This window comes from Amblyomma mixtum, chromosome 3 (assembly GCF_055824585.1).
Source record: "Amblyomma mixtum isolate Tamu chromosome 3, ASM5582458v1, whole genome shotgun sequence".
Taxonomy (NCBI): domain Eukaryota; kingdom Metazoa; phylum Arthropoda; class Arachnida; order Ixodida; family Ixodidae; genus Amblyomma; species Amblyomma mixtum.
Genome location: NC_143014.1, coordinates 392,685,820 through 392,757,908, shown reverse-complemented (window position 1 = coordinate 392,757,908; position 72,089 = coordinate 392,685,820). Strand labels below are relative to the sequence as shown.

Here is a 72,089-nt window from a genome sequence, read left to right as displayed (position 1 = left end):
ATACTCGTGACCACCCACACTCACAGCCACTCACTCGCATTCACACTCAACACCCATACTCACATCCACTCACTCGCACTCATGACCACCCACATTCACATCCACTCACTCACACTCATGACCACCCACACTAAAATCCACTCACTCGCATTCACACTGATGACCACCCACATTCACATCCACTCACTCACACTCATGACCACCCACACTCACATCCACTCACTCGCATTCACACTCACGTCTGCTCTCACACACGCCCACTCACTCACACTCACGGAAGCGAGTTTGAGTGAGTGGGAGTGTGTGTGAGCGCACGTTAGTGTGAGTGAGGCGATATGAGTGCACTCATCAGTGAGTGTGCCGGCCTATGCCTCACGCTCACCCTCACTTCGCAAAATTTGCTGGCCCTCCCTCGCCCTCAATAATAGTTGTTTTAAAACTCGAATTATTTTTTCGAGTCGCCAACTTCCGGCGATATTATTGGTAATATACATACAGAGTTCTTCACCTATTTTTTCCAGAATTAAAAAAATGGCTTTTCATTTAGTACAGCGCTATTCCTGCGTAGCATTGTCATCGGTGCAGTACATCAGAATGCAGCTAATACGTGCTAACTAGCAGGCTGGTTAACTAATGTTGAATAGCTAACTTCTTAACTATTACCGTTAGGCCCTTAACTATTGAAAGACATGTAGCCCACCGTAAGTAATATCCATATCAGTTTTTGTAATTTTGAAGAAGCGGTTACCCTCGGCACCACAGCCCAACAAATTTTAAATATTTCGCTGAGTTACTTGCACTGGAGAGGCTGCTTTGCCTGCGAGCTTCTCGAAGGCGCATTGATTTTGGCGCTGCGTAGGCAAAATTAGTTGGGCGACAGTGCCGGGGGTAATTGTGCTTTGAAAATTCTAAAAAATGATATGTATATAACTTACGAAGAACTCTAGTTTTGGCTACTTGGTTCATGATTCAGGAGGAAAACGGCGCAAAAAGACGTGCTGTCGTGTTTGTCTCTTTTGTCCGCGTTTTTTTGCGCCGTTTTCCTCCTGATATAACTTACTGTGGGCTACACGCCTATAAATAATTAAGGGGCTTAACAGTGATAGTTAAAAGGCTAACTATTTAATATTAGTTAACCAGATATCTAGTGAGCACGTCTTAGCTGCATTCTGATGTATACTTCACCCCTGACAATGCTAGGCCGAATAAAGCGCTCTTCTAACCCAAAAAGCATCTTTTAAAAAATTGTGTAAAATCTTACGTTAAACACCCTGCATAAGGCGACCCTCAAGGCACTGTTGCACGAGAGGCTGGATGCTTATATCGTGTGTGTGTGTTGTTAGAGCTAACACGTGAGACAAAACCGAGATAGTTATGAATTGAGCCCCAAAATGTCACTCTGCCTTTACTTCTGGCACGCACTCCATGCATATACGTTCCCTGTAGTTACGTCGGAATTTTATCTGCATGCACTGCTAAAATAAGTCAGCGCGTTGTTTTGTCCCTGTACAGAAACTAATACACGCCGAGAATATTCAGAAGTAAGACATGATGTTGGGCTAGTCGGTTCATGGAGAGCGAAACAAAACTGCGCGAAGACGACGGGACAGAAGAAAGGCACGAATACACACACACAGAAAACATTGTAGTAGTATTTACATCGACAATTTTTATAAGTGCTGAGCACAGAATAGGCTCAACGAAGGAAAGTTTGTAAGTCGCTTATTTACCACTCTCCGATCACATTGCGATAGCACTGGGTATTCAAACAGAATTTCATTGCTTCTGATCTCCAGCCATTTCGTGCGGCTTAATTACAGCATGCTCGTCTGATGTCGCTTCCACGCGCACGGATTGAAGATGACGACCACCGCGTTTTCAAGCGATAGCGCAAGAGATCGGTAACATGCGTGAACGCGGGTAGGCGACGAAGACGGCGGCATTGAAAGCACAGTTCGAGAGCCTGGCAGCTCGAAAAGGCAGGATGTCAAAATTTCTGCCAAATGATTCTTCATCTGAGGGAAGTGTGTGAACCGACCGACTTTAAACCGGCGGGGCACTCCCTCTTGGTGATGTTCCAAGCTGCTCTGTTGCTCTGCCTTTTTGAGATGGCTTTCGTGGCGCTTCCTAAAAGCTTTGCAAATAGTCGATGTAAATGGAATATATTTTTAGTGTAATAAATATGTTTCTTTGCAAAGAGCTGCTGCGATGACGTAGTGGTCTGAAGCAGCTGCCACCGGAACTGATCTGTTCGCGCCGCCGCGGGTTCGAATCCCGCTACCCCGGCTTTGAAGTGTTTTATTTTTTCAGTGTCTTCCCCTGGTGCGATGCCGGCTTTCTGCTGCAGTGAAGCTCTTATGATGTTGCTTAAGAAAAAACGTTATGCAGACTGCCTGAAAATCAAACGGGTCGCCTAAAATGCAGCATTTCGGCTGAATTATGGTAATCACTAACTTCGCTGAGTCTCGAGTGAACGATTCCAGTGGTTGGCAGTTTAGTGCCCTGGCGCTGCCACTCCGCGGAAAAGCGGTTGTCTGTCTCCTGAAGCCTACTTTTGGGACGTGGGCTATCTAGGAGGTCACGTGACGTTGTGACGTCCTCACAACGTGCCCACCAGATTTTGAGGCAACTGCACACCGTTGCAGTTCAATTAATGATTAATCGCGATAAATTCCTCAGGAACAACAACCTGGGTCTCAAAAGCCCCATCGATGGTAGCACCTGTCATCGCAGGGCCATCGCTAAACAGCTGTACTATGGCACTGAGAGTCGAACCAGGACTGCCAGGGATCTATGAATGTAGAGAATCATCAATCATACCGCAGAGCAAGTCTATAAATATGCAGTATAACTCAAACTTGCATAATATGACATATCAACGAAGGTAAGCCAGTTTAGGTCAAGCAAAAGCATAGAAAGTCAAAATACACATTGCAAAAATAGGGCAAATGGTGGTAGGGGACGATGATTCGTGGTTACCCTCAGCTAAGCCTATTTTGCTGGCACGTCTACGCATTACCCAAAGGCTGGATATCAAGCGATTACTCAGAACAAGCTGATTAATCCGCTGCTTTATTCCCTTGGTAAGACTACAGTGGTTGGCTCTGCCCGCCAGACTTTGCGTCACCTCTTTGCTGTACCGCAATTCCAGCGAAAATAGAAAGAAGATAGAGAAAAACACCCGGCGGTGCAAGTTGGTGCATAGCTTCTAGAATTCAAGAGCAACAAAGAAAGCACACAGAATAGAAGAACGACGGGACATGCGATAGGTTGCAACCAAGCTCATGTCCCGTCGTTCTCCTATTGTGTGTGCTGTCTTTAATGCGTTTCAATGCTAGAAGAAAAGAAAAAAATACCACTGTACTGAACAACTCGCAGTGTGAATGAAAACTATGCCCACCAACGCCGCTAACAGACTGTTCCCCACTTTTATGTGGCAGCGGCATTTCCTAATGCATTTTTTTTTCGGCTCCAGCCAGTTCTTTGAAACATCATTGAGCTCAAATCGGACCTGTTTCGTGAAACGAGGCTTCGAAGATGGGAATTCAACGCCCTTACCAGGCAAAATTTTACATGGTTTATTCTAGACTCTCATCTGACAGACTCGATAATGAAAATGTTGAATGCGATACTACGGTTCCCGTTGGACCGGCGGCCGCCCGCACGGCGAGTGCCTCCTTTTCAGAGCACTTACTATGGCGCATGGAGGAAGGAAAAAATCAGGGGAGGCCCTTTCCACACAACACCCTGGGAGAAAAGTGTGGAGGAAATCACGTGGTTTTTTCTCGATCGAGAGGCCATCTTGTCCGGGCGGCTTAGCAACGGCGTCGCAGTTGCTGCTTGCAAACCGGGCGGTAGCAGATGGGCGCGACCACCGTGGGCGCGGCATAGCATTTGCGGTGCGGCGTAGGCGTACTTTCCTCAACTGCTCGAGTTTGTTTTTGATCGTGCTCACAGGCTGACGTTGGCGCCGTTCAGTCATATCTCAGGTGGAATTCGATGCAAAACTGTCGTTGTTGCGTCACTGCTTGGAGCCGTCGTGAGACGGCTGCTGCTCACTGAGCAGCATTCGCGCTGTTCGTTCACCAGTGATTCAACACGGCGTGCACTAGAGAGCGGTCGTCGGCGTATTGTGCGGACGTTTCGCGTCCTGTGCGTGCAGTGTTCGTGTGTCATTCGCGCTCCCGTTTCCATCGGCAGTCAAACCTCGTTGCTACTTATGCGTGTTCTTGCAACACTCCAGCGATTGTCACTGGTGTTAGTGTAACTGTCATTTTTGTTTTTCGCGATTGCGCTCGAGTGAGCGGCGGGGGCCATGACATGGGTGGAGAGCGATATTTTAAAGGAAGCAGCTGCGCTCGCTTTGCTCTTAGTATACTGCAGGAAGTTTGTTACACGCCCGTTTCTAGTGTGTTACGTTTGAAGCGTCTAGCGAGCTCTAGCTTCTGGGACGTGCCGGGCTCAAGTGTATTCGTTCATATCGTGGCCAAGTCTGTGTTTCTGGTCGCGCGCTATGTTTAGACCGGTTTCCTGCTGCAGGTTTGTAATTGCGTTTCTATCTGATGTCATGGTCAAGAAGTGCGAAAAAGGCGAAGCTCTAATTGAATTATGAGGCCTTTTCTCACGTGTTTATTGTGCCCATGTCCTCTAATAGTTTTATTTGGGGTAAAAAGTACTTAGTGAAATGAAGAAATACCCTCTAACGAGGGTCTTTAAGGTAATAAAGTGAAGTGAAGAGGATCTACATGTGCGCGAATTTCATTGATGCCTGCGGTTATGTTGAAGAAAAATAATTTGATGCATTTATTACGTACAATATCGGCTTTCATTTTATGTATTGTCGATCGCAAGTAAACTGGGCTATTATGCAGTCACATTACAAGCTATTATTTCACCAAGTAGCGAAAAGCAGTGCGTACAGCTGCAGCTCTGCACATTAAACATGAAACACAGCGTTGAAATGATGCACGACACCGTGAGACTTATACTGCAGCCACTGGGTACTGCTAAACTTCTAGAAGTGTGAAAAGCTATGGTAATATATGTTATGCACAATACTTGATCTTTGGATATGTGAAACATGCTATGTTGCCGTGCTCCAAAGGGTGGATTTATAGAAGGGGGCAGTCACATTTTAAACATGCATTTCTTGGACTTTTTTCATTGAGAAAAAGTCGTTCAGAGGGGTTATCCTATGTGAAATTTCAGTCTTTTGGAGCGGGTTTACACCGCCACCCGCATAAATCTTCCCCTGGCGTCTACTATACGCACTTTGGCCCTCTCCGTTTCTGCTGCCTCTATGAGTGGCTCTTGGAATTGTGAATCAAAAGTAATTGTGGGCGCGGCCACCATTACAACCCGTCATGATACTACATTTTGCGTTCAGGGTCAAGAACTCAAACTTGTTAGTATATTTGCCCACCCTCACTGCTGTATGAGAAAGCATTCCTTGCGTGGCCAGCCGCACGAAATAATGCAATGAAGATAAGTATATATTTAATACCAACAACAAAATACTGCAGAATTTTTCTTATCCTCACTGCTGCAGGAAAAGGCACTGTTGCCACAGCCAGCTTCCCAAACATACGCAATGGAAGCCATTTGCAACATCCATCAACAAGAGCTGCATTAAAAGGCAGGTTGAACACTAAGGTGGGGTCTGACCATGCATGGCAGCATTGTTCACGACTCAGCCGAAAGCAGAAACGTAAAGCAGCATAAAACTGAGAGGTTTGTGCTATCCACCAGGGAGCGCGATTAAAGTGTGGCCAGTATGTGGAACACTTTTATGCGAGCATAGCATGCAAACAACCCAATGTCAATAACCTTGATCAGGGATCTCATGCATGAACCTCTAAACTCATTCTAGCAAGGAAGGATTTTTTTTTTACAACCTCATGAGCACATTTGACAGCTGTCCACTCAAAAATCATTATGCTGCCAAACAGAAAGTGTTCCAGAGTGCCATTCAGATATAAGCGTCGTGCCAGCAAGCTGGACATATAAGGCTTCGAGGGTAGCCATACACTAAAACATTTCGGGAAGCTTAAGTTTGAAGGCAGTTATTTACACTGCATTAATGTGGGATAGTTTTTTCGGAAGCTTCATGAAATAAACTCTGCAATCGAAGACACACAGCATAAAAAAAAGAAATTTAAAATGATGCACGGCATAAAGTAAGAAGTTCTATTTCAGTGGCACAATGTGTCACAGTTTATATAAAGAAAAAAATAACACAAACAAGCATGCTCTTGAAAGTGTACATCAGATTTGGTTTTCCCTTCTGCTATATTTTGGCAGCAGCTGTTTACTGGTACATAGTGCCACTCAACTAAAATTTTGTGCCCTTCAACTCATCTGGTGAAATGAACCTTCCAGCCATGCGATTAACACCAGACTACGATGAACCGGGTGTAAGTATGCCAGTATATTTTGCCAAGTGCAGCCTGCAAGGAACCCAGGGGCACATATCTCCGCCGTGGCAATACAACGCAGGAAAAAGCGGCGAAAGACACTGGGTACCAAGGTGGGCCACTGCAATAAGTGAAATTTCCTTCCCGGGCTTACCGCTGTTGCGATAAGCGCGTTCGCCGAATGTTACTTGATTATGATCATGCAAGGCTGGACTGTCTCGTTCAAACAAGAGAGCAGGAATGACGCGGAGACGACGCGGCAAAGAGGAATGCCTGGAAGCAGCCGACATAGCTTTATTCAGCGTTTGGTGTGTTTCTTGAAGGAGCGTCTTCCTGCTGTGGCCCGGCAGCAGTACCGGAGAGAACAGGAACAAATCCCGAAGAAACAGGACCAGCTCCACGGACACCAGGTCGACGAAAAGTTCCAGTGCGTATCCAAGAGAGATCTGCCATCCTCCTCAGGGGCAGCAGGGCCCAGTCCTGGACCGCCGAGGTTCCCTAGGCAGCAAGCACTTAGTGCAAGCGAGACTTCAGCAGCCCTCAACCTGCGGACTCATGGACCGCAGCTAAGCCGTGATAGGGTTTGGTGCTACCACGAACATGGAACATAGAATCTTCACCACTTGGGTAAACGGTAAGGGTAGCTCCCAATACAGTATTCAGCAGGACCCTTCTTTTAGGGTCCGTATGAGCCACAACCGTTGAGGCACCCGACACGAACCCAGAGTGTCAAGGCTGACATCTCAACCAGTGGTCCCACTCAGCGAGACAGAGACTGTTAACCGCTGAGCCTGACACATGGGTCCAGGCCATGTGGGAATCCAGGCCATTCCACGACACATGGATCTCCCAGACTCAAAAGGAGTCCGCAGCACTGGTCCCGCCCCTCCAGAAGGAGCCCCTGGAGATGCTTGGGCTGGCAGCCGCTCGACTGCCTGGTAAACAGATCCTGTTTCCACAATGCGCCAAGCCTTACCACTGCGGATGACACGCTTGGCACGCCATCCGCAGGGAACTTGCCCTCACTGATGGTAGTGGCCTGGGCAAGTGTAGGGTCTTACCACCCAGGTCCACTCTTCCTTCCCTTTAGCCTCTAGCACCTTTAGGCACTAGAGTTACCGCCGCGGACGTGAGCGTAAGCTCGGACGCGGGAAGGGCAACCGGGCTTTAGTGATATGCACCCGGGAGCGGAGTTGTGTTCCGCAGGAATATCTCCGATGTCTCCAGTACATGAACAGCGGCCAGAAACCAAGCGCCACTCGCACTGGAGTCTTTTGGGGCCAGCTCCTTCGCCGGGTTTGAAACGCGCGCGGAGAAATTTTTGTAAACAAGAGCGCGCCCGGACAACATGGCGCCGAGCTCGTTTCCGGCTTCAAAAAATGTCACGTGACGGCCTCTCCTCTAAATCTTCCTTCCTCCATGTCACCCACTAAAGTCACTTTAATCATGGATGGATGGATAGTAGAGCCCCTTTGAAACGGGGTGGTGGCAATTTACACCATGCTCAGCTTTTTTTTCCTTTATTTTTTTTCAACTGTGTTGTATATTCTCATTAAAATTCGCCCTTTTCTTTCACTACGGTTTGCTACACTTCTAGCTCTATGTCACCTCTCTGCTTCTCAGCCACCAATCTTTCAATCGCTTTTTGCTAACTTCCACCGCAGATTTGTTTACATGACCATTGTTATCCTTAAACCATAGGGCCTCAGGAAGAGTGACTGCGTCTGCATCGGCATCCGGATGTATACCATCACATTTGATTATGAGGTGTTCAATTGTTTCCACAGATCTACCACAAACTGCACATGTGTCATCATCTCCGTTGAAGTTTTTTTTGTAGCTGCGCGTTTAAAACACCCTCACCTAGCTTCAAAAAGTAGGGCGCTGCCTCTTGAGTTATCATAGCAAAATTATTTCCTGATCTGCCTTTTCCAGTATCGATAAAGTTCTACGCTATGCTTTTTTTCCATTGAATTAATCTAATTTTTAACTTCCGCGTTTTAACCTGTCTTTTAATGCTCTTTCTTTCTCCGTCCTCGTGTCCGGCATACTTACTGGTTAGTTTCGTAGTTCTTTTCCGCCACTGTGAGTCAAGGTTATTTCTGTATAAGTATTTAAATACTTTAGCTGTCCATCTGTTATCGTCCAATTTCCTCAGGCGTTCTTCATATAGTAGTTTACTTTGAGCTTCCCGTGCTTCGAACGATGCCCAGCCCATATACCTTGTACTGCCTCTTTGTGGTTTTGCCGTGGGCACCTAGTGCTAACCTTTCAACAGCTGTCTGATTTACGTCTAATCTCGACTAACTTCTGCCCTTAAGCGCAGAAACGAATTCCCGAAAGTAATCCCCGGCACCATTATTCCTCTCCAAATGCCTCTCCCTACTTCATATTCACCCCCATAATGCCCTATGTTTCCTTATACCGGCGTCTCTTCGCCCTTATGCCCTAAGAGACTGTTCATGCTTTTGCGTGTATATATGCCCTTCGTTTAGCCATATCCCGAGGTATTTGTATTTGGCCACTCTGGGTATTTCGTGGCCTTGTATTGTAAGCACCTGATCATTTGTATCGTTGAAAATCATCACACCTCACTTAGTTGCGCTAAAACTGAAACCTAGAGCGTCTCTGTCTCCACAACAATTAACCAGAGTTTGCAAATCTTCGTGGCCATCCGCTAACAGTATAATATCTTCCGCATGCATTAAACGTGGGAGCAGCTGCTCAACTACATTTCCGCCTAATCTATGCGACAGATTATGACCTAGATTTCTTTTCTGCAGCCTTCTTTCCATATTTATCACATAAAACATGAACAGCAGCGGTGATAGAGGACAGCCTTGCCTTAAAGGGGCGCAGAGATGTTTTCCTCGGTACCGATTGATATCATTAAATCGATTGATCGCAACGTTTAGTATATTGCCACGTATCATTGTAATGTCCGTTCGTTCGCGCAAGGCCGCACGAAAGGGGTGTTATCATTTTTGTTCGTGACGCGAGAAGCGACCAGTCTAATCTCGATTGATCGCAGCCATGAAAGGCTGCATCTAGGTTTTTCCAGATTACTGTAGATGATCTTGTCCTGCTATCTGGAAGTTTCTTTGCCGGCTTTAAATTGAGCGATGCCGCGAGCGGCGGGCATTCGTAGTTCGACGATTGACGAGCACGCTTGTTACTTACGCCGCTACCGAGTGATTCAGTTGTTTTGCGGGCGCAAGTCAGCCCAAATAAAGAGCTTCGTTTGCAAGTCTTTCTGGTGTCTTCCTGACCGCTGGACTGCCGTTACTACAACGTGACATCTGGTGGAGGTGCTGGGTAGCCTTCCAGGTACCGGACAACCCCTGCAAGTCGTGGCGCCAGCCCTTTGAGTTATTCACCGGAAGACCTGACTCCAGTCTACCACGCAGCCTCTGGAGCCTCCAGCCATGACTTACGCCGCAGCAGTGCGCCGTCCTGTACCTCGCCGACGGGACCCAAGCCCCTATCGCCCTTAGCCAGCTGCGCTGGAGCGCCGCCCTCTCGCCCCAACTCGCCCGTCCTACGAGCGTCGTACACGGCCGAGGAAATGCGTCGAGTGGAGAACACCCGACCAGCGCCGCCCACAATGCTTCCACTGCGGAGAAGCCGGTCACATTCTCCGGTACTGCCCATACAGGAGAATGGGCATCCGAGGGTTCCCTTACGACGCCCCACGACCCCGACCTGGCCAGCGACCAGCCGAAAACGAGGATTTTTTGCGTCGGGAAGGATACTCATCGCCGAGCCGCCTATCGCGTTCTCCGTCGCCATCGTCACCGCGCTAAGTATCTCCTAGCCGAGGCTACGCAGTGCGTGGACGCTTCCCCAGCCCCCGAAGGTTGAACGGAATAACGCAGCCTCTGGAGGTGAGGTTGCTTCTGAGCGCAAGAACTAAGATCCTCCATCGACGAAAACAGAAGACCATGCCCCCTACGACGACGACGAACCCTACGACAACGACGACCCCTACGAAGACGACGACCCCTACGAAGACGACGACCCCTACGAAGACGACGACCCCTACGAAGACGACGACCCCTACGAAGACGACGACCCCTACGAAGACGACGACCGTTACGAAGACGACGACCGTTACGAAGACGACGACCCTTACGAAGACGACGACCGTTACGAAGACGACGACCCCTACGAAGACGACGACCCCTACGAAGACGACGACCCCTATGAAGACGACGACCCCTACGAAGACGACGACCCCTACGAAGACGACGACCCCTATGAAGACGACGACCCCTACGAAGACGACGACCCCTACGACGACGACGACCCCTACGACGACGACGACCCCTACGACGACGAAGACCCATACGACGACAACAAATACGACGACAAAAACTACGACAAAAACTACGACGACACCGACGACGACGACACGGCCTGACTTGAAGCTTTTACCGCTGCCCTTACACCTTATTAGGAACGCTAAAGGACTCTAAGTTCTCGAAGCATTCTCCGTGTTTAATTTCATTTTAAAGCATCGAGACGATGCTTCTTTGGGAGGGGGGTAATGCCACGTATCATTGTAACGTCCGTTCGTTCGCGCAAGGCCGCACGAAAGGGGTGTTATCATTTTTGTTCGTGACGCGAGAAGCGACCAGTCTAATCTCGATTGATCGCAGCCATGAAAGGCTGCATCTAGGTTTTTCCAGATTACTGTAGATGATCTTGTCCTGCTATCTGGAAGTTTCTTTGCCGGCTTTAAATTGAGCGATGCCGCGAGCGGCGGGCATTCGTAGTTCGACGATTGACGAGCACGCTTGTTACTTACGCCGCTACCGAGTGATTCAGTTGTTTTGCGGGCGCAAGTCAGCCCAAATAAAGAGCTTCGTTTGCAAGTCTTTCTGGTGTCTTCCTGACCGCTGGACTGCCGTTACTACAACGTGACAATATCTATAAACGTTGATTGATCGTGCATTCTTTAGACCAGTACAAAAATAAATATTGAAATGGGAGCATGCAAACGAAAGTTATTGCACTTTAAAAATTCGAAATAAAAAGATCAGACGAAAACGCGGTTCACTCACCCGGTACTGCGGCTGCGTTGCAAGTGGCGTGTAGCAACAGCGGAAAGATACGAGCGATGTGCACGCTGGCTTGTCATCTCTGCCGTGTTATAATTTAAGGTGAGTTATAACTCGCTATACGCGTAGCTGGCTATAACACAGCGCGATCCGCGATCCTCTTGCTCGGGCATGTGATAGCATTTCTGGGTGATTCCCATTGTCGCCACCTTTTGATAGAGTTTAAATTCCTGGGGATAGGCTTGGATATGACACAAAGGCAATGCACTTCAAGTTTTAGTGTACTGCTCCTGGAAAGCAAGGAAACGTTTTGGGCTTAACGTGCAACAATAGCAAGTCCAACTTACACACCCAAAAAAGTTGTCTCCACTCATAGTGTTACGCCGCGCTCCGGCGCTGCCGCACTGCAGTGCAGTGGAAAGAAGATGAACACGGTGTGCGCGAGACTGTGTCGGAGCCCGCCAGACGCTGACCGTCCAGTGACGTCCCCGATCCCCACTTGGAAAAAACTCGCAACTTCGTGTCGCTTGGTGAAGGTGGGGTTTTGGCGTCCTGGACCCTATATCCGTTCGCAGCAGCCGACGCTTGGCCGGGCTACCACCCGCATTTTCCATTATGGCTACTCGCAACGGCAACAATCCACCACCTGCCAGCACGTCTGAGCCAGGTCCATCACCCAGCCCGGACAGCTCCGAACAGGTCAGGTTCCGGCCGCCTCAGCGCGAGCCCCGCATGTTTTCTGGCGTTGCGGTCGAGGACGTCGAGGAGTGGCTCAAGCAATACGAGCGTGTTAGCAAATATAACCGCTAGGACAAGTCGATGCAGCTCATGAACGTTGTTTTCTTTCTTGCGGGAACGGAACTTTTATGGTTCGAGGACCATGAGGACGCACTAGCTACATGGCACAGTTTTGTGGACGAGCTCAAGGAGTGTTTCGGTGGCACGCTGTCGAAAAAAAAGCCGAACAAACACTTGCCCAACGAGCGCAACGACCTAATGAGACTTGTACAACATACATTGAGGAAGTTCTAAAGCTGGGCTCCACTGTAAACCGCACCATGACTAAAGACGACAAAGTTGGCCACCTCTTGAAAGGTATCGCTGAAGACGTCTATTAATTCTTGATTACGAAGGACGAGCTCGCCACGTCGTGTGACGTCATTCGTCATTGCCGGGCGTTGGAGGCCCTAAAGCCTCGCCGCATTTCCCCCAAGTTTGGCCGTCTTTCCAACGTTCCGATCGTCGCCAGCGTGGACTTTGCTGGCAGTGACGACCTTGCTTCATTCGTCCGACGCATCGTCCATGAAGAGCTGAGCCAGCAATTTCAACGCCCCGCCGATGATCCCGTATACAATGCATGCTCGCTCCAGGCTCCACTCCCTGAACCACAAGTCTCCTGGGCCAGACAGGCCTACCCTGGTCCACGCACTCGTCCCGACCAAGGTCGCGTCTCTGAGCCTCCAACGCACCGGTCCTACCCCCGCTCAGAGGAAGAGCACTGTTCTGCGCCTCGGAACTCCTGCCCCCCTCCGAGTGACTTCCCCGTTTCCTACGCTCCTCGTGCGGCCCCAATTTGCTACCGTTGTGGTCGTCCTGGGCACATTTCCCGTTACTGTCAGCATCGCGACCAACCACCCCGCTTCTTTATACAATCGTCGGCTCGGCCGTCCCTGGCTTTCCGTCGCCCCAGTCCTGGAACCCTCCTCGTGACTGGCAGCCACGCCAAGACCGACTCTTCCGCGCCGATTCTCCCGTTTCCGACCGGAGCCTCACACAACCGCCCACGCGACGTGGCCGTTCACCATTGCCTCGTCGTCGTTCTTCCCCATCACCGCCGGAAAACTAGCTCCTGCGGCCGATAGAGGTGAGGTCGCGGAACGGTTATCATCAACAATTGCTCTGCCGGTCTTTATGTTGAAGAAAAAGTGCCTGTGTGTTGGTGGCTTAAACACTCTTGCATTAGTGGAAACCGGTTCCGCTGTGTCAGAGATGAGCCTTTCTTTCAAAAAGCGCCTTGGACGTAAAGTGATGTTTGCATGGGACCAGAGTGCTAGTTTTCGTGGTGTTGGGGGTGAAACTTTGCGCCCAGTTGGCATCTCCGAGTGCTTCGTATCAGTCACCATTGCTGGAGAGAATTTTAGAGCAAAATTTGTCGTATTACTGTATGCCACGCATGATGCCATATTAGGTATTGATTTTTTACGTGAATGCGGGGCCACTTTGCATTGCGGAGCTGGAGAAATTTCTCTCCAGCGCAATATGCTGTCTACTTTTGTGCAGGATTCACCCGACCGCAGTGATGGAGCCTTTAGTGTCACGCAAGATGTGCTTTTACCAGCCATGGAAGCAATGTTCATCTTTGTTCACTCTTCGGACAGCCGCACGGGCACCTTCCACTTGCTTATGGAGCCAGATGTGCACAATGCCGCGAAACAATGTTCTGGTGCCCCCGGCCATTGTTGCCGTAGTCGACGGTTGCGCACAACTATGGGCAGTGAACCCTTTGTCAGAACCTGTTTTGATCCCATCGGGGCTTAAACTCGCTCGGTTTCATGCTTATGACATTCTTACTATCCGATCCGTGTCTGAGTGCGAGCATTCCAGTCGAGCAGCAGACTTTTCCGTCCATATCATGCGCATGATCAGCAAGTCGCTTCCGTCGTCCGAACGGCTCGCTTTACAGACTGTTCTTACCCAGTATGCGTCGGTATTTTATTTCGCTCAGCCAGCCATTCCACCTTCACTGCCAGTTTCTCGCACGCAGCATCACATCAACACCGCTACCGCTCATCCGATCAGACAGAAGCCTTATCGCGTGTCCCAGGCTGAACGAAAGCTGATCAACGAGCAAGTGCAAGATATGTTACAGAAAGGCGTCATCCGGGAGTCGTCAAGTCCATGGGCTGCTCCTGTTATACTGGTACGCAAGAAGGATAACTCGTGGCGCTTTTGCGTAGACTACCGTCGGTTAAATTCTGTGACGAAGAAGGACGTCTACCCGCTCCCGCGTATTGATGACGCCATGGACTGCCTTCAATCTTCGTCGTACTTCTCGTCGGTTGACCTGCGCTCTGGGTATTGGCAGATCCCCATGCATCCATCGGACAGGGAGAAGACAGCTTTTATTACGCCCGATGGACTGTATGAATTTAATGTCACGGCCTTTGGGTTATGCAATGCCCCCGCTACTTTTGAGCGATTTATGGACACAATAATGCGTGGGCTTAAGTGGGAGGTCTGGATGTGTTACCTCGACGATGTGATCATTTATGGAAAGACCTTTCGCGAGCATAACGAAGGAATAGGCATGGTGCTGGCTTGCTTCGCAAGAAATGCCACTTTGGTGAGCGGCAAACCCTGGTCCTGGGGTTTCTTGTGGACAAGGATGGTATCCGACCAGACCCACAGAAAAGATCGCTGCCGTACGGGAGTTCCCACACCCATGCTCTTTGAAACACCTTAGAAGCTTTATGGTCCTCTGCTCCTATCCCCGCCGCTTCATCCAAGGTTTCGCCCAACTCACTCGTCCTTTGACTTCCCTCCTTTATAAAGACGCCCCGTTTGTGTGGTCGTCTGCCTGTGAGTCTGCCTTCCAGCATCTGAAGTTTTTGCTCACTTCTGCACCTGTTTTGCGCCACTTCGACCCGGCGGCGCCGACAGATCTCCATACCGACGCCAACGGTGTGGGCGTCGGCGCAGTGCTTGTCCAACTGCACAACGGCGCCCAGCACGTAGTCGCATACGCAAGTCGCACTTTGACAAAATCGGAAGACAACTGCACCGTCACGGAAGCGTAGTGTCTCGCTGTCGTCTTTGCTGTGCAAATGTTTCGACCATATCTACATGGACGTCACTTCAAGATTGTTGCAGACCATCACTCGTTGTGTTGGCTTGTTGGCCTCCGCGATCATTCCGGTCGATTCGCTCGCTGGGCCGTACGCCTCCAAGAATATGTCTTTACAGTGGCGTATAAGAGCGGTCGCCACCGTGCTGATGCCGACTGTTTGTCCCGTTTCCCTCTGCCAGACACGGAAAGTTGCGAAGAGGACTTCGATGACTGTTTATCTTCTGTCTCTGCCGAGTTTCCCAGCCTTGCGACTTTTCAGCAAAAACAACTCAAGGATCGTAGTCTCCAACCGTTGTTTGGTCAAGCCCGTACATCTGCTCCTGTAACGCCGCTCGTCGTGTTACGCCGCGCGGCGGCGCCACCTCACTGCAGTGCAGTGGAAAGAAGAAGATGAACACGGTATGCGCGAGACTGTGGCGGAACCCGCCTGACGCTGACCGTCCAGTGACGTCCCCGATCCCCACTTGTGAATAAACCCGTTCCCGTCCTCACAACTTCGTGTCAATATGATAATGAGGTGGCGTCATACACATAAATTTATATGGACCATTATAATAATGGTGCCTTTTATTTAGGTTCATAGCCTGTTTCATACTACAGCTGTACATTATGCCTGTGTAAAAACTTTGGTTATTGGAACGGCCTTCCCTGAAGGACTACATTAATTACACAAGCAGCATAAAATAGCCTCCTTTTAAAGCACTATCTTTGCTTAAACAAATTACAAACCTCAACTTTCTATATAGGTAGTGCTGTTATATCCAATGCTTGCAGAATATGCAGCAGCAGTAATTCCCATGAAATACATTTTGCAGCAACAGTAGAATGCAACCTCTATATAACATCGTTTCAGATGCTTAGCGTAATAAAAGTGTAAATGCTGACTGACAGCATGCAAGAATGGCTATTAAAACAGTTGCCTTCCATAACTGCTGTCACGTGCAGGCCATGTGAGCTTAATTCAATTTTTAGCTCACTCCATTTTGAAAATGCAATTAATATGGGTTCATGAGAGTTATTGGAAATTATTCACATCAGTGAACATCACCTTCCGGCTCAAAAAACAAGTGTGAACAGTGCAAAAAAAAAATTAACAGCCTCACACATCTGCACATCCAATTAAGCTTTACATGCGTAAATGGTGCTTGTCATATTAGTTTGGTAGCATGCCACACTGCCAAGCATTACCATAACTGTGCGTCATTTTTTTTCTGACTTTTCCAGCAACATGAATTGAAGGCAGCGCCCCTCAAACTAATTCAATATGGAATTGTTGCTGAAGTCTAGCCTACTTTTGCAGAAAAAAAAAACTGCTTGGGTACTTCACCCAATTAAAGCAGGTCACAGTTATTCAAACCATTCTTAGAAATTTCTTGCACGACTAATTCCTCAAAAACACTGAACAGCTTCAAAATCGCTGTAACAGAATGGCTGTAGCTGCAAAACATGTCATACTATGTCCATAGATAGACATGAAGCAATGATGTACTTTCTACAGGGCAACAATTACACAATAACATATTATCACACAAATCTAGTCTCGCCCACTTGGGCGGTTTTGAAGGAGCCAGGTTGACCTACGGGGCCAGGAGTGACAGTGCTTGCAGACCTTTGCATCTCTCCTACTGCCAGGTGCACTGCAATAGAGGCATCATTGATAGCGTTAGTGTAACGGTTGGTCAGAAATATTATATACATTGAACCGCATAATGGGAGCACATATGCTGAAGAAACAAAAGGAATACTTGTAAAATGAGAAACTGCAAATTCTGAATCCAAATTCTATCCATTACAGCACTTGCCACGTACCGGGTGTTTCAGCGAACACTTTCAAAAATTCCTGATTATATTAGCTTCAATATAGCGTATAAATAGGTGTCGGATCATACTCTCTGCCCCGGCGGACACACTTTGCTGCGAAACGCCTGTAATTATCCATGTAATTAACAAAAATCGCTAAATAACTTTTTAATTATTGTAGCTGGATCGGTAGTCCCAAATGGGAGTCTGATGCCGTGAACAAGACGATGTCATATCAGTTTTTGAAAGGAAGAAACGCCTAATTTCTACAGCCCTGCAGCGCGAACGAATCCGACGCTTTTTCCCGCACGCGACCGAAACTGAGAGCACGTCGAGCGCCGGAAGTATGGCGTAAGCGAAGCGTCCGCTGGTGACACGTCGTAATGAATGCAGCGCCCAATTGGTTTGGTTTTATGGGGGTTAACGTCCCAAAGCGACTCAGGCTATCAGAGACGCCGTAGTGGAGGGCTCAGGAAATTTCGACCACCTGGGGTTCTTTAACGTGCACTGACATCGCACAGTACACGGGCCTCTAGAATTTCTCTTCCAAAGAAATTCAACCACCGCGGCCGGGATCGAACCCGCGTCTTTCGGGTCAGCAGCCGAGCACCATAACCACTGAGCCACCACGGCGGCCCAGCGCCCAATTTGAAACGCGTGTGCTAACTTTCTTCGCTAGAGAACCTCGGCGCTCAGCTTAGACCGTGGCCGGCGTTACCGACTGCTTCGTCGCTACGAGTAAGAAAAATTATGGTCGTCAGTTACGGGAACGTCGATTTTGGGAGCCCTTATGGGCGCATCTCCAGGCGTTTTTTGTATGCGTGGGCCACTTCTGGTATGGCTGGCTGACATGATCGTTTTTGTGCGTCATCATGAATTCATTTACTCACTCGGTTGTTTATCTCTTTTATAATTGCTGCGCATCCGGAACCACGTCCGAAAAAAATTGACAGTAGTTTAGCTCTGGTTAGCCCTGGAGGATTGCGAAAGCAACGAGGAGAGAGAGAGAGGCGATGGAGTGCGCGCGGCAACGTCGGCGGCCCCGGCACACTAGCTATGCGCCGCTACTGCGCATGCGCAACTGGCGAGCGCGGCGGCGGCACCTCTGAGTCACCCGCGCATCGACGGCGGCGGCGCGCCAGCTGTGCGCGCTGTGCATCTCGCGCATGCGCCGTATGGCGTTTCCTCAGCTCCGCGAAATGGCTCGGCGACTCACGTAGTGTTGCTTTCGCAACAAAAGAAAAGCTTTGTCAGCGTGGCAAGGTGAGCATGCGCGGCAGTGGCTTTGTGCCATCGGGCAGTTGCTCTTATGGTTGTGGTAGCGTGTCTGTTAGCGTGTGTTGGCTTCAGTTTCCTGATAGAGCGCAGTCATTTGCATTTAAGGTGCTTTTCTTGGAGGTGCGCGTGTTACATGGCAATTGCAGTGCCAGTGTTTCAAATCACTTCAATGTGTGGAAGTGCCGCCTAGGATTAAAACGCCACGTCGCAGTGTGTGAATTGTGGGAATGGCCGCGAGAGCGCAACCCCTATACTCCACTGCCGAAAAAGTGGACATTGTGATCGCTTATGCGAGCGCGCAAATGGACGTGGAGCTGGCATCCAGGCAGTCAGCTGCCCAAGATCCTGGTAGTCGTGTGCCAACTCGTCCCACGTTCCTATCGGTATTTAATCGTTTTAATTTTACTGGATCAGTTAATGTTCAGAAAAGGACGAGACCAGGGAGAGCAAGTGATGATTATGACACTGATGTCCTCGCGCACGTTTATGTCAGGCCAGAAGCAAGTTTCAGGGAAATCGCCAGCACGTACGGAGCCAGCCCGGAATCAGTTTGGAGGTCACTATCAAGACACAGCTACCACCCCTATCATGTGCGCCTTCACAAGGAACTTACAACGAATGACTTCCAGTAACGGCTCGATTTTTGCAACTGGTGCATAAATAAATGTGATGAAGACCCGGAATTCTTGCACAAAGTGCTTTCGACCGACAAGGCCCAATCTTAGAGAGACTCCAATGTCAGCTTGCACAATGCGCATTATTGATGCAACAAGAACTGACATTGGCTACACTAGCACAAGCACCAAGTAAGATGGTCAGCAAATATTTGTTGTGGCATTTATGACGGCCGTATTGTCGGTCCTTACTTCATCGACGGAAACCTCACTGAGGAAAAGACACAAGACTGCGTCCTACAAGGCACCGTCCCTGAATTTGTCTCAGAGCCACCACTGGCCGGGTTGAAAAACAATGTGGTTTCAGCATAACAGAGCCCCGCCTCATTTTCTTCGTTCCGCAGTGCAATTCCCGGAGAGCACCATTCCTAACCAATGAATGGGGGGGGGGGGGGGGGCGGGGGGGACACAGCATGGACGTCAAGATCACCCGATTTGTCACCACTGGATACCTAACTATGGGGATACGTTAAGAACGAAGTCTTAAATACGGAGCCAGCGAGCCTAGAAAGCCTCTAGAAGCGTATCAAGATATCAATTGAAAAGATTCTCCCAGAGATGCTCATTTCTGCTGTGAATTCCATGAAAGACCGCATTCCACTCTGCATCGCAACGGACGGCAAGCATTTTGAACACGTGATGTGAAAACGGCTTCTTTTCATACCATTTACTAGTTCTTTCCAGGAGTGTCCAAGTGGGGCTGCAACCGCCTAAATTCATAAAAGGAACAAATTTCATTCATTCGTGCTTGTTATATAATTAGAAAGTGCTAAACATCTGCGGACAAGGTTTCCTAATCAAGTACTATAGCACTTCTTAGAGCACGGGACGTGTCTGATGCAGCGCACGGATGGCGTACTCAGCTAGCCGGTACGGAGCACCTTATTGATAAAATTGAAATGTTTGCAGTTAGAATCTTTTCATCTACGAAGTCATTTTCATTTATTGTAGCAGTCTGGCCGATACCGCGTAATTGAAATAGACGCTAAACGGAAAATACAACGCGTGTCGCTATATCGGCACTACTTAACGTTAAACAGTAATCTGCACACTGTCAGAGAAGAGTACCTTATCCCTTTCACGAAGCTAGTGACAAAATAAAAAAGTTTAAAACACTCCTAATTTAACCAGAGAGGCATAGCGCCAGGTGTGCTTGCTTATCAGTGGTCCCAAAAGCGACGGCCGTGTAGCCGAGGATGACTATAATTGTTCTTCCTCCGAGCGACGGAGCAGTCGATAACGCCGGCCGCGGTCTAAGCTCAGCGCCGAGGTCCTGTAGCGACGAAAGTTAGCACACGCGTTTCGAATTGGGCGATGCATTCTTTGCGACACGTCACCAGCGTACGCTTCGCTTAAGCCATACTTCCGGCGCTCATCGTGCTCTCAGTTTCGGTCTCGTGCGGGTAAAAATGTCGAATTTCTTCGCGTTGCACGGCTCTAAAAATTAAACGTTTCTTCGTTTCAAAAACTGACATGACATCATCTTGTTCACGGCATCAAACTCCCAATTGGGACTAACCACCCAGCAATGATAATTAAATTGTTAATTAGTGGGTTTATGTTAATTACCTGGATAATTAGAGAGGTTTTGTACCTTATTGTGTCCGCCAGTGCAGAGAATGTGATCCTACACTTTTTAGCTGTAGTGACCTCAATATTTTCAGGAAGTCTTGAAATTGTTCACAGAAAAACCAGGTGTTTATAAGAGGCGCAACTGACGCAGTGAACTAGTCTATACCAGACAGCTGCTAGCACAGTAAGCCTAGACAAACTGCTACAGCACAATGGCTGAGTACCAGTGAATTGTCACTAAGTGCCTAACATAGTTGAAATAGTTTCTACCAGAAACTGCAGAAGGAAGAAGGAACTATACTTTTGGTGCTACGAGATTCACAATGTTGATAACATTTTTTTTCGTCGACAGATTACCACAGTTCTATGAAAAACGGACAAATGAAGAAGACACGCAAGGTGCAAGGTAGGTTGTGCCTTGGTAAAACTAAGGCAACAGCCTTGCTAAAACTGAGGCCGCAGCCTTGCTAAAACTAAACTAAGGCCACAGCCTTAGGCTGCAAACAAAGACACGCAAGACAAGACGGGTGCTGTAGCCTTATTTACCAAGGCTCGAGCCTTGGTAAAACTAAGGCTACAGCGCCCGCCCTGTCTTGCGTGTCTTCTGTTGTCCATGTTCTGTAGCGCTCTGGGAATCTGTTGACGAAAAATAGACCTTAAGAAAAATGCTGCCATCTACCGGAAGAAAACCGAAACGAGCAAGCGACGCCATGTTGGGGCCTTGTGTTCACGAAGTCAACGTAGTTGCTTGGTGCGGAGCGTGTGCGATTGCTTTATTTTAAGTTTTAGAGAAATATAATGAGCGAACAGTGGTCAGTGGACCTTTCTGGGTTGCCCACATTTCCGAGCGATTTCGCAGACACCTGCTTTGGATATCTTCGGCTCATCTGCGATGCAGTGGAAAAACTACTGCAAAAGAAAAACGTACAATAAAATATACTGCATACCCGGAAATATTTTTTTCTGCATTTGGCTCAATCTATGCTTTACTCAATATCTTGTTTACATTGGAACAAAGATGGTTTTCTGAAAACTGCTGCTTAATGCACAATTGCAAGATAACTTTGTGTACCATGCTACAGTGAGGTCAGTTATCTGAAAGAAGTCAGAACAGTAATTGGTCGAGCATTAGGGACATTATGAGCTGTTTTCAAAGTTACATCAAGCCTAAAATGCCTGGTGATAGCACAGCCACCTGATAAACCCGTTGCGGTGGCTCAGTGGCGTAGCGTTGTGCTGCTGACCCGAATGACGTCGGTCCGATCCCGGCGGCAGCGGCCGTCTTTCTGACAGAGGCGAAAAACAAAAACTCCAGCGCAGTTTCAGCGCATGTTGCAGATCCCCAAGTAGTAAACATTAATTCGATGCCCTCCACTACTGCGCGCCTCATAGTCCAGGTGTAGCTTCGGCGGGTTAAAATAAAAAAGACGACCTGAACATCTGTGTTGCTCGCATTTCTGCGCCCCACGATAGTAGGTATTCGGCAAAGGAGTGGCCCGAGCATGACTGCCGACGCTCCACTGTGGGTCACACCTTCACTTGGAAAATACGATCTTCACAAAATACGCGACGATCGAAGAGCCGACCACGAACGGTAAATGATAGATTTACGCTGCCTACTGCGCACGCTACTTACTGACACGGGCTACGCGAAGGTCCGTTGCGGATCAGTTCGGCTGTGACACTTCGCAAATTTAAGACTGCATAAGACTTGCATAAAAGCAAGCCGAAGGTTCAGGTTAAAAAAAAAAAGACGGGCACATGAACCCGAGCGGCAGACGCAAAACTATCCCGCATGAGAAATTACTAGTTGACCGACGCAGTGCGCCGTAACTGCTAGCAGGCAGAAGGGCTCCTCGGCAAATGCAAAATAAGCAAACAGCCCACATATTAGCCGTTTTAGTTCTGCAAATGGTTTATTGGTTTATTGGCGTTTAACGCCCCGATGCAACTCAGGCTATGAGGAACGCCGTAGTGAAGGGCTCCGGAAATTTTGACCAGGGTGTCGAACCGGCATTTTTTCGGGTTCGGTTCGGGTTCAGTTCTGGGTTCGGCTCCAGAGGGCCATTCCGTTCCGGTTCGAACCGGTTCGGACCGGCTCGAACCGGTTCAAACGGGTTCAAACGGGTTCAGGACAAAAAAATTAGAACGCAGATGGGTTTCAGTCAACCTTGCTATGCGTTTTCTTTTTTCTGGCACATCGGTATACAAAATAAAAAAATGCTAAGATTTGTTTACGAGAACATAAAACTGGGCTAGTTGGTAAGGGTTCATGCTTAAGCAGCGCAGTAAACAGGACAAAAGGAAATCTGGAGACGACACAGACGCTGACTAACAACTGGTTATTACATTGTCGGAAAAGTATATGAAGGCGCAAGCCACAGTGAACAATCCAAAAAACAGAAGAACGAAGATTAAAACTAAAAAACCATACTGCGCATGCACATCATAGTCGAGTGATGACATCTTTTTCAACAAAATTCGAAGACTATATTCCATAGAAGACGGCTCTCCTCTATCTCCTGGACCTCACACAGATGCCACGAAAGCCTGACTCCTTATCTACGAAATGGATGGTGAAGCAACACGCTAATCTCCTTCCTTCCTGAACATAAAGGCCTCTACCATCTCTCTACAATTTCGATCAGGGTGCTTAAACTGGAGACTTGTCTTTCTAAGTGGGAAAGTAATGAGCATTTGTTCGAACATCACAGATGGGTGAAAAAAGTAGGGGTGTCGTACAACTTGGCTTTGCATTGCCGCGAGTGCCACAATTGCTTCCCTGAGTAAAGAAGACAAGTGTCTTCTTTAATAACCCATTTTGCATTTGTAGGGTGTTGGTCGAGGCCTTATTATCAGGACGGAAGCAGATGAGTGTATTGCTTCATCATCTGTCTATTTTGCAGATAAGGAGTCAGGCTTTCATGGCAATTGTGTGAGGTTCACGAAATAGGAGAGTGCCGTCTACTATCGAAGATAGTCTTCGAATTTCGTTGAAAAAGACATCATGACTGGAATGTGATGGGCATGCGCAGTATGGTTTTTAAGTTTTAACCTTTGTTCTTTTGTTTTTTGGGGTTTTTCCCTATGTCCTGCGCATTTATATACTTTTCCGAGAAAAAATAACCAGTTGTTAGTCAGCGCTCGTGTCGTCACCTGCCTTCCTTTTGCCGTGTTTAGTGCGTTACTTAAGCATGAATAAATTGTTTAATGCGAGATGATCTCAATTTACCCATTTTATTTTATTGTCCGCAGCAAAAGGATGAATTTACGGCAACAACCGCAAAATGAAACGAACTAGAAATTAATGAAAATCGGCTATGTATACACCATAATCCACCTTATGAGGTGGCAAGGCGAAAAGCCGGTGCATTTTGCATCTACAAAGCCTTCCTGCTTGAGCAGTTTGGGAGACCCCGTCGCGCGAGTAATGAGTTTCCCCCGAAGCTTGAGTCAGTTGGGACCTTATTGTTCGCAGTGTAATTACAGGGCCCCAAAATTGCCGCCGCACGCGCTCTGTACGTTCCCGCGCACCACTGAGAAACGAAACTGTCATGTAGCGGCACCTACATACAGACAGAGAGCTTTCCGTCGCCCCGAAACCGACTTGCCAGTCGCCCCGTCCTTCTCTATAGCATGGTAAAAAAATGTGCGAGAGTCCCTCCACCTCCCATCCTCCGCCCAACGAGAGCCTCATGGGAGCACTGGCGCTCCCTAAGATCCAGAACTTAGCAAATATATTTCATTTAAATCACCTATTCGACATCACCTTTGTGACTCACGTTATATATACCGAGCCCCTATAGCTCAGTATCTTCAAAAACACAGCTAATAGTGGCTTCTCACTATAATGCAATAAGAAATTATGACATTGGCTTAATATGGTGATGTCAACCTCTTTTTTTCTGATAAAAAGAGTATGATAAAAAAACACACGCTTGGATGGGTTGAGAAAGCTTCGTTTTTGCACGGACACAAATTGGCAACATCTTCATTGCAACGTTGAGCTGCAACATTCTTGCAAGTGCAGCATTGTGCGAGGAAGTAGATATACTTGCACTACATAGAATGTTTGTGACTTTTCCTGGGGCGCTATCAAATGCAACCTTTGTGCCAACAGAATTTTTGGCGCCCTTGATGGCGTAATAAAGAGTGGTTAATCTGGCCTGCACCATTTTTCCACCAACTTGTTTCAGCCTTTCATTTTCAAAGCTACAAACAACTCCTTTCTGGCAGCTGTGCTTAATAGGCGACTAAGTGCTCGCCTGTATTTTCTGGACATGCTCGCGAGAAAGCGTCCTGCTGATTCATTCGCTTTTCTCACTCTTCGCTTTTACTTACCTGTACGGCCTCTCCACAAGGCAGATGGCAAATGTTGCGATCGGTCATTACATCCTCTACCGTTACATATACAGCCTTACCTAGACTTTCTTGATACTAGTGTATCATCAGCGGATGTACTGTGCAGCCCACTTTAATGGCCGCACGTATAACGAACGCTCGCTTATTACGAGCGGCTGTGGTGCTCCTGTGAAAATATGCATAAGGGCAACGCAAACTCGTCGCAGATACAGCGAAAAACTCTGGCCACACCACTCGGTTACAGCGAACGAGGTGGCGCGGTGAACTACCCCGAAGTTGTAGAGGTAGTTCTTCCGCTATGCACGCAGATGAAATAGCGCCTCTCAACCTTCACGACACCGACCCGGAAAGAACATGTCAACCCAGAAATGGAATTAAAAGGCGGCACTGGCGGGCGCAGCGCTAACCGGAAAGTTCGGCATCCGGTAACACTGTAAACAGTGAAGTAAACACGGTAACGATATGCTATAACTCTCTATTGAAGATCCATAACTACAGCGCAAACGACAGGACAGAGATGAAGAAGGGACACCAGCAGTTATGGATCATCAAGAACACCAACTCACCCAACAAATGCTTTTGTCGATCTCTATTGAAATAGTAAGTAACCGCCGGACAAACCCGCGTCGGTGGCCTACGAGGGCAATCATTGCTTACGCGTTCGCCGGCTGGGCAAAGCATCCCGAATGGAAGAAGCGCGGTGCGCGTGAGAAAGGGGCATCGTCGAAAGCGAAGCAACTGACCATGGTCGCGGATCAACTCACAGCAACGATTTCACAATTCTGAAATCCTTGCTGGCCATGCCGGTCACGTGGCATGCATAGCCTGCCCAGTCGTATCCATCTTTTGAGCCGCTACTATGTGCAGGCATTGTCATACAGCGGACAGTGCAACGGATGCATTCTGCGCCACAAGCGCTGCGCTACTTCGTCGCTGCATCAACCCAGGTACGGTAGAAGAAGCTCGGAACATGGAACATGCAGATTTGTGGCAACGCGCTTCGTGGATCCATAGCCGACCAGCTGTTTCCTCGGATAACTACGTTCCTGCGGACCACAAAATCGCAGAAGCTTCTGCTCTGACGGAGACGTTGAACACCAAGCGCGAGCTCTCCCTACTGCCAGGGATCTCAATTATGTGGCCGACCTGCCACCAGTTTCCATGCACACTTCATCCATGATTAGTGATACCCCGTCCCTGAATTTGATAGTTGGCAGCAAGGTCTCGGCGAGGATTAAATGACCGCCCTAGATAGCCTGGAAAGAGCTGCGACAGGCTCTGCTTTGCACAAGTAGGCCGCAGTTTTATAAGAAATAAACGCCACTTTTAGCGGCCTTAGTGTTTTTGGCTGTTGTAAGAAGAATCCACTTGCTAAGAACATCAGATATAACGAACTGAACTCGCGTGACCGTCAGGTTCGTTAGAAGTGGGCTCGACTGTAGATTCAATGGGCCACAAAAACCTTTTTCAAGCTTCAGACATGGGCCTTCATATTAGGACGTACCGTCTGTTGCAAAAGTTTACAGCCCACCGCGCCGTTTATTTCAATGGTGTGGTGGCCTGTACACTTTTGCAACCGATAGTACCTTCACGCCAAATGGACGTCTGTGCCGTGGTCAGTGCATTTCTACCTGTGCGAGCAACGAGAATCAATTTGAGCAATAAAATAATATTTTTGTCGCGATGCTCTGTTCTTTTGGGACATACTTAGCAGTCTCTTAAAAAACCCATTGACATCATACATTTGAGTATAACATTTATGGCTGCGATGAAAAACTTCGGAATAGACGATATGCGAAATGCGCAGCACCATCTCTCGGCGCTCCGAGAACTAAGTCCTCCATGTTGGTACGGTACAGAAAACGAAACCGCTGCCCAGCGTTGGGTTAAATGGCTGCGCTTCGTTTGAACAGTAAAATGCCGATGCAGTTTTGCGCTACCCTCTCCACTGTGAAAAGACACTACGATGCGTGCCAGAACTAGGTGCGTTCCAGCTTTTCGCTTTTCTATTTTATTACTCCGTCCCAAAACACAAAACGCCATGCGAGGTATCATGTGTCAGCACGAGGATCAGTGCGCAGCTTTCGCTTTCTGCGCTGATTTTTGACAAATCTCTCGAGGTGATTTGTGTTTAAATTAAGATAGGGACTACAGCCTTTGTTGTCTGTGATCAAAATTAGAAGCCGATTTCGTGCATTTATCAACTCTTCGGTCGAGCGTGAATATACATAGACGCATACTTGAACAACGTAATAGAGAAGGTAATTTTTTGAGCGGGCCAATCGCTCGTGCCGTGGCGAAATAAGTTCACTCGAAGAACCATATGACGATTACTGCTTAGTTTGCTACGTGTTCAGTTAAGTTTTTCCCGTGTTCAATTAGTTTTAGAAGTCGAGCAAACTCTCTGGACCATACGCATATATTACGCGCGTAAAGGAGTCTCTGTTAAGCCATACAGCCTACGTATAAAAACTGAGGTGCGAATGCTTTATTTCTTGAGGATTCCTATACCTTCGATATCTGCGGCGGCGAAAATCAAAAAAAAAAAGAAGCGAATAATATAGCTACTTTGTTATGAAGGAGGGACGCATATCTAAGCTAGAAAGTACGTGCAAGAGTGTTCTAAAAACGCTTCAGGCCATCAGATTTTATTATCGTTGTGGTAAGCTCCAACAGCTTGCTTCGCAACAAAGCCATTTGTCTAAGTTTGGGAGTAAGCTAATTAAGTTTCGGAAGCAACCGAACATGCTAATTTCGCCCCTGCACACACAGCTTGACCAGCGTATCGAGTCCGTGCATGCACCTACAGCTGTAGTATCTTTCTGTAATCAAGCCGCCGCGGTGGCTCAGTGCTTATCTAAAAAAAAAAGCTGCGTCTTTGCTTACAATATTTTGAATTATATGTGCATGCCTACTTTCCTCTTGTTAATGTCGACTGACTGACTGGTTGTGTATAAAGCAGGACGCGGTTTCAACGAATTGTGGCGAAAATCAACCGACGCCGGGCTCTGAAACGGTGACGTTGAAAACCGCGGATGCGCATTGCACATTACAGTAAAGGAATCGAATTACGCAGCTGGTCGAGGGTCTTGTGTGATTATACTGCAATGCACGAAGCTGCTGGCGTCGGCGCGAACTAAAGTTCGCACTGTCACAGAAATTTGTCAACACACGTGCGCACTCACCGCAAAATAACCGCTCGCTACCCTACCAGATGAATTCGTGTCCACCTAAGAATAAAATAGCCATGATAATGCGTGATGGTGCTTTAACTGGCGCTTTGATGCGAGCATGAAAACGACAACAGCACACGGTCACGGTTCGACTTTCCAGCCCACTTTGGAGTGCCGATTATTGCGATCATCAGCGCCAGACTTCAAGCGAAGCTGAGGACGCGGTACACTCTTAGAAAAAAAGGTAGTGAAAACGTAGTAACGGCTGCTGTTACAACCTTTTTTTAACCCCTACTACCTATGTACTATGTTGCTATGACCTTGTTACTACTGGAAAGAAAATAAGTAGTAACAAGGTAGTAACTTCTGCTGTTACTACGTTTTTTTGGCAGTTACTACACTTGTACTACCTCATTATAACCCTGGTAGTATCCATTACTACCTTGATCTGGAAATGGATGATCGGAATATGCACATGTACGTATACTAACATTCCCGATGACATTGCTACTCAATGCCCCATGTTTTTATATAATGAAAAGGGTTTCCTAATTGGCAGCAAATCTAACAAAATTGCCAGTGATGTTTTTTTGTTTTCAATACAACATACGCAGCGCGTATGTGTTCCACTCTTTACTTTGATTTCTTAATTGCACTTTTTCACCAACCCCAAGCTATTGTGCCTGACTTGTGCTCATTTTTCCTTCTGGTTTACTACAAGATGCACAGAAATGGGCGTTGAGTTTCTGATGTCATGTTCATGCACTCCTTGTGACACATTAGAAAGTCACCACGAAGTCAGGTATTCACGTCTTTCGACAATAAAAACTCAGCAGAGACTCTTTTTCGTTAGCACAGAAGATTTCTTTATGTCATTGGCCATCAGCCACTGAAAGGGCCTTCTCAACAACATTGTTGTCCCGTGCGAGAATGTGGATGCTGCTGATATATTTACACGCAATGAAAAGAACAAGAAACAACTGTGGCTGCACATATCACGGCACATAAGTTGACAAGTCAACTATGGTGGCGTGGCGTAGTGGTTAGCGTGGTAGGATAGAATGTATAGAAACAACTTCAATATGGCAAGTCAAAGGTCCGCGGTTCGAATCCTCCTGAAAGCAGGGATTTTTTTTCTTTTTTGTTTTTGCTCTACTTTCTTTTTTGCTGTTATTTTGCACTATTACTGTCTTATATGCATACGATTCTAATGTCAAAAGTCATTAGGTTATTTCTTAAGGTGTTTTCTCTCGAGAGGTAGTAAATGTTACTACCTCGCAGTTACTACTTACAGTTACTGAGAGGTAGTAAACGTTACTACCTTGCAGTTACTACGTACAGTTACTACCTAGGTAGTCATATATGTGACAGTCGTTACTACCCTAAAATGTAGTAACCTCAACTACCTTTTTTTTTAGAGTGTAGGAGTAAGCTGGCGCTTATTGAAAGCACCTACATTTGGTCAAAGATCAGCTGTGAAAAGAGCGCAGCAGCTGAAGATTGCCTGTTGAAATTCCACTCGCAAGAAGAAAGCGCGCATAGAAAGCGATGCACCAGCTGGACGAGCTCGACCGACCTAAGATGGAAACCGGAAGTTGTGGGCGCGGTGTTGCCAGACCGCCAAGCAATTTCGCATATCGTCTATTCCGTGCGAACTCTTCGTGTTCATAGGACGGTTTAGCGTGTGGAAAACCCGCATGACGGATGAACACGCAGAACCGCCGCGTTCAACGAGGTCACTGTTCAGATAACAGTGTACTTTAATGCAGGAGGAATATGCTGCTCAAGTTCAACCTCCTGACTGGTTCCCCTTTCTTGACGTGTGCACCGTCCGGAATTTCCATATGCGGGCAGAGAAAGGGAGTTATGCTGGCATGAGGTTTTGAGCCGCGCGCTGGCGACTGGCAGATATTTTTTCTTAGAAGCTGAACGATTTCAGCAAATCGGCGTAACGAAATCACTTCATCGCCGTTACATTTCATCGCAGTAGCATCTTTCTGGGCGTAATCAATATCGCATGCCAGCGAGCGCATGTATTTCTGCATTTCTCTTTTGTGCAATCGGTATTTAATATTTTTTCTTATTAGTACATCTTCACCGTTGCCAAGGGCCCGCCTTTCGTTGCATATTTCCGTCGCGCACAAACAAGAATATGCGGATTCTAAAAAAAAAAAACTGCACCAATTTATACATTCTTCTTTTGTTAACACTAGTAGCAATTTCTCGGGTTAACGTGTCGAGTAGACATTGGGGCTATCGGATAGACGGTGCTATGGCGGACTCCAGATTGACGACACCAGCTGGGGATTTGCATCGTGCGACAGAACTCATTGGTTTTTGTATTTTTGGAATCAGCAGCCGAGCTCCACAGCCATTGAGCCATTTTTTTTCCTTTATTGCCCTACAGACCCATCGTGAGGGGTTTTATTTAGAACCTGCTGTCGGAGACGATGAGCGCCTACAAAAGTAAATGTTGCACTACCAACGGCGCTGGCTCAGTGGTTAGGGCACTCGGTTACTTATTCGGTGTGCCCGGGTTCGAACCCGGACCCGGGGGCCACGTTTCGATGGAGGCGAAACGCAAAAGGTACCATGTGCTGTGCGATGTCAGTGCACGTTAAGGATCCCCAGCTGGTAGAAATTATTGCTGAGCCCTCCCCTACTGCGCCTGTTTCTATTTCTTCTTTCACTATCACCCATGGGTCAGGTGTCCATCAAGAAGTGAGACAGTTACTGCGCCATTTCCCTTCCTCAAAAACCACCATCACAACGTTGTTGGGGCCTCGCGCTAATATTTTATCTATTTGTGGGAAATGACGCAAAGAAAAGGAAGGCTGTCTCATTGGGTGCTGAAATTTTATAGACACCCAGTTTTGTTGCGTGTTTTCTCCTTTCAAATGACGCCATAGTTTTTAGAATACATGGTTCACCGTGCGGCATTCCCCTACTGCCAATAAATAATTTAGAAAATAATTTTTTCTCTCATGCTGTTTCGGTTTTATCAACCGAATGATGGCTGTGACGTGAGTTCATCATTAGGTCAAGAGAGGCACGGGAAAACTAGTGCAAACGCTGATACGTTGTTTATACTCACTATAGCACTTTAATCAGCCGGCGGCTCAAAGATCTATAATTACAACGAACGACGTATCAGCAGTTATATTGCCGTTTTATTGAACCTCACGCGACCTAATTTCCACTACACGTCACTGCCACCGGTATGTTGGTGAAACCGAAACAGGGTCAAGAAGAAATTCAAATATAAATTATTTATTATGTGTTTGGTGAATACCACGGGGTGCTCCATGTACCCCAATGTCTAACGCATCGTTTGAAAGAAGAAATCACGGAATCAAAAATTTGGTGTCTATAGTACTTTATTGAGTTCGAGCAGTCCTAGCAATCTGATTAAATATTTACGCGAATATGTAAAAAGGGAGGAGTAATTACTCAAGATTTCACATGAACCTGACGTACAAGTCTTTATAATTGGCGGTAGTACATTACAGAAACGTCAATTATGCTTCTTCGCAGGCACCAGACTTCCTGTAAGTTTGCTGTCGCATATACTGGGTACCATTTTCGCACTTCCCAGTGCAGAGAGCTACGGATGGGTAAATCTATGCGCTAGATCATCTCATTTTGTGCGTAAACATGAGGTATGCCGGGATGCAAAAACGTGGGGCTGAACCGGGTCCCGAACCGGTTCGGAACGGTTCCTTTGAATCGTTCGGGTTCGGGTTCAGTTCCAAGATGGCGAAAAAAATATGGGTTCGCTTCGGTACCGGTGCCGGGCGAAAATTCGGGTTCGGCTCCGGTTTCAGGTTCGGGTTCGGTTCCGGTTCGACACCCTGATTTTGACCACCTGGGGTTGTTTAACGTGCACTGACATCGCACAGCACACGGGCCTCCAGAATTTCGCCTTCATCGAGATTCGGCCGCCGCGGCCGAGATCGAACCCGCATCTTTCGGGTCAGCAGCCGAGCGCCGTAACCGCTGAGCCACCGCGCATACGTACTCCTCCACCCCTCTTCTCCGTTGTTCTTCTGTTGCTCCCTTCTAGGAGAGAGAAATCGATTAACGGTGGATCTGCTAGATCCGTTATATGTGTCTCGAATAGCGCGTACACATCTACTTCTTCGTCCTTTAACTGCTGTTTCATTTCTAGCCATTTCGCTCCCTTTCGACCCCCTTGCATGTTTATGTAACATATCCTGGTGTTAAATTTCTTGTTAGTAACTGTGTTCCTGGACCGCCTAGTGGCCATTTTCTTGGGCTCAGCCGTGATTGTTACGCTTCCTACGTCGCTTCTACCTACTGTGCGCCCTGAGCCACCGTGAACCCCCTAAAAAAGCTAGCACCGGTCCTGCCAGGTGCCAGCCGATCTCTGCTCCTACCCTTGCACTGAAATGGATGCCATCTCGTGTAAAGCCTCTGCCAAAGGCTGCTTTGTGCACTTCCCTGTTTGTCTGCCACTTCAGAGCCCCCCTCCAGGCTTAACTTCCTTGTCTGTCGATAAAGGTCACCACGTCTTTGGCAACCTCTCCGTTCCGTCCTTGCACCTCCGGCACAGTGGACACCACCATCTGCACTTCCTGTGCTATCGTACTTATACCGTCAACTCCCTCAGCTAATCTTTCCACTACTTGTGCGGCGTCACCATTCAGGACATTATTTAGCCCCGCCGCTATCACTACCAAATTGCGCCCTGCAACGTTCTCAGGAAAATCAGTTTTTGTCTCTCTCAGTAGGGCGTCCATTGTGCTCCCTGCGAATACCCCGGCTGCTACCCGCCTATTACACTTTACACGCTCCAGTATAGCTCTTTTGCACCTCCTCATGTTTGAGTCACTAGCGATAAGCACTAGGGCACTCTCCTCGTCCTTCCTAATTTCTGGATTCTGCTGCCTCTTATCAGCGACTGAGACCTCATTCTTCGGGCTTAGCTTGGTCCTTCTCTCTCCATCGCCTGCCGACTTCCTAACTGCTACCGGCGGGTAGCTGCTCCTGTCTCAGCCTGCCCAGCTTACTTTCTTATCGCTGTCCGTGCCAGTGGAAGCCACATCCAGGTGGCTGGCGCTGGAATGTCCGCTAATGTGGCTTCTGATGGCAGTGTTAGCAATTTTTGCTTCGAACTGACCAAGCTTTTCTTGAAGTTGGCGCTTCGCTGTCCCCTCTACCTGTAGCTCTCTTTCTAGAGCGTCCATACGTAACACCCACCCATTACGTGCAGCCAATATGCAACATTTGCACACGAAATCCGTCCCATCGGCCTCTCCTATCGATTCGAACAGCGTTTCCTTCAAATTCACCGAAACCTCACATTCCTTGCATTTCATCTTAAGTTGCTGACCATCTTAGCAGTTCTCGATTATGGCTACCACAAAATGCTCGAATATCTACTGGCTAAAAAAAACACAAAAACCATTTACAAACACGTGCTCGAATAAAATTCAGCCTACCGGAAATTCTGCCTACCGATCACCTAGAAAAGCAATAACCATCTTTCAAAGAAAGTTAACTAACATATGAGCGCTGAAAATCTATAGCTGCCGGCCAGAACAGACATGGCCATTAAGCCCGGGATACATGCGGCGTTTTTTTTCGACAATATTTGCGCGCTAGGAAACGTCGCGGCGGCGCGACGCCCGGCTGGAGTTACACGTAGCGTAGAGGCGGCGGCGCGCCGCCGCGTATCCCTCGACGCAAAAGCAAATGTGATCAACAAGTGGCAAACACCACTCAGCAACGAGGTCTGTGAGAGCAGCGACACTGACCCTTCTTTTAAGATCACGAAAGTGCTCAATTCGACACCAAAATATTTATTTTAGCACGCGTGTTTAAGTATTTATAAGAATTTGCGTGCTCGAATGCATGCCGTCGCGTACCTTTGGACGGCCGCTCAGCCACGGACACCACCGGCTGCGGCTTTCTTCAACACATTCGCGTCAAAAAATAAACGCAGGAATTCCGTTCCAAGATTCGGCCATGTTCTCCAAAAAAGGCGAAATTTCATGTCTGATGATGCGTTTATTTTCACGACAATAACATTTCCGTGCTGAAATCACTGCCTAGCTCGTCGGCCATGGCGACGGCAGGCAGAGGCAGCCAGACCGGAAGAGCGGGCTTTCTGCGCTGCTATTGACTCTCCTCAGCCGCCACTTCCGGTATCACCGGAGGCCGCGCGTCAATATCTGGCGGTTCCAGATCGGCAGCGGAGGGCGTTTTTCTCGACGAGCAGCGCTCGTCCTGTCGTGTTTGTTCTCGTTTGTTCTCTCTTGTCCCCGTTCCGTTCGTGCTACGACAGATTTTTGTATTATGTATCAACACCAACTAGCCCAAACTTCAGTACTTCTTTACAGTTGACTGATCTAAGTTCTGCTCTTTAGCCTGCACTTCCTCTAACTAGCCTGAATCTAAATACACTTTACTTTCAAAATATTAAGATTAAGAACTCTCTTATTTGACGCAGTCACGTCGCTCTCGCAGTCGTCAGTCCGTCCGGTCCCAGTGCGCTCCGCACCTGCGCCATCCACTGGGCCAGCGCCGAACGTTTCGAGGGGATTTTCTGTGGGTGCCGCATGATAGCGCTACGACTGCACGCCAAGCACGCAGGAAATTTACCGGAAACGGGGGAAATTTGTTACTAGCTTGATTGCGACTTCTGTAATTAACAAGCTCGGAATTACTCAAGTAGGCCCTAGTACATATCTGGAAGCTACGTTTTTAATAACTGTGCATTCACTAGAAGAGCCTTTATTCACCTTAAAACGTCGAAGTGTCGTGTCGGAGAGTGATTTGTAAATAATCTGTATATATCCCCTTTCTGTACATACATAATCTCGTGTAGTAAATACCTTGTTGGCAAACAAAGTGTCGTGGCGGAATGGCAGCGTCCTCGCACTCACGGCGGTGGCACGAGTTCGTTTCCCCGCTAGACTCCAATTTTATTTTCTTATTTTAATTACCATACAAGTGCGGACACTTTGCGGACAGCTTCTGTCTATAACTCCCGTTCGATTAAAATGATGTGATATTCCGTGTGATATTCCCTAAATTGGAAATGTGAGCGCAGCTGTATATTTGACCCCAGCAGGCTTGGCGCCGCCGCTTAGCCTGCTCGGGCAGCCCAGCGCGTTTTTCCCCGGCAGTTTAGGTCGAGGCTGCGGCATGCCGCAAGTTGCGCGTCCGCGCCGTGGGTGCCGCCACGGTCGAAACGATGGCAGCGATACGGGCATCGTCGGTAAACGCGGCCGAACCCTCAATAAAGTAAAATTTCTCGACCCCAGTAGATAACAAAAACATGCTTATGAACTAAGTCATAACCAGCTATAAGTATTTTAAAAAATGATATCGACGAAATAATTGCAAAGATGACACGTCGCGTTCGTGCTGCCAGCGTCGCCACGACCATCGCAGCCGCAGACGACCGCGCGAGCGAAAGTAGGAGAAACTAAGCTTTACCTGTCCGATGCTGCCGACGCGGCGTACACACGGGAGCAGCTGAGAGGAGTGGTGCAGCTGTGACGGCCTGCCGCCGTCTGCGAAGGCGGTTGTTTGGAATACGGCGGGCGCAACAAAAAGACGTGCAAATTAGCCAGAGGGCTAAAGAGGAGAGACAGTGCTGGGGGCCCAACGCAACCGCAGACTTCCCTGCGGCATGTTGTGCGGTGCGCCCCCCTCTCCTTCCCTCTTTTGGCGCGCAGACAAGCCCGTTTGTGCGTTTGTGTGTGCACGCAAGGGCGCCTGCAGAAGGCCTTACTACTCGTATAGTGCTCTAGCCTTACTAGCAGCAGACACGACAGACTGCCTAACGGCTCGAGGTGGCGGGGGAGGCTGGCGGCTAGCTCCAGGCAGGCTCTCAGCAGAGGAGGCGAGACACTGGTTTAGGGTAACCGTTGCCCTCCGAGGGACACCTGGTCCCCTTCGACGCATCCCCAACGGGACCATCGGCCTTCGTGTCGTAACGGCCGCGGCTGCATGGAAAATCGGCGGGCGCCCTTGGTCGGCTGCATGAGCAGCGACGGCGAAAGACCGTTGGGCGAGGAGGACCTCGAGAGAAAGAAAGAGAATCCTCAGAGAGATGCGACAGAGACAGAAGAGACAAAGGAGAGAACGAGCAGAGACGGGCAAGGTGAACGGAGGCAGATCGCGCTGGTCTGTAGTCGGCGAAGCCGGACCTCAGGGGACCGTAGCAAACTGACCGCCAGCCGAGACGTCCAAGCGCCTGACGCCTCAACCCGTCGTAGTACCGCTAGTCAAGACGCCTGGGAAGATCCGAGAGTGTCAAGATTGAAGCCCCCGTTAGTGGTCGCCGGGCCAGTTCGCCAAACCGTGTGACCGTCACCAGGCTGAGTGCCACCCCGCCAGAGCAGCCGAGAGCGACGCACCTGTCGGCCGGACTGCACCGACTAATACAAGACAGCGGTGAGGGGACCCTCTAGTTTCACCTTAAGCCAGAGCGTGAATAAATAAGGTTGACCCGGAGGTGTTGTGTGTTGGCTCAGTTCTCCTCGCTTCAGCAAAACCGTAGCCAGCAAAAAATATTGTGTTGCTTTGTGACTGACCCCCGACGGGCGGGAACGTCACACAGCGCATCCGACGAGAGTGGACAACGATTCTTCAGTGTTCCTGCCCACCACAGGTATTTATGTTTTCACTGCCTAGTATATCCCGCTTTGCGTAACAAGTTCACTAAAGCGCTAGAGTCCTTCGTGCCTTTGTCGCCGTTGACCGTTGCGATTCGAAATTGCCAATGAAATACAGCGAATTTCCCCTGGTCTTCATTGCTGCAGCGACTTTGCTTTTACGAGAAGCGTTGGATAAGTACATTTAGGCTCACTAAAGCGAAAATAAGGGTAATACTTGTTGTTGGGCGAGTTCTTTAGGATCCATGCTAGCAGCGCCCTAAGGACGAGACACGAGAACAAGAAGTAAGACGGGACGAAGCGCTGAACTGTCAACTTCTATTTTTGATAGACGAGGAGGAGCACTACAAAAGGAAATCAAAACGAAACGAAAGGTGACAAAACATTCAGATACGAAGAAGTGAGGGCAAGACCTCACGTGAATAAAGAGGAAAATGCAGAATCTGAACAAGGCAAAAATATATTTCTTCCTACAAAGAGTTTTTTTCCGCAGCCCAATCTTATAGAACAACAAGGTCAACTAAGCAACAAAAACTAATACTAGAACCACCTGGAAGGGAAAAAGAACAAATCGCTGAAACTATCACATTAGGAATGAAGAAAAACTTGATGAATAATGTAAAGCCAACATCAACACGGCAGAAAAAAAACATGAAAGCAAGGAAGGGGAAGTGTCACAGAAGTGGCGGCAGCATGTAAATTACTTTTGTTTGTATAAAACTGATGCGTCCGCGTTTCTTTGTTTCTGTCTCGGGAAGAGCAAGAATGCATGCACGCTTTTTTCAGTTATTTAGACAACCCCCTTGCATTGCGAAAGCGGAGGCTGCTCACGTCGACCCCGACACTCCCGAAGTGGAGCTGACCATTAGCGGGAAAGAATTTGCGGCGTACGTGACTGGCTTTTTGGTTGTGTTTTACTTTTTTGCGTTTCCAAGGTCACCGATTCGAGAGTCGAAGCCTAGGGCTTCTTTTTAGTTGTGCGTTAATTTTTTCCTCCTCCAAGATGGCGGCCATGCAGAGTCAAAGTGTAGGTGCCTACGTGCTCTTCTTGCGCTTTTTGGTGTTTTGTTTTTTCGACGCCGACGCTGTGGCGCCGCGAGTGCTCGCCCCCTAGCGCCCGAGGGCTTTAAAAGGGGGCCGTATGCAAACGAACTTCAGTCCGCTCGTCGGTGGAAACGCTGCCGCCGCGAACTCCCGGGTCTCCGAGCCGCCGCACCGCATCCTCGAAACCGCAAGCTGCCCTGGACGGACGTCGCCTTCGGGGGCCGCACTGACTGCGTGTTTGTGGATGGACTGTAGCCGCGCTTCCCGGTTGACTATGTTTAATCACCTCCTGACTTTTGATCGACTGTATCTAATTGGCCTCTCACTTGTGTTCTGACCTGTGTAGAAATATTCAATGTATAACTTAATTCAGTGTGTTTACTGCAATGTGCTTTCCGCAATTGTTTTGTAGAATGTAAATCATGTGTCTGTGAAAGCTGCCGCATTGTTCAATCGAAACTATAAACGTTGTTTTGTTGTTACCTCTTAATACGCCTGGGTCTCAGTCACTACGTTTGCTTACCGGCTACGCCGGGCATCAAACGGCCACCCCCTCATTGTCCGGACTCGGTGATGATGTCGCCTAGTCACCGAACCCGTGACAGGAAGTAAAACGATAAAAACACTGGAATAGTCAACCATTAAGACTGTAAGAAAGGGAGCTAAAAAACTATAATATCATGACGTGAACACTGAAAAGCCAGCAAACAACACGGCTAAAACGAAGGTGAACAAAAACATAAACCAACAAACTTGAAATGTGTTGGCAATACCTAAAAAGGCTAACTCTTTTTCCGTCAGCGAAACTAAAGGTTTGCTGACACACTGATCATTCAAATGGATTATGCTAGCAGCTTCTATTATCTCACGCGTAAGCTTATTGCCTTGTTTCCATATCACTATGGTCTTTTCGAAGCCTGGCAAGCAACCCGAAACCAAAGTTTTACAGTCGCGGCTGTGAATGTCAAGATGTCGGACCTTTTGTTTCGCATTGTTTTCATGTTCATTCAGCCTCTCATTTAAACATGGACCCGTCTGACCAACGTATATTTTGCCACATGACACAGGAATCAAGCAGATGATTGACTCTGAACAATGCACAAACGCCTGTCGGTGGCGAGTGGTGCAGACACTCTTCTCTTGTCTCTTTTCATTCACACGGTTGCACAGACGTGATGAACGCTCCGGAGCACTGAAAACAACCCCGGCGCCTACCTTCTCACCAATTTTTCTTAGGTTATGGGCAATCCTATGCTTCTAAGGCATCACCACTAATTTCTTCTGTTCTTTTGACTTTCTTTTTCGGGTCGTTTCGACTTCTTGAACATAGTTTCGGCAATCGTAGCCAGAAGTTTAGGAGCGTAGCCTGCCTTTTCCGATCTGTTTTTCTGCAAAAGGAAACTTCTTTCTAATCTGTGAAAGAGGACTTCTCAAGACCCTTTTTAAACACATCTCGAACTATATTTCTTTTTACCAGCTTTGAATGGCTCGAGTCAAACGGAAGAATCGCCTTGTTGCCTCTAGGTTTGTATGTCGAGCAAATACGATCCTCCTTGAATTCAAGACTGAGCTCTAGGAATCGTTGGAGGCCTTCTTCTGGCAATTCATGAGTTAAGCACAGAGGTGTCAGGCACTGTGAAAATACTGCTAAAGATGGTGACACTTCCAAATCAAAAGTATTCTCTCTACAATTTTAAAGTACAAGGAAGTACAAGGAAATCATCAACGAATCTGAATACTTTTACGACCTTCGTTCCTTCCGAGTGGCTATTAACAATGTTCTCTAGTTTAGCTAGATACAAATTGCTTAACAACGGGGCTCTAATAGACCCAATACAAATGCCTTGCATCTGCAAAAAAGACATTCATTCCGCAGAGCAAAAGTTGATCTCAGGTAGGCTGATAACACATTCATGAAACCTTCAACCGGGATGCCACATTCGTTTTGAAAGGCGACAGCACCAAACTTAAGCTATCATTGACACATCTGAGTAGGTCGTCGTGAGGAATTGAATAATATAAGTCTTGAATGCCTCGAAAAAACTAACAGCGGTCTTGTCGGCTGGGTTTTCAGAAACTGAATGGCATCATTCGAATTTTTAGTAATAAAGGATCTTGTACCTGTAGTTTCTTCCAAGTTCCAGTTTCTGACACAATAACACGGAGAAGGCATACTGGTTTGTGCGTCTTTGCCATGGAGAACATCTGAAGGTTCAATTTCTCGCTATCTTTTATAATAGCATTGGACAGTTTACGCAGGTTCATCTTTTCGCACATCTTTTTTTAGTTTTTTGGAAACTTCCTGTTCGTACCTTCGTGCAGAGAGTGGATATCCTTACAAGCTACGAAGGTACGAACAGGAAGTTTCCGGTTGAAATAAGTGTCTGTGTTTTAAAAGAAAACGATTTAATGTTGCTCACCGCAGACAAGCAAGGAGTTTTTAGCGTTTTAACGCAACAGGTGTACTTTTCAAAAGCATCACAGGCCAGTCAATCGTCTTTTCACCCACTCAGTGATGTTTCGCTTAAGAATGCAAAGAAAAATTAAAAATTGTGCATAACAGATGAACCTGCTTAAACTGTCTGACGCTATAAAAATAACGAGAAATTGAACCTTGAAATGTTCACAGCGGGAAAGACGCACAAACCGTGATGCCCTCCACTTGTTACTGTGTCAGAAGCTGGAACTACGCAATAATGTGTAGGATTGTTTTTACAGCAACACATGAAGAGAATACAGCTACATGATCCTTGCTTAGTAATAAACTCGAATTTTTTCATTCAATTTCTGAAAACCCAGCCGAAAAAACCGCTGTTAGGTTTTTCGATGGCGATTAAAGAGAGATTAGTCAGGGTGTCGAACCGGAATTTTTTCGGGTTCGGCTCAGGTTCAAGTTCATGCCTTTCGGATTCAGTTCCGGGCTCGGCTCCAGAGCAACATTCCGTTCCGGTTCGAACCTGTTTGGACCATATTGAACCGGTTCAAACGAGTTCAGGGCAAAAAAAAATCAACCTTAACTGGTATGCTCTTTACTTTTGTTCTGGCGCATCAATATATAAAATAAAAAGTGCAAAAATTTGTTCAATGCGCGATGCTCTCACTTTACCCATTTTATTTATTGTTCGCGGCAAAAAGAGGAATTTACAGCAAGAGGAGCAAAATGAAATGAACTCGAAATTAAGTTAAATCGGCTATGTTTACGCTATAATCCGTCTGATGACGTATAAAGAGAAAAGCAGGTGCATTTTGCAGCTACAACGCCCATTAGCTTGAGAGATTTCGGAGATCCCCTCGCGCCAGTAATTGGTCTCCCCTTAAGCTCGAGTCAGTCCGGATTTTCCTGTACGCAGTGCACTTACGCGGGCATTGATTTACATGACCGCCGCACATGGCCTCTGCGTTCCCTCGCACTACTGAGATACGAAGCTGTCATGTATCGGCATCTATATCCAGCAGACACCTTCCCGCCGCCCCGAAACCGACTCGCCAGTCAAACCCCCCCCCCCCCCCCTTCCTCTTTTACTACATGGTACGAGAATATGAGAACCTCTCCATCGCCCATCTCCCATCCAATGAAAGTCTCTTGGGAGCACTGGCTCCCCCTAACATCCAGAGTTTAACAAACATATTTTATTTCAACAGCCTTTTCGATATCACCTTTGTGAACCGCGTTATATGTTTCGAGCCCATATAGCTCAGTATCTTCAAAACAAAGCTGATTGCGGCTTCTCGCTTGTAGACTGAGAAATTAGGACTTTGGCTTAATATTGTTACGGGGATATTACGGCGGTAGGTTTATATTGGCGGCTGCTCTGAGATGGCCAGCACTCAGCTCAGACTCCGAGGGCCCAGCTACCCACTGTCAACGTCGTCGTCGTTCAACGCACCGCCACTTCTTCGTTCACGATTCGTCCACTTATTTAGCAACCAGTTCACCGGTAACACTATCCCCCTCGGCTGAAGGCAACGTCCCGGTGCGTGTTAGGCGTGCGATGTCGAGGGTGGGGATAGGGCTTGAGGCGAGCTACATGAACGACTTCGGATGTCAGTGGAGCGGACGTCGACTTTGGGTGCAGCGGCGTGATTTCATACGTTACGTCGGTCACTGCCCGTAATACACGATAAGCGCCTGTGTAGCGCGGCAGAAGTTTTTCACATAACCCCACACGACGGGATGGGAGCCACAGCAAGACGAGAGATCCGGCAGGGTAGCGCACATCACGGTGCAGGCCATCGTAGCGGTGCTTTTGAGCCTCTTGGGAGGCGGAGAGCTTGTGACGAGCAAACTGGCGGGCGGCGTCTGCTCGGGCGATAGCGTAACGCGCATATATAGTGACAGGGCCGGCTGTGGGCAACAGAGTGTCGAAGGGCAGTAAGGGGTCTCGTTCAAAGAGAAGATAGAAGGGCGAGTAACCAGCGGTATCATGGCGCGAAGACTTGTAGGCGAAGGTGACAAAAGGCAAGCTGATGTCCCAGTCGCGGTGGTCGTCGGATACGTACATGGCGAGAATGTCTGTCAGCGTGCGGTTGAGACGCTCTGTAAGGCCGTTCGTCTGAGGATGATAAGCAGTGGTGAACTTGTGACGAACGGAGCACGAACGAAGGATTTCGTCAACAACTCGGGAGAGGAAGCAGCGGCCACGGTCGGTAAGGAGTTGACGGGGAGCGCCATGGTGTAATATGACGTCGTGCAAAAGGAAGTCCGCGACGTCAGTGGTGCAGCTGGTTGGAATGGCGCGAGTGATCACGTACCGCGTGGCATAATCGGTGGCGACGGCAATCCACTTGTTCCCCGCGGAGGACTCCGGGAAGGGCCCAAGTAAATCTAGCCCAACACGAGAAAACGGGTCGGTCGGGATGGGAATAGGCTGCAGGTGTCCAGACGGCAGGACAGCGGGCTTCTTTCGGCGCTGACAGAGGTCGCAAGCGGCCACGTAGCGTTGGACGGAGCGGTACAGACCAGGCCAGAAGAAACGCCGGCGCACGCGGTTGTACGTACGGGAGACACCAAGATGACCAGCCGTAGGTGCGTCATGCAGTTGTTTGAGGATAGAGGAGCGTAGGTGTCGAGGAACAACTAGCAAGTGTTCAGCGCCATCAGGTCGCATGTTGCGGCGGTACAGCGTGTTCCCGTCCAGCAAAAACCGGGCCAGAGAAGTGTCGCGCCGGTCGGTGCTGAGGCGGTCGATGAGAGAGGTTAGGGTGGGATCCAAGCGCTGTTCGTCGGTAATTTGGGAGAGGTCGGAGATGGAGCGGACACAGGCATCCGACTCAGTCTGTAGAAGAACTGCAGAACGACTGAGGATTGGGCGGGTTGGTGGTGATCCATTGTAGAAAAACCAGCGCTTCCGAACACGGACAGAGGACAAGGGAAACAGACTGAACGGCGCTCAGTCTGTTTCCCTTGTCCTCTGTCCGTGTTCGTAAGCGCTGGTTTTTATACAATGTAGAAGAAGGAGGATCGACAGGATAGCGTGACAGGCAGTCTGCATCTTGATGGAGGCGACCGGACTTGTGAACCACGGAAAAGGTGTATTCTTGCAATCGCAATGCCCACCGGCCAAGACGGCCAGTAGGGTCCTTGAGAGAGGAGAGCCAACACAGGGCGTGGTGGTCGGTTATAACAGTGAATGGGCGGCCGAACAAGTATGTGCGGAATTTTCCAATGGCCCAAACAAGAGCCAGGCACTCGCGTTCTGTGATGGAGTAATTCTCGGCGGAAGAAAGAAGACGGCTGGCGTACGCAATCACGCAGTGCTGGCCGTGTTGTCGCTGAGCAAGGATGGCGCCAATTCCGTGACCACTTGCATCGGTGCGAAGTTCAGTCGGGGCAGACGGGTTGAAATGGGCCAATACAGGAGGGTTGGTGAGGATGGCGATAAGGCTGGAGAATGCAGAAGCCTGCTCTGGTCCCCAGGAAAAAGGAACGCCTTTCTGCAACAGATTGGTGAGGGGGCGAGCGACGGCTGCGAAGTTCGGGACGAAACGGCGAACGTAGGAACAGAGACCGATGAAGCTCCGGACAACGCTGGCCGAGCGGGGACAGGGAAAAGCACTGACGGCATGAACTTTATCAGGGTCAGGTTGTATGCCACCCGCATTCACCAAATGGCCAAGGACTTAGAGTTCGCGGCGGCCGAAAGTACATTATTTTGAGTTGAGTTGAAGACCTGCGCGGCGAAGAAGTGCCAAGATGGACGAAAGGCGAAGCAGGTGGGTTTCAAAAGAGGGCGAGAAAACAATTACATCATCTAAGTAACAAAGATAGGTCGTCCACTTGAAGCCCCGGAGTAACGAGTCCATCATCCGTTCAAATGTGGCAGGTGCGTTACAAAGGCCGAAGGGCATGACCTTAAATTGGTAAAGGCCATCAGGGGTGACTAAAGCTGTTTTCTCGCCGTCTCTTGCGTCAACAGAGACTTGCCAATACCCGCTACAAAGGTCGATGGAAGAAAAGTAGCGGGCGCCATGTAAACAGTCCAGGGTATCATCTATGCGCGGAAGGGGATAGACGTCTTTCTTCGTGACCTTGTTGAGATGACGATAGTCGACGCTAAACCGCCAACTTTGGTCTTTCTTTTTCACGAGCACGACAGGAGATGGCCAAGAGCTGTTTGAAGGCTCGATGATATCGTTGGCCAACATCTTGTCGACCTCCCGCTGGATGACCTGGCGCTCTGGTAGCGACGCAGGATAAGGCCTCCGGTGTATAGGTCTTGCATCACCGGTGTCAATGCGGTCAGTCACTACAGATGTTTGACCCAGAGGAGCAGAAGCGAAGTAAAAAATGGTGTAGGACACCAAAAGGTTGTGAAAATCCTGTGCATGCTCGGGGCTCAGGTCAGAAGCAATCATCACAGAAATGGATTGCAGAACGTTGGCCCGGACGTCGGGCGCTTGAGAGACAGTAGAAGGCGGTCCAGGTGAGAGAGCAGTGACGGTACAGTCGGTGAGGGAAGACAAAGTAGCAAGCGATATGCCTGCAGGAAGAACTTGTGGTGACAAGCTGAAGTTGAGGACAGGAAGCTAGGTGCTATTCTTGGTGACGCTCACGATGAGGTGCGGAAGAACAACATCAGCGAGTGGGCAGGCAAGATAATCCCCATCACGAACCGCAGGAAATGGTGACATAGGCAGATAAACGGCAGAGTCGGGGGGCCGGCGAGCGTACTCGGGGCAGCGAAGGCGGGGCTTGGAGCTTGAGGGTGTGTCGGCTGAGCTGAGAGGCAGGTCCAATCGCAGAAGGCCGCTGGAGCAGTCGATAAGGGCAGAGTGAGCGGTTAGAAAGTCTAGACCAAGGATCACATTGTGAGGGCAGTGTTCGAGGACGGTGAACAAAACTAGGATGTGATGATCGGCAAGAGTGACGCGGGCAGTGCTCAGGCCAGTGACGGCAACAGTGCTGCCATCGGCAACGCAAACAGTGGGCGAAGCGCCAAGGGTCTGGACTTTGTTGAGGCGACGGCAAAAGGATGAGCTAAGAACCAAGACTTGGGCACCAGTGTCAATGAGGGCAGAAACAGGAACACCGTCCACAAAAACATCGAGCAGATTACAGGGCGAAGGCTGGGTCAGTAGAGGATTTTCAGGTCGGGGCACCAATGCAGCATCACCTCCGGGAGCTGCACTGGCTAGTTTCCCGCGAAGCGGCCTGCAGAGGACGGTGAGTAAGTGCAGTGCGGAAGAGGTGAGCGGGAACGGTGGGCTGTCGGGGAGGGAGAGCGGCTGGTTCTACGAGGAGGCGGTGGGGACTCTGCGCTGGGTGGGTCATTCCGAGGCGGGAAGCGACGGCGTCCATAGTCATAACGGCGGTCGACGTAGGGCAAAGGTGGGGGAGGTGCGGACCAACGGCTGCGGCAGTGGCGAGAGATGTGGCCTACGAGCGAGCACGTAAAGCAGATCGGCCGGTCGTCAGGGGTACGCCACTCATCTGGATTGCGATATCTTGTGTAACTTGGGACGAAGGTGTTGCGGGCCGTAGCGGTAGCGACCACGGGAGAGATGGGGCTCGCAATCCGAGGTTCGACGGGACGATGGCTGGAGGGCATGGCCAAGTTGGCGACCTCCTGGCGGACGACAGCTTGAATAAGGAATATTGTGGCCAGGGTGTTGCCCGACAAGGGCGCGTTGGTCGTAACAGGAACCAGGGCCTCCAGTTCACGGCGCACGATGCGAGTCACGTTGTCGGGGTTTGAAGGCTGCCTCAGTGTCGGCAGATCCTCGCACGTGAAACTGGCAGCTGGCGGTCAAAGCGGTGTGCAATGCGCCGGTGCTTGGCCTGCTCGAAGCGTCGACACACCTCCAGAACGGAGTCAACCGTAGAGCAGTCCCGGCATAGAAGAAGGTGGAAGGCATCGTCGGCAATGCTTTTAAGAATGTGGCCTACCTTATCGTCTTCGGTCATGTTGGGATCGACCTTTCGGCACAGTGCCAAGACGTCTTGAATGTATGTAATATATGATTCAGTGGCCGTTTGGGCGCGAGCTGCAAGTTCTTTTTTGGCAGCAAGCTGACGGCCAACTAGTTTCCCAAACAGGTCGCGGAGCTTCTGCTTGCAGGCATCCCACGTGGCAATCACTTCTTCGTGGGTTTCGAACCAGACGCGTGCGGTGCCGGAAAATATGACATTGGGCAGCATCAGCGTGGCGTCCCACCTGTTGTGCTGGCTAACACGCTCATAAAGCGAGAGCCAGTCCTCGACGTCCACGCCATCTGTACCACAGAATGTGCCCGCTTCGCGAGGGTGGGCTACGATGACAGTTGGCGTGGCAGGCGCAGACGGAGGGGCCGGATCGGTAGTCATCTCGCCGGTTCGGCCCGTCGTCTCGTCGGCTCGTCGGGTCGTCGGCATGTCGGCTCGAACCCGCGACCTCCACCAAAAGATGTTACGGGGATGTTACAACGGTAAGTCTATATTGGCGGCTGCTCTGAGATGCCCAGCACTCAGCTCAGACTCCGAGGGCCCAGCTACCCACTGTCAACGTCGTCGTCGTTCAGCGCACCGCCACTTCTTCGTTCACGATTCGTCCACTTATTTAGTAACCAGTTCACCGGTAACAATATGATTACTTCGACCTCTTTTGGTCTGACAAAAAATACGAGGAACTTTAGCGGCTAAAGTGGTGAAAGGCGAAAGCCTGAGTGCTGCATTCTGCTACGCGATTGTTCACTGTACGTTTTGTTGGTGCATTAATTAACTGCCAATTAATGACGCTTAAGCTTCGCCTCTAGGAGTGGAACGTGAATGTGTGTTGTAGCGCTGCCACGGAGTCCAAGAAACGCCACCACTCGTTTGGTGCGATGCGTTGCCCTTTGAACGCAACGCTTTTTGAGGAAAGGAAATGGGGCTGTAATTCTCTGTCATCTCGGTGGACACCTAAGCCGCACCGTACAGGAAGGGAGGAAGTGTGAGGGAAAGAAGAAAGAGGGGCAGTAATGAAGAAAATGAAAATTGTGTTTGCCGCGGTGGCTCAGTGGTAAGGCGCTCGTCTACCGAGCCGGAGTACCCGGGTTCGAACCCGACCGCGGCGTCCGCGTTTCGATGGAGGCGAAACGCAAGAGGCGCCCGTGTGCTGTGCGATGTCAGTGCACGTTAAAGATCCCCAGGCGGTCGAAATTATTCCGGAGACCTCCACTACGGCACCTCTTTCTCTCTTTCTTCGTTCACTCCCACCTTCCTCCCTTCCCTTACGGCGCGGTTCAGGTGTCCGCCGAGATATGTGAGACAGTTACTGCGCCATTTCCTTTCCTCAAAAACCAATTTACAATTTATTTATTTATATTTATTTGAGGAAAGGAAATTACGCAGTAACTGTCTCACATATCTCAGTAGACACTAGTCGAAAATTGTATTTGAGGAAAGGAAGTTGAGCAGTAACTGCCTCACATATTTCAGTGGACACCCGTCAAAATTCGCGCGCGGTGACGTCACGACAATTTGGACCAATCTGAAACGCGGACAAATACGCCTTGCTCGTCGGTAAATTGGTTTTTGAGGAAAGAAAATGTATCGGTCTCATATATCGGCGGACACCTAAACCTCGCCGTAACGGGAAGGGAGGAAGATGGGAGTGAACGAAGACACCGTATTCACTAGACGCACCTTTGTTCATTCCAAACCATCGAGCTGGCATGGCGGAGTGGTAGCGTGCTCGACTCGCACTCCGGAGACCGGGGTTCGATTCCCAAGCTTGGTCAATTTCCTACCTGGTTTTATTTATTTATCCGGTCTGACTAGAAAGGTTAATTAGACTAATTGGTTAAGTAACCAATTAACTAAACTCAGTCAAACGTACTTGCAGCATCATTATACGATCCCTTTAATTTTTTGCATGGTTAGTAGCCAAAGTACAATTGGCCCCGTTTGAAATTCGCCCACTGTGACGTCACGACCGTTTCGACAGCGTGACATTTCTGTCGACAGCTCCTGCTTACAACGATGAGGCATTAAAGGCTTCCGCCTTAAAAGAGTATGATAAAAAAGCATGCTTGGATGGGTTGAGGACGGTTCGTTTCCGCACGGACACAAATTACCAACATCTTCGCTGCGAAGTTGGGGTGCAATATTCTTGCAAGTGCAGCATTCTACGAGGAACAAGGCATACTTGCACTACATAGAATTTTTGCAATTTTTCTGGAGCGCTATCAAAGAGAGCCTGTTCGTCTAAAGAATTTTTTGCGCCCTTGATAGAGTCTGGTGAATCTGTCATGCACCATTTGTCCACCAACTTGTTTCAGGCTATTTATTTTCAAAACTACAAAACAACCCCTTTCTGGCAGCTTTGCTTAAAGGTGCAGTGAAGAGGAATCTGAACTCGTCTTTTTGGCGCGGGAACTCGATGTACACGTTCCGAGCAATCTTTGAAACTCCGACTTATTGCCCTGTGTGGCCGATTTCCCTAATTAAATCGAATTAACGTCCGGCTCCCGCCTTTATTTTTTGAATTCTCCCCGTATGGTGGGCGGAGTCGACCAACGCGTGGAGTGCCTTTCAGCCAGTTCCGTGGAGGCTTTCCTTTCGCTTTATTTCCTTATTAGGTTTCCGTGAATAAATAGTTTCATTCGCAGATAATATAGCCGAAAAATAAGCCCGCAGAAATAAAAATACTCGCGGACTATTTGCTACTACGGATTACTGCGTATTACTCCGCCGATGGCAGAGCGGCAAGCCGCCACGGGACTGGGTTAGCGTTAGCGTGAGGCCTTATTCCCAGATCGCTGAATTCGACGACATAAAGCAAGGCACGAGGAGGGTCAGACAATTTCCTAATATTCCATGCAACAAGGATTAAAAAAAGCCTCGGGCATGACCGAGTAGCCTAGGGCATTTCTAAACGGAGCTTTTCTGTTGCTCCGCCACTGGTACGAATACAACTCGGAGTATGCATGCTTTTTTAGTTATTTTTTTACTGCGTTAGCAGTATAGCCTTATTTCCACAAAATAACCGTGATGCGTGCGTATGTACGTTTACGTGCGTGTGCGTGCGTGCGTGCGTGCGCGCTCGTGTGCTCGTGCGTGCCTGCAGCCTCCACCCTCGATGTACACTCCGGTGGGCGTAAATCCGGGCACTCACTGGTAAAAATTCATATTCAGCAACGTTCACCCGTCCTCCCGGCACCCACTTGTACCCGTCGTAGCCGAGGCGGATTGTTGTGAATACTCAGCGTGTGCCGCCGCCCAAGCGTTCTACGAAAAAAGACCAACAAGCATAAGCCTCTCGTCTCAGACACAAAGAACCGAAAGTATGACAGCGAAAAGTAGATATAAGCCGCCAGACAGACAATTCAAGATCTAGTAGTCGAGAAAAGTGTGATGAAACCACCTGCTAGCGTCTGGCATCAAATTTTTTATAAGCTGAACACTACAGTGAATCGGCGTAACGAAATCATTTCATCGCAGCTACATATCATTGAAGTAGCATATTTCTGGGCGTTATCACTACCACGTGGCAGCGAACACATGCATTTTGGAATTGTCGCTTTGTGTAATCGGTATTTAATTTTTTTTTCCGCTGCCAAGAGCCCGGTCTTTCTTTGCTTTTTTCCGTCGTGTGAAAAAAAGAATATTCGGATTAAAAAAAAAGCTCCACCAATTTATCCATCCCTCATTTGGTACAAATAGCACTAGTATCTTGTGTTTAACGTGTCGAGTAGACACAGGGGCTACAGATGTACACTGTAGTGGAAGACCGCAAATTAACTTAGACCGGCTGGGTTTTTGGAGTGAGAGCTCCACTACGCCATGTTTCACCAAGGTCATCGGGTGTTGTACTTTAACCTTCAGCAGGAGGAGCGCCGGAGGTGGGGCTGTGACGTAACAGCACGTGACTCGCCTCAGCTGCAGCCGCCACTGCACGGCTCTCACCGCGGTCGCGCGTTCCGCCGACCACCGTTATAGTGTTCTAGAAGGGAGTAGTGGGTGCATCAGCCGGCGTGCCCCATGCATTGCGGCGAGGCGGCGACTGCGGACGGGACCCGGATGTTAGCGTCGGCTCTGTCGTCGTGTGGGCTGGCTGTTGGTGGTGCCCATGTGTTGGACTCTCGCACGTTTGTTCACACATGGTTTGCGGCTTTGGCTGTTATCTGGTTTTTTTCAGCGCATCATTTTAATTTGTTTCGCCGGCTGCCTTCTTCATTCGTGAAAAGTAGGAATGCCGAACCGGTAACGGCAACGACACTGCTTTGCTCTCGGGTGTCGAACCGGCCATAAGTGGACTAAAGGAAAGCAGCCGTCGTTGTTTACCGTGCCGAAAGATGAGGAACGACGCCGAATTTGGGAGCGAAACTTGCACCGCCAGGGCAAGGAACTCGACGAAACCTGTATTGTTTCGAACTTCACTTCGAACCATCATGTATTCTGCGGGACTGTGTGTACATTATAGAAGGTAAAGAAGTTCGTAATGCACGCGGAAAGCCGGATATGCTGCCCGATGACGTGCCGACGCTACTGCCAAATGCCCCAAAACCGACTCAGCCAAGACCACCCAGGAAGGGCACCAGCACAGACGTCATATCTTCTGAGGCCAAAAGATCTGAAGTGTGCGGTGATGAGCAATACGACTGTTCTGGAGCAGGAACAGATGCTGGTGAAGCGGCTGCGACGACATAGGAACGTGCACCCGCTGCGGGACATGGGGAAGCGTGTATGCCTGGATATCTTCTCACTTTGAGTGTTCTGTCCGCCTACTGGAGTTGTCACCGTGTTCCTGGTTACGCAGACATCCGGTACTGCCAATTAAGAATTCATGGAAACCAAGAAATTACGTCCGAAAGGGTGGCGATGTTCTCCCAGGATGCAGACAAGAGGACGATGACCGTCGGATATACAGCGTACCTTTGTGGCCACATTGTTGAGGAAGGGCACGTCACCTCTTGTGCGGAAGCAGAGAGCGTTCTCCGAAGTGTTGACGCATGTGGGACCTGCAAAGCGGCTTGACAACTAGCAGCATGTCAAGGTCGGACCTAGCTAAGGGCCTCGAACTGCAAGTGACAGCCCGCGAGGGCTTGTACTTCAGCTAGCGCTGGGCCGAGAATGAACCATCTGAAGGTATGTTTCACTGCTGCCTGATTCTGATTATAACAGCTGGGAAAATAATTTTTGCACCGTAGGTTTTACGTCTGATACTGGTCCTGTCTGTCAGAACAGATTGTGGTAGCAGCGCCCCATTCACTGTTCTCGGTTCTCAGGGAAAGCATGCATCTCCTGTCGATACCTGAGGAAGGGACTACTAAAGTCACAGTCAAGGCTGAAGCGACCACTTAATAAGAATGTCCTAAATGCCGCTCTGAAGCTGCGTGCAGCAAGAAATGCAATCAAAAGACTGTCATCTTGCTCTGCTGCCCTCAAAGACCAGCTCAAGAAAATGCAGCAGGAGAACGCCTTAAAGCCCGAAGAAATGCATCGCGCACAGAGTGAAACTCTGCCTCCCAAGCAACGACAATGTGTTATTTACTCTTTCTCTGCAGCAAAAAGGCTAAAAGCTAAAGGGAACGTCTATTGCAAGTAGTGGATATTGGAATGTATTCTAATGAAAATGAGGAGTGCCAAACTATACGAGCACCTTCGCAACACAATATCATTTCTCTCTCGAGCAAAACCACATTGAAACGCTACCTGAGGCTCTTGAAGAGTGTATTTGGGTACAGCGATAGAGTGCTAAGCCAACTTAAGCAGAAAACAAAGCATATTAGCAGCATGAACAGACATGGTGGCCTTTTGGCCGATGAAATTAAACTATCAGAGCGCCTTGCTATGTCGACATGGGCCTGTTCACATCTGAAGGGCAAACCGGAACATGTGACCATGGCGTGATAGTAATGCTTGTAGCGTTCACTGGAAAATGGCTCCAGATTATTGGTGTGTTTTCTACGAGTGCAAACGTCAAAGCAGAGATGCTTGCAAAATATTAATTGAAGCAATGACTCTTGCTGAAGTCAGCGGACTATTCGTCGATTTTGTCACAAGCGATGGCTCCTCATGAAAAAGGCGTATGTGGAAAATATTGGGAATTGGAGCCAAGTCAAACAAGAACATCTGCAAGCTAGAGCACCCAGTGGACTCGGTGGTGGTGGTGAACAACATTTATAATGCAATAAATATTTACAGAGAGGTGATTGGGGTAGGCCCTATTGGCCCTTTCCCCTAACAATACTAGCTGGAGCCCCTATTCCGGGGCCCATTGGCAAGCAACGCCGCCCGCGTCCGGTGAACCAAGGCCTTTTGGGTCTTTAGGTCCTGACAGCCGAGCAGGGCCGCCTTCCAGTCCTCTCTGGTGGGGTTGGGGTTGGGGGGGATAGATGGGTTTGATTGACACGCCCAAACCATGTGGAAGGTGTCAGCCACCTCCCCACAGAACTGGCACGTGCCATCAAAGGATGTGTTGAAATGTTTAAGTACCGCCGGGCACAGTACAGTGTTAGTAAGAATTTTGATGAGGAGGCGCTCGTCAGCGCGATCCAGTCCCTTACAAGGGGCCGGGTAGCGCCGGTGCTCCTCGTAGTAATCGGTGATGTGTTTGAATGTAAGGGCCAGATTGTCTGATTGGGAGTAGGCGCCCAAGGACTCGGCTCTCGGCATCTCCACTTCCTATCTGATTTCCTGTATTCGCTCAAGTGCCTCAGGAACATGTTTCTTAAGCATGCACTGAATGGACCTATGGCATGGTATGAACTACAGTTCATAACTTAGCTTTCGTCGTTTGGGAGTACCAGGGCAGAGTTACATCATGCAACCTTGTTTTCAGTATCTACATAGTTGTGCTTCCAATTAGATTAACTGAAAGAAAAAGATATATGTTGTGGGAATCCTGGCTTTCCGCCGTTGCCTTTGCGCGGCTGTGCCGGCTTCCTGCGTTGTTTCTCCTCTTTCCCTTGCTCCCGCCTCAGGCGGTGGAGAGGCGGCTGGGTGACTAATCACTGTCATTTGGCCACAGCTCCGCCCCGGCTCCCCAACGGCCTTTGCCATTGGCGCCTTTTGGCGGGAATACGGGGCCCGCTTTGGGCGGCCGCGCACGGCGCGACCGTCCGAGCGGGGCCCAGAGAGAGAGATCCCTCGGAGACAGCGTAAGGTGCGTACGTTACGGTTTGTCCCTGCCGGCCTTTGCCGCTCGGACCAGTGCATATACTCGAGCTCGCCCGCACGTGTCCTCTGACCTGCAGCGGCTCGAGCCTGTCCAGCGGGGTCCAGCGACCTCCGACAGGCGTACCTTGTGTTGATTGCCCACTCTCTTTCGCAACCGGCCCAACGGTCGACACGAGAGGGAGACCACAGCACTGCCGCGGGGACATTCTCCTGCAGCGGCGTGCTAGCGGCGCACATTGCTCGAGTCGCTTCGTGCGCGCAGCGGAGCCTTGCTCCTCGCGCGCCCCCGGGACGGGGTGACTATTGAGTGTGTGTGTGTATCTGCTGAAGGACGACGTGAATAAACGTCTCCTTTGTGAACTTGGAGGCCTATTTCTTTGCGGCGAATCGCTCTCCTCCCTGCGGAGGTTGAGTGCGCCGCATCGGTGTCCCAGTGGTGTGTGGTGACGGCTGATCGGGGCCCTTGGCTCGCGCGAAGCTCGAACCCGCGGTGGGTGGTGGCCTGTGTCCACGTAGAAACCCACAACTGGCGCCCAACGTGCTAAGTCATTGGCGCTTACGCCTTTGATGGCACATTAGCCGAGCAGGTCGCTTTGACGATCACGCTTGCGCACCGTGTCTACCACCCCCAGCGCGGCACTCGGCAGCTACATGTCGGCTCCCTACGGAGTTGTAGCGTCGTTTGATCCGCTGGCTGCTGTTCCTTCGAATAGCTAGACACCGTGGTTGGCCGCGGCCCCCATTGGGGTTTACGGTGACACAACCCAAAATGTTGACCACGTGGCTCCCATTGGAGCTGTATCGGAAGCACCCTGCGGTGCATCCGCTGGTCACATGCCTCAGCTGTGCACGCTTTCCGCCCAGTGCGAAAGCAGTTCGTGTCACGCTGCCGCAACCGGCAGTTTCGAACAGCAGCAGCCGTGCCCCGCGAGCAGTCAATTCTGCTCTGGGAACGGCGAGGCGCTGGCCGGTTCCCTGTGGAAACCGCGCCGCTCATCGAACTAGGAGCCTTGCCTCCCTCGTTCGTGCAGCCCGCCCAAGCCTCCACTGAGGCAGGGGTGCAGTCGCTGAGGCCGGGGCTCCATTGAGCCAGATGCGGAGAAACTTCGAGCCATACTCGAATTTCCCGCGCCCAAGGACGTACGCGGCCTGCGCCGTTGTGTGGGAATGGCCAACTTTTATCGTCCTGTGCCCGCGTGCAGGCACCCTTGACCTAGCTCTTGGGAAAGACTGCCGCGTGGCGACGGGAGCCCGAGTAAGAGCGATCCTTTCGCCTCCTCTCTAGAGCCATTGCCGAGACAGCGCAGCTCAGGCTACCCGACCTGACCAGACAGTTCGTAGTCCAGACTGACGCGAGCGATCTGGGTTTAGGAGCAGTTCTCCTACTGGAATTCGATGGCGTGCTGCAACCGCTGGCCTTTGCCAGCCGCTCGTTGCTGCCATCGGAGAGGAATTATTCCGTGACCGAGAAGGAGTGCCTCGCCATCGTGTTTGCACTGCGTAAATTTGACGTCTACCTTGATGGAACTCAATTCGTGGTGCAGACAGACCACAGTGCGCTCAGTTGGCTGATGCGGCTCCGCGAGCCTGCGGGTCGGCTGGCGCGCTGGGCTCTCCTGATACAGCATTACGACTTTTCGGTGCAGTATCGAAAGGGGAGCACAAACGGGGTAGCTGACGCGCTATCCCGTGCCCCACTCGCCAGCGGCGCCTTGACGCCTGTAGGCGGAGGGGGCGAAACAGCGGACGAGCCGCTGGGCGGCAAGGAGGGGGAACCCGCAAACGGGTTAACCCATTCCGCTAACCAGGCGAGCAGCGCTTCGCAAAGCGGACGAGAGGCAAAGCTCTTCGTGAGCGCCTCGGAGGTGCCGACGCGAACGGAAATTTTGGCTGCAAACCTGATCGGGGACGAGACCATGCTCCCCTCTGGGATGACTGGAATCGTTTTCAGCCGTAAGAGCTACTGAAAGCCCAGCAAAATGATCCCTTTTGTCGCGAGGTGAGCGACGGTCTCAGGGAGACGGAGCGCCGTGACGCTGCTTGTATTGTAGCGGGCGCAGGGGGGCAGAAGCCAGCGTGTGTCGCGGCGAACCCCGGGGATTCATATTTGCTGGACCATGGCGGGCTCGTGCTGAAGTAAATAGCCACCGATGACGAGTCCATCGACCCGTTGAAGGTGGTTATCCCCAAAAGTCTAAGAGGCGCACTTTTGCGATTCTCTCATGACGAACCACTGGCCGGTCATCTGAGTGGCTCCAAAGTTTTTGTAAAACTGAGTCAATCGGTGACGTGGCCCGGCATGAAGCGTGACATTTTCCGCTATTGCCGTTCCTGCCATGTCTGTCAAGCGGTGAAGTCACGGGGCGGCAAGCCGCCTGGAATGATCAAACCGATTGACAGTGTGCGTCCGTGGCAGATGGCCACCTGCGATTTGATGGGGCCTTTCCCCAGGAGCAAGCAGGGGTTCATAGACCTGAAGGACTACGCGTCACGGTCTGACGAGCTTGCGCCGGTACCCATTGGTATCAAAGGCAAGTGTAAAGGCACAACTGGTGCTGCGGAACGCAAGCGTACGGAGCACCGGTACAATCTGAGGCGACGGTCACCGGTGTGATTGATGCCGGACGGCGGACTTTTCCGCAACCGAAGGCACGCAGCCTCAGCTAGCTGGCGAGCTTTCTCGTCAGGCCCTACCCAGGCGAAGCACGGTGTGATTTTTTTGTTTTGTTTTGTTTTGGCAGCATGCTCAGTTCCAGCCTTGTGTGTTTATCAGTTTATTTATTTGTTTGCTTGAGTCTGTTTCTAGCCACTTTTGTTTCCCGTTTGTTCGTCTGTTTTCGTTCTAACGTACCGAGATGTACATAGGCAACATGCGTTTGTGTTGGCCTTCAGTTTTTTTTACCAGACTTGTACATAGGCAAACTTCAGCCCGCTCGTGCTTGCTCTTATCTGCTAGAAAGAATAGATTGGGTGTCGTTTGTACGGCGCGCCTTTTCTCATTTCCGGCCCCACTGCGGGTGGTTGGCTCGTTAAGGAGCCGTGTGTCGCGGTGCGAGTTTTGTGCGGCCCGTATTGAGGGGAAGTTGGTGGGGCGTTTGAGGCGATGGGGGGGGGGGGGGAGGGGCGGAAAGTGCACCGTTTGACCCTCGCCGCGGCGCCTCTGGACGCTTCTGACGAGGGGATCGTTGTCGCCGACCGGCGTCCGCGCACGTGCCGGTGTACGTGTATTTGTGGCTGTGGCTGTGTGCGCGCGTAACCATGAGCCAAGGCGACGCCTGTGAGTTGTGCCGTTGTGTTCTGCGCGAGCGCGAGGATGAGAAGGACCCCTCGCTGTGGCCAAGGTGACACATCAGGACGCCGCCGAACGTCCTCGCCCGTTTCAGCCGGCGTGAAGGGGGTGCACTAACTGTCTTGTGCCCGAACGTGATGTCGTGTCCAAGGGCGCGAGGTCAGTGCTCTGCCGCGGCCCCGTCGTCATCAACGCACCCTACATCAACGGAAAGAAGACCGCCATCAGTCGTCGGCCCTCCCAACCCGTTCAACTTGAAGTCTGCGAGCGGTGAGTCGCCGACCGGCCCACTGGGCCGCGCCACCGAACTTTGAGGCTGGCATCCACCTGTAACATAGTTGTACAGTTGTATTCACATCTTCTTGTGTACCGTGTATATAATCTGCAAGCTGTTTTGATTTACTGAAGCGTATGCAAGTGTTGTTTGCCTTGTTTTCCTTTGTTTGTGTTTTTTTTTCTTACGTTGTTGTGGCTGGAACTGAAGTGTATCTAGATTTTTTTTGTGTATTCATTTCTTTATTTTGGAACTGAAGTGTAGCTTATTTTTTTTGTGGATTGATTTCTTTAATTTTGGCCGCGTGCTTTGCCGATGGGTAGGAGGGCATTTAAGGAGAGGGGGATGTGGGAATCCTGGCTTTCCGCCGTTGCCTTTGCGCGGCTGTGCCGGCTTCCTGCGTTGTTTCTCCTCTTTCCCTTGCTCCCGCCTCAGGCGGTGGAGAGGCGGCTGGGTGACTAATCACTGTCATTTGGCCACAGCTCCGCCCCGGCTCCCCAACGGCCTTTGCCATTGGCGCCTTTTGGCGGGAATACGGGGCCCGCTTTGGGCGGCCGCGCACGGCGCGACCGTCCGAGCGGGGCCCAGAGAGAGAGATCCCTCGGAGACAGCGTAAGGTGCGTACGTTACGGTTTGTCCCTGCCGGCCTTTGCCGCTCGGACCAGTGCATATACTCGAGCTCGCCCGCACGTGTCCTCTGACCTGCAGCGGCTCGAGCCTGTCCAGCGGGGTTCAGCGACCTCCGACAGGCGTAACTTGCGTTGATTGCCCACTCTCTCTCGCAACCGGCCCAACGGTCGACACGAGAGGGAGACCACAGCACTGCCGCGGGGACATTCTCCTGCAGCGGCGTGCTAGCGGCGCACATTGCTCGAGTCGTTTCGTGCGCGCAGCGGAGCCTTGCTCCTCGCGCGCCCCCGGGACGGGGTGACTATTGAGTGTGTGTGTATCTGCTGAAGGACGACGTGAATAAACGTCTCCTTTGTGAACTTGGAGGCCTATTTCTTTGCGGCGAATCGCTCTCCTCCCTGCGGAGGTTGAGTGCGCCGCATCGGTGTCCCAGTGGTGTGTGGTGACGGCTGATCGGGGCCCTTGGCTCGCGCGAAGCTCGAACCCGCGGTGGGTGGTGGCCTGTGTCCACGTAGAAACCCACAATGTATATGTTTTATATTGTTTAGATTTTGTTCCAGGTTTCTATCCAGCCTTTAAGGCAAGATTTCAAGCTGGACTGCAGCAACATCACTTTGAAAGCGATGCCTGGTCTCACGTCCGTTCATTTTCAACTAAAAGGTTTCGAATAGATAGAGTGAATTTCGCTTTTCAACTTTTTGGAGATCGTGTTTTAAATAGGCTCCAGTTTCATAAAGATATATTGGAGGCTTCATGGGTCAGCATTGACGCTACGCTATGATTCTTTCCGTAAGGAGCCCACTAAAAATAATGTGGCTTTTATTATGCATGACTGATCAACCAAAGAACATCGCATGCAGTTGTACCTTACATTCTCTTGCAAGTACCTGGTATCAAAAACATTCGACAGAAGTCTATGTGGTTGGGAAATTTAATGTTAGGAGAAGGTAAGTGACGCCAACCAAGCAAAATACAGGAAAAACACGACGTTTCGGGACCGGCTCGGCCCCTTCTTCACGGTGTGACTACGGGCGAGCGCAGCTTGGCTTTTTAAATCCGTGCGTGAAGACCTCCGGGTCAATGGCCGCAGCCCATGGACGTAGGATGAGGGGAGAGTCCCCAGGGAACGATTAACATTCTATCGTGTTTGCTGAATGTGCCACGACTCGAGTAGAAGCGTCCTGCGTGGGTTAGCTTCCGCTTCCAATACAATAGTGCTGTCGAAGTCAATTCGGTGGTCAAAGTGTTCACAGTGTTCGGCCACGGCGCTGCGTTGACGATTCATGTGACGGACGTCCGCTCTGTGTTGGCTCATCCTTTCCGCGAAGTTCTTCGTTTCCGCTATGTACGACGCCGAGCAGACGGAACACGGAATTTTGTACACGACGCCCTGGGTCTTTTCTCTGGGCTGCCGGTTTTTTTGGGCGGGGGAGAAGGCGACCGATAGTGCTGGTCGGTTTGTGCGTTGCCAGCACCCCTTCCTGCACCCCTTGCCAGCACCCCTGCCGCTGCGCACGACCACGGCCGCTTGATGCAAAGCGCAAAGCGAGGTGCGGCCCGCCACGTCGCACAGAAATGGCGTCTTGGGTCAAGTTCTCCGTGCGGCCGCCGCGGTCCCACTGCTCGGGGACAACTGCTCGCAGGGAAACGCCGCGACAGCTGCATCGGTGCTGACTGTTTGAGGGCGTAAACAGTGCGCTTTCTAGTTCCTCATTAAAGACTGCATTTTTAAGTCGTCATTGAAAGCGCCGGTTATGTCACATATCACCGCAGCACGTGGGAATCTCCTTTCTAGTGTATGCCTGAACGCTGTCCACAAGGACCTCACGATGTTGCGTTAATGCTATGTATTATGTAGGTCTATGTAGGTCTATGTATTAGCTCTTTCCATGCTCCCACTTTGCTGATCTGTGCGCGTGCGCATCATTCCCTCTAGTTTGTATAAAAGGCGCGGGTCGGCCCCCTTCCGAAATAAAAGTTGTTAGTCAGCGCAGTTGTGTGTCCTTCTTGTTCTGGTCCTTTGTCTGCAAGCGCTGTTTTTTCTCAAGATGAATCCCAACCAACTCGCCCAGCAACACACCTTGCTGAAGAAGGAAGGTGGTTCCAGTCACATGACGTGTTAGGAATAAAAGAATCCTTGAATGTTTTAGTTTTGCATGTAGAAATGCCTACCTTATGTATGTGATCTGTGCGGCGTGAAATATATGAAGGGGGAAGAAGTAACTCGCAGCGAATGGACTCATGATGAAATACTTTGTGAAAAAGACACAAGCGTGCAATTTTGCGTCGTGATGCAAGTGAAGTTATGCCCAATGTAGTTTTCATAGCCGTTACGCTTGGCGTACGCCGGAAGTCAGAGAGAATAAAACGCGCTGATTTGTGTTGTACCATTTCCAGTTGGTCGATCAAACTCTTAACACCAGGGTCCCAGACTGATGACGCATATTCTAGTTGTGAACGTACGAGTGTGGTATAGAGTAGAAGTTTGATGTTAGTTGGCGCTGCGTGAAAGTTACGTCTCAGATATCCCAGCATGGAATTAGCTTTGTTAGTGATGTGCTCAATGTGCGCATGCCAGATAAGGTTAGACGTAATATGAATTCCGAGGTACTTATATTTTTTAACTGAATCAAGTAGCACACCATTAAGAGTATATACGGGAAGATCACTATTAACACGAGAAATGCGCATAAGTTTGCACTTTTCAGCATTCAAAGTCATATTCCAAGTTTTGCACCATGTTGAGATAGTGTTAAGGTCAGATTGAATCATGTGCTTGTCGTTATCATTTGTTATTTCCCGAAAGAGGACGCAGTCATCGGAAAAATGATGTACAGAAGAAGAAGGATTGCTGGGTAAGTCGTTGATGAATATAAGAAAAAGCAGGGGACCCAAGACGGTGCCTTGGGGAACCCCGGAAAGAACAGGGTGAACGGCGGAATTAACATTATTGACGGAAACAAATTGCTTTCGGTGAGTAAGGAAAAGTTCGAGCCATTTTAAAATGTTAGTGTCTAAACCTACCATGCGCAGGTTTAGTAACAAAAGATGATGGGAAACCTTATCAAATGCCTTCGCGAAATCTAGGAAGATGCAGTCGGCGATCGAGTGACGGTTTAAACTTGTGTGAAGTTTGTGTGTGAATAAGAGTAGCTGTGTTTCGCATGAATAGGACTTTCTAAAGCCGTGCTGAGAAGGATGAAAAATCGAGTTTGATTCAAGGAAAGTGACAATATGTGAAAAGAGTATGTGCTCTAAGATTTTACATCGGATGCTGGTAATAGATATGGGCCGGTAGTTAAGAGGGGAGTGTTTATTACCAGATTTATACACAGGGACCACCTTCCCAATCTTCCAATCAGCCGGTAGTTCACCTTTCTCCAATGATTGCTGAAATATTTTAGTTAAGGCGAGCGATGAATACATTTTCGTACTTTTCAGGAACTTTGTAGTAATGCAATCAACACCAGCACTGGAGGATATCTTAAGGTTGTCAATTATTTTAACTATACCATCAGTATGAATGACCACAGGATACATTGGGAGGAAGTTGTTATGATCCAGTTGGGGGAAATCCGTAGTTACACCACTTGAAAAAAAGCTCGGAAACACATCATTCAGTACATTTGCACAGTCAGTATCTGATATAGGTTCGTCACTTGAATTCGTTAGTATTATTCTAGATGTTTCAGAAGGGTTAATGACGCTCCAAAATTTTCTTGGGTTATTGAGCAACATACTCGGCAGAGTGCTATTCAAGTAATTTGCTTTAGCGTTCTTTACCGCAGAATTGTAAGTGTAAGCTGCAGAGCGATAACGGTACCAATGATGTTCGGTGCGTGATTTTTTAGCTGATCGGAAAAAGCGTTTCTTACGGTTAGACAAGCGCTTAAGATGCGTGTTATACCATGGCGCATGCAGGTGATAACATATTACGCGAGTAGGTATGAAGCGGCTGGTGAGATCTAAAACTTGGTTCCTGAATAAAAGCCAGTTTGCGTTCACTGATCGCGAGTCGAATTCGTCGAAAAAAGTGGCCAGGTAAGAACCTAGTTCATTATTAATTTTGTTGAAGTCAGCGCGGTGATACATGCGTATTATTTTAGTGTGACTCGAAGTTTTTTGTATAGTAATTTTCACAGAAAAATTGAGCAACGAATGGTCGCTTAACTCGGGCATGTAGGTTATTTCTGAACACAGTTCTGGGCATAGTAAGAATGGTTAATGGTAAGTTAGTAATGATAGTTAATGGGGTAGTAGTAGATGTACAGACAGTAATTATAATTAGCTAATGATACCCAGTAAACGCGCACGCTGAGCATGCGCAGTTCCCCCATGTGCAATCCTAAGGCGGTATAACAACGGCGCATACGCAATGACATCACAAGATGATTGCGCAATGATCGTACCACCTAGAGCTCTTTCAGTTGCTCTCTGAACTTTGATTGCAGAAGGATGTCACCCGCGCGCGCTTCAATGTCGCCCGCTACGAAACGCGTTCGCGATGCCGAACGGCAGCGTTCAAGAGTCGCCAAACGATCTTCAACAGTTGCCAAGCAGAGGGCAGCGACAGGTGCGGTAAAGGCTTTCGCCTCTGCGCACTTTAGGTCGTCAAAGTGGTCTCCTGATTTTTATTCACTTCTCTCGACCCCAGGTAGAGGGTGAATGAGATGGACGCACACAGCTGGTCACAAGCAGTAGATTTCCGCTTCGTGTTACGTCGAATATTGGCTCTTATATAAGTCATTGCAATTTATAAAAAAAAGAAGGAAAATCAATACAGCTGAAGCTGTGGAACTTTATAGGCGCAACTGCAGCCGAAAAAAACAAAGTACTTCAACCAGCAGCTTGATAGTTTCATTGCACAGTCATACAAAAAAGGAAGGAACCATTCACAGACGAAGAACCTTCCTTGACCTTCCTTTCTGTAGCCATTCTCTACAGAAAAATGCAAGGGACATACCAGAGACCTGTCGCTTGGCTCCCACTTGCCTTTCCCTGACAGTCTTTGGCGAGCGATATTTTCAGCCACGCTTCTCGACGCTGTAGTTCGGAAGGAAACTCGTGATATCTCACAGTTGTGTGCTTTCTGGAGTTTGTGACGCACAGTGGTACACAGCAAATGCGCGGCATCGTGCCCCGTACACGTCAGTGACCTCTACACACACGTGCACAAAAAGCCGAATGCGTGCACGGCTAGCACCAGGCTAAGAATGATTCACGCGAGCATAAAAAGTCCAAATCCAGCACTGCAGACGCGAGGCAAACGTGCTCACCCACACGCACACCAGAAAATCAAAAGAAAGCACTGCAGACACCAGGAACATGAGGCAAACGCGCTCGGACACGAAGAAACAAGGAGGGCTTGGGGGTCCACTCCCGGGAAACCGGCAGACTTGTCCCCGAACAGTGGCGCCCTCACCGAAAAGAGCGGTCGCAACTGTAAACACCGCGAGGACGCGTTCGCCCATTGACGGTGGCGCGAGGTGGCTGGCCGCGCCTCGCTTTGCGCTTCCCATCAAGCGGCCGTGGCACGACTAACGGAACAATCTCCGGCTTAAAGAACATCGCTGTTAAAAACCCGTAGTGCTTGCTTGCTTCGTCTCACATGTCATGCGAGACTCCTGGATGTCAAATAGGGGTGTTCTGCAGGACAGTAATTCCGAAGTGTTCTTTATGGACAATCTTAATGCAGAAAATAAGACTTTGGTCGGCTATGAAGGATAGAGCAAAATAAAAAGGCTACCACTGCGCTTGGCAAAGGGGCGGCAAGCTGTTAGTGCGCAAGGCGTCAGGCGCACGGGTCATCCGCATTCAGTGCGACGAGGGCCTTGATCTGATACGAGGGGGTACCCAAAAGAAACCGGACTTATTTTTGTTTGAACTTATTTGTTCACATTTTAAGCACAGACCTTCAATATCCTTCAAAGTACTCTCCACTTAAAATGATACGTTTGTCGAATCTTTCATTCCATTTTTCAAAACATTTTTTAAATTCATCTTTTGTGATGCTTGACAGTCCCTCCGTCGTTTTTTTCTTCACCTCAGCAACATCAGCGAAACGCTTTCCATTCACCTGTCTTTTCATTCTACGAAACAAAGAAAGTAGCACGTGGCAAGGTCGGGTGAGTATGAAGGTTGAGGAACAGAGGTCATGCCATCTTTGGTCCGAATTTCTCGTAGAGACAGGGCTGTGTGAGCAGGGGCATTGCCATGGTGGAACAACCAGTCACCCGTCTGCCACAAATCAGGCCGCTTCCATCAAACACTGTTGCCCAATCTTTTCAAAACATCCAAACAGAAAGCCTGGTTAACTGTCTGACCCTGTGGAACAAATTCTGAATGGACGACTCCTCTCAAGTCGAAAAAACAAATCAGCATTGTTTTGAGGTTTGGTTTCACCTGACGAGCTTTCTTGAGGCGAGGTGAATTTGAAGTTTTCCATTGGCATGGCTGTTGCTTGATTCAGGATTTAATTCAGGAACACTTGAGTTGTCCCCATAGCATCGTCCTTGAACGTCTTTCTGAATATTTCAGGAGTTTCCGTTCCACTTTTTCCGAGAAAAAATCAGAATTTCACCGGCGCACGCTGTTCACGAAAATCAGCCATTGCAAAAACGACACTCACACAAAACAGTCGTCACTCTAAAACTCTGCCTAAACTAGTCTGACCTCCTTCGACGACGGCACTCGGCTTACTAACTCTGGAATGTTCGTTCTATGCGCTCCTAGCGGCAAAACGCGGTACCACAGAAGCTGTGCCGATTCAAAAAATTATTCCGGTTTCTTTTGGGTACCCCCTCGTAGCATGAGCTGCTGCTCCTTTTCAAAATGTTCCATCTGTTCCCTTTGGACGCTGATGGCTTGCCTTCGCGACGACGTGTATTACGATAGCGTGTCCTTCTGCTCAATCCTGCGCAAACCTTCTTTTAACCCTAATGACAGTGTGTCCATTTTTCATGTCAACATTAGATGTTCGAAGAAAAAACAATTTGACATCGTTACAGCTATAGATTCACTGGACCATAGGTTTTACATGCTTGCTTTTACGGAGACGTGGTCCTCAAGTATACATGGTACGGTTAACATCAATGGTTACCAGTCTTAATGTGTTTACCGAAAGGACCAGAGCGGTGGTGGAATTTTACTCTATTTAAATAACCAGCTGCAGTATGATGTTATTCCAGAATTCTCACAAATAACCGACCATCATGAATCGCTGACTCTCAAATGTTCTGGGTCAATAATCGCCACTTCTTATGCCTACCTTCGGGCAGTCTCGGTGATTTTGTTCAATTCATTAGCAGTCTGCCTGCATACGCGTCAGTATTATGTGTATGCCAGTTGTACTGGTTGGAGACTATTCAAACCAAGCAATAAACCTGATGATGAAAACATCGTTTTAGAGCGCAGCTCTTAAGCCCGAGATACATGCGACGTTTTTATGCGAAGCATACTAGCCGCACAACCGAGCTCTTCCTTGCTGCACCGCGCGCGGCTGCGTAGCTACCACTTGACCTACATCGGCGCACCACGTGATATGACGTCACAACCGCTGTGAAAGCTGGGGCTCACCCAGCGCCCTCTGGACTAGTTCTAGGTGGCATTGGCTCAACTCGTGCGCTCGCTTGCGGAAGCGCAGCCTCCGCCGGCGGCCTAACTCCCGCTCCTTCCGCTAGGGGCGCTGACGTCACAACAGCTGTGAAAGTTGGGGCTCAATTCGTGCGCTCGCTTGCGGACGCGCAGCCTACGCCGGCGGTATGCTTCGCATCCTAGGCTTAACTATAAGCTAAGCCAGGCCATTTTTTTTCTACGATATTCGCGCGGCAGAAAACGTCGCTGCGACGCGACGCCCGGCTGCAGATACACGGAGCGTAGAAGGGGCGGCGCGCCGCCGCGTATCCCTCGACGCGAAAGCGAATGTGATCAACAAGTGGCAAACACCACTGAGCAAGGAGGTCTGTGAGAGCAGCGACGACGCTGACCCTTATGTTAAAAACGCGAAAGTGTTCACTTCGACACCATTGTACCAATTTTACCACGTGTGCGTACGTATCTATTAGAATTTGCGTGCCCTAACGCATGCCGTCCCGTACCTCTCGACGCCCGCTCGGCTGCGGATAACATCGGCTGCGGTTTTCTTCGACACTTTCGCTTCAGGAAGGAAACGCAAGCATTCCGATCCAAGATTTGGCCGTGTTCTTCAAAAAAAAAACTACATTTCAAGTCTGATCAAGCGTTTATTTTCACAATAACATTTCCATGCCAAAATCACTGCGTAGCTCGTCGGCCATGGCGGCCATGTTGGTGGCGGCAGGCAGAGGCGGCCAAAAAGAAAGAGCGGGTTTTCTGCGCTGCTATTGGCTCGCTTTAGCCGCCACTTCCGTTTCTGCGTTTCGCGGCGTCGCCGTCGCCGTCGGCGTTACCGTCGCCGTCGCCCGTTGTAACCAGCAGTGGACACCCTTTAAACTGCGAAAGTAATGGTAGCAGTGGAGCGGGAGCTTTGGAAGGAGAAAGTAAAAGCACAACTTCCTCCCCGCCTTAGCAACCGGCGCGCCATTGAGGGGGGGAGCGGAGCTGTGCATAACAACCATGACGTCACTTTTTTTCGGGTTCGGTTCAGGTTCGGGTTCACAACTTTCGGGTTCAGTTCCGGGTTCAGCTCCAGAGCGGCATTCCGTTCTGGTCAGAACCGGTTCGGACCGTACTGAACCGGTTCAAACGGGTTCAGGACAAAAAAAATTAGAACATAGATGGTTTTAATTAACCTTGTTATGCTGGTTACTTTCTTCTGGCCCATCGATATATAGAACGAAAAATGCGAAAATTTGTTTAATTTGAGATGTTCTCTATTTACCATATTTATTTATTTCCCGCGACAAAAGACGAATTCACGGCAAGAGCCGGAAAATGAAATGAACTCGAAAAAAATGTCTTTCGGCTCTACACGCTATAATCCGTCGGATCAGGTATAAGGTGAAAAGCCGCTAGATTTTGCATCTGCAAAACCTTCCAGCTTGAGCGGTTTCTGAGACTCCGTCGCGCGAGTAATTGGCAACCCTGAAGCTCTAGTCAGTCAGGAATTTCTTGTAAGCAGTGCAGCTACGCGGGCGCCGACATGAGCGCCGCACGCGGCCTATACGTTCCCGCGCACTATTGAGAAACGAAGTTGTCATGTAGCGGCACCAGTATGCAGACAGACACCTTTCCGTCACCCCGAAACAGACTAGCCACTCACCCCCCCCCCCCCCCCCCTCCCTCCTTTCCTACATGGTAGGAGAATATTCGAGAACCCTTCAACCGCCCATCCCCCACCGAACGAGAGCCTCTTGGGAGCACTGGCTCTCCCTATCCAGAACTTACCAAACTTATTTTATTTAAATCACCTCTTCGATATCACCTTTGTGACTCACGTTATATATCTTGAGCATCTATTGCTCAGCACATTCAAAAAAGCAGCTAATCGTGGTTTCTCGCTAGTGCAGTGAAAAATTACAACTTTAGCCTATTATGGGGACGTCAACCTCTTTTGTCCGTCCTGATAAAAACAGTATGATAAAAGAACACGCTTGAATGGGTTGAGAACGCTTCTTTTCTGCACGAACGCAAATTGGTAACATCTTCATTCAGAAGTTGCGTTGCATCATTCTTGCAAATGCAGCATTCTGCTTGGAAGAAGGTATGCTTGCGCTACATAGAATTTTTTTAACTTTTTCTGGGGCGCTATCAAAGGGAGCCTGTGCGTCTACAGATTTTTGGGCCCTCGCTAGATTCTGGTGAATCAGCCGTTCACCATTTGACCGCCAACTTGTTTCGGGGCATTTATTTTCAGAACTACAAAACAACCCCTTTCTGGCCGCTGTGCTAAATAGGAGACTAAAGGCTGGTCTTTCTTTTCTGGACATGGTCTTGAGAGAACTTTATGCTGATGCATTCGGTTTTTCTCACTATTCACTTTTCCTTAGAATACCTTTACGACCTCTCCACAAGGCAAATGACAAAGGTTGTGATCGGTCATTACTTCCTTTACCCATATATCTGCAGCCTTACCTAGCCTTTTTGATGCCAGTGTACTAAATCGAATTCAGCGGATGTAGTCGAGCCTACTTATAACGGACGCAGACATAACGAACGCTTGCTTATTACGAACGGGGACGGTGCTACCGTCAAAATATGCATAAGAGCAATGGCAATTCGTTGAAGATCAAACCAAAAAATTTGGCCGCACACTTCGGTTAAAGCGAACGAGAAGGCACCGTAAACTGTCCCCGGAGTTGAAGAGGTTGTGCTTCAAGTAAGCGCGGAGATAAGAGAGCGCCTCTCAACCTTCACGACACCGCCCGGGAAAGAATACGTCCACCCAAAAATGCAATAATAGGCGGCACTAGCGCTAACCGGAAAGTGCGGTGCCTGGTAACGCTGTAAACGGTAACGTAAACAAGGTAACGATATTCTACTGAAACAGTAAATAACCGCCGGCCAAGCCCGCGTCGATGGCCTACGAGGGCAATAATTGCCTGCGTGTTCGCCGGCTGGCCAAAGCATCCCAGGTGGACGGAGCGCGGTGCGCGTGAGAAAGGGACATCGTCGTAAGCGAAACTACTGACCATGGCTGTGGATCAACTAATAGCAGCAATTTGAGAATTTTGAAAGCCTTGCTAGCCATGCTTGTCACGGGGTATGCATAGCCTGCTCAGTCCGCTCCATCCTTTGTACTGCTACCAAGAGCAGCCAGCGTCATTGAGCGGGCAGTGCAACTGATGCAGTCTGTGCCAGCAGCGCTGCGCTACTTTCGTCGCTGCATGAGCCCACGAACGAAAGAAGAAGCTCGAAACACACGCGACCAGACGCATGTAGATTTGTGAAAACGCTTTGTTGACCCATAGCTGGACAGATGTTTCCTCGGATAACTACGTTCCTGCAGACCACAAAATCGCAGAAGCGCGTGCTCTGACGAAGATGTTGAACACCAACTACGAGCCCCCCCGTACAGCCAGGTATCTTATTTACGTGGCCAACGTGCCACCAGCAGCCGTGATCACTTCAAGCACGATTTGTTATACCCCGTCCCTAAATTTGATAGTTGGCAGCAAAGGTTTTGAGGAGGATTAAATGGCCGCCCTAGATAGCCTAGAAAGAGCCGCTGCAGGTTCGACTTTGCACAAGCAGGTGCACATAAGACCGTTTTATAAGAAATAAACACCAGAGTGGTTTTAGTGTTTTTGGCTGTTAAGCGGAGAGTCAACTTACAACAAACATCGGATATAACGAACGGAATTCGCGTGACTGTCAGGTTCGTTATAAATGGGCTTGAAAGTAGTGTCAAACGGCTGGGAAAACCTTTTTCACGCTTCAAACATAGACCTTACGCCTTAGACCGTACCTTCGCGCCAAGGATGCGTTTGTGCCGTGGTCAGCGAACTGCTGCCTGTGCTCGCAACGAGAAATATTGAGGAACAAAATGTGTTTCTTTTTTGTCGTGATGCTGTGTTTTTGTGGGGGGGACATATTTCAGAGGTCTCTTAAAAAAGACATTGAGATCATGCTCTTCACTTTAACATATGTGTCTGCGATGAAAGACTCCGGAATTCGATGCGAACTCTTCGTGTTTAAAGGACCACTTAGCGTGTGGAAAACCCGCATGATGGATGAACACGCAGAACTGCTGCGTTCAACGAGGAGAATGTTCAGAGAACAGTGCTCTTTACAGTAGGAGAAACATGCTCCGCAAGTTCAACTTCCTGACTGGTTCCGGAATTTTGATGTGCGGGCCGAGTAAGGGAGTCATCGTAGCGTAGGACTTATACCCAGATCTCTGAATTCGACGAGATCAAGCGAGGCTCGAGGAGGGTCAAAAAGGTTTCTAATATTCCATGCAACAAAGATAACAAGAAGCCTCGGAGATGGCCGAGTAGCCTAAGGCATCTCTAAACGGAGCTTTTCTGTTGCGTCGCCACTGGTACGAATCCAACTCGCAGTATGGATACCCTTTTAGTAGTTCTTTTTACTGCGTCAGCAGTATAGCCTCCTCCCCCCCCCAAAAAAAAAACAAAAAAACAAAAACCGCACTATGTGCGTGGGGGGAGGGGAGGGGGGCGTTTCCGTGTGTGCGCGTGCGTATGTGCGTGCAGCCTCCACCCTGATGCACACCACACCCCCCGGTGGGCGCACGTCCGGGCACTCACTGGTAAAATGCACATTCAACAACCTTCTCTGTAAAATGCAAGGAACATTCCAGAGACCTGTCGCCTGGCACCCACTTGCTTCGTTTCCCTGGCAGTCCTTGGCGAGCGATATTTTCAGTCACGCTTCTCGACGCTGTAGTTCGGAGGGAAACTCGTGATATCTCACAGTTGGCTGTTTTCTGGAGTTTGTGACGGACAGTGGCACACACCAGCTGCGCGGCATCGTGCCCCATACACGTCACAGACCTCCACACATGCATGCGCGAAAAGCCCAAAGCGTGCACGCCAGACACGAGGCAAACACTCATTCACGCTCACACCAAAAGTACAAATCCAGCACTGCAGACGCGAGGCAAACGTGCTCACTCACGCGCACAGCAGAAAATCCAGAGAAAGCACGGCAGACATGACGAACGTGAGTAGTAGTAGTAGTGGTTTTTATTTTGCATTGAATATGGAAGGCAAACGCGGTTTTACACGAGGCAAACGCGCTCGAACACGACGAAGCAAGGAGCGCTTCGGGAGTCCACTCCCGGGAAACCGGGCGACCTGTCCCCGAACAGTGGCGCCCCCACCGAAAACAGCGGCCGCGACTGTAAACTCCGCCAGGACATGCTCACCCATTGTCGGCGGCGCGACGTGGCTGGCCGCACCTCGCTTTGCGCTTTGCATCAAGCGTCCGTGGCTATACTGTTCAGCATTACTTAGGTTTTCTGCATGTAAAGTTTTAGATCCATCGTTCTGCTCTGCCTGTCTACATGCTTTGCAGCAGTTCATGTACTGAGTCACTTGGCAAGACCATGCCATCAGCGAATCGCTGATTCCTTAGGTATTCTCCATTACCTCTTATCCCCCAACTGTTCCCAATTCAGTCCTCGGAATACCTCCTGTAAACAGGCGGTGAATAGCATTGGCGAGATCGGGTCTCCCTGCTGACATCCTTCCTTAACGGAATTTTACTGCTGACTCTATGGATGACTATGGTAGCGGCTCATTCTTTATAGGTATCTTTCAATATTTGCACATAACTCTCTTCTACACCCTTATTGTGCAATGCCTGCATGACAAATGAAGTTTCCACTGAGTCAAATGCTTTCTCAAATCAATGAAGGCTAAAATAGGGGTCGGTTATGTTCTGAGCATTTCTCTACCAAATGATTGATAGTATGAATGCGGTCTATGGTCGAGTATCCTTTATGAAAGCCTCTCTGATCATTTGGTTGATTGAAGTCTAAGGTTAGTACCTTAGCGACTACCTCAGTAACTACTTTGTAGCCAATAGACAGTAAGCGGGTTGGTCTGTAACTTTTCAAGTCTTAGACGTCTCCTTTCGTATGAATTAAGATAATGTTAGCGTTTTTCCAAGCTTCTGGTAGGTCACAAGGCATTGCCTATACAGAGTGGCTACTTTTTCTAGCATAATCTCCTTTCCGTCCTTCAACAAATCCACTGTTACCTGATCCTCACCACCTGATTTCCCTCTTTTCATTGCTCCTAAGGCTTTCCCAAGGCTAAGATCACGTGACTAAGGCCACGTGACTCGCCACAGCTGCAGCCGCCACGCTAGGGTGGCCACGCCGCTGCTCCGACCGCGGTGCGCCGACCGCCGCTTCACCAGATGTGGTCATGGGATTATGCACGTGACGAGGAGTTCGCTGAAGGAGGCGGCGCTGCTTTCACATGCAGTTTCGCCATGGATGAGAGCGCGGCTGACACTGTGCCTGATACGCCTGCGAGGCGTTTTAGGCGTCTAACCAAGCGTAGCCAAGTGTAATGAGGCTTTCGCTCTAACTAGGTTTAGAAGAGTCAAACCAAGCGAAGCCTTCACTACGCTAGCTGCGGAGCATTTCGCCGGGTCGGGCGCAAGGCCACTTCAGTGCACGAGCCGTTTCCATGGCAACCGGTTGGGCCCAGCCGCAGGAGTTCGCCGCGCTGTCACCGCCGATGCGCCGGTGTCCTGCGCGTCGCCGCACGTGACGTCATCACTCAGCTCTTCGCCTCACTGCGCATGCGCCGTGCTCTTACCACAGCAGCGCGCAGCTGCATTCGCTTGTCAGGGTGATCGTGAGCTTGCGCTCGCTTTTCAGATGCGCAATGAATGAAGAGGTGGATTGCAAGCGTACGAACTCAGTACGGCATCAGAAAAGGTTACTAGTAGCTACGTCGACGGATCCCGAAGTCGTGGCATGGTACGAGGGCAGCTGACAAACCGAGATGGAAGCGAGGGGGGCCTAGCGTGCGGCTGAGACACCCGAAGAAC

At 49.4% G+C, this 72,089-nt stretch overlaps 1 pseudogene; it reads left to right on the top strand.

Annotated features, from left to right (window-relative positions):
- Window positions 1–51,015: 51,015 nt before the first annotated feature.
- Window positions 51,016–58,437, top strand: LOC149357193 (uncharacterized; annotated as a pseudogene).
- The last annotated feature ends 13,652 nt before the right edge of the window (window positions 58,438–72,089 follow it).